General features: G+C 38.1%; 3 protein-coding genes, 1 long non-coding RNA gene and 1 other non-coding gene across 5 annotated transcripts; 1 reads left to right on the top strand and 4 right to left on the bottom strand.

Moving 5' to 3' along the window:
• Positions 1-10,190: 10,190 nt before the first annotated feature.
• On the bottom strand, positions 10,191-10,665 carry LOC110905303 (auxin-responsive protein SAUR50). The gene has a single exon (XM_022151142.2). It carries the CDS (start codon positions 10,644-10,646, stop codon positions 10,341-10,343), a length of 306 nt encoding a protein of 101 aa, XP_022006834.1. The 5' UTR covers positions 10,647-10,665; the 3' UTR covers positions 10,191-10,340.
• Positions 10,666-17,181: 6,516 nt separating this feature from the next.
• On the bottom strand, positions 17,182-17,288 carry LOC118486854. Its single transcript, XR_004880021.1, has one exon. It is a non-coding gene; the product is annotated as a small nucleolar RNA R71 (small nucleolar RNA).
• Positions 17,289-49,043: 31,755 nt separating this feature from the next.
• Positions 49,044-49,669, top strand: LOC118486437. The gene is made up of 2 exons (XR_004879070.1): positions 49,044-49,286; positions 49,397-49,669. It is a non-coding gene; the product is annotated as an uncharacterized LOC118486437 (long non-coding RNA).
• A 5,399-nt stretch (positions 49,670-55,068) lies between these two features.
• Positions 55,069-55,730, bottom strand: LOC110905305 (auxin-responsive protein SAUR50). The gene has a single exon (XM_022151143.2). It carries the CDS (start codon positions 55,554-55,556, stop codon positions 55,251-55,253), a length of 306 nt encoding a protein of 101 aa, XP_022006835.1. The 5' UTR covers positions 55,557-55,730; the 3' UTR covers positions 55,069-55,250.
• Positions 55,731-60,079: 4,349 nt separating this feature from the next.
• Positions 60,080-60,845, bottom strand: LOC110905306 (auxin-responsive protein SAUR50). The gene has a single exon (XM_022151144.2). It carries the CDS (start codon positions 60,545-60,547, stop codon positions 60,242-60,244), a length of 306 nt encoding a protein of 101 aa, XP_022006836.1. The 5' UTR covers positions 60,548-60,845; the 3' UTR covers positions 60,080-60,241.
• Positions 60,846-72,089: the final 11,244 nt, after the last annotated feature.

Genomic DNA, 72,089 nt, shown 5'->3' with positions numbered 1-72,089 from the left:
TTGGGAATGGACATTGTTGGGCCATTCCCTCCAAGCAAAGGGGGAGTAAAATTCCTATTGGTAGCAATTGACTACTTCAGCAAATGGCCAGAGGTTAAACCCCTTGCCAAGATCACAGGAAAGCTAGTCATAGACTTTGTTTGGGAAAATATCATCTGCCGCTATGGGCTGCCAGGGGTAATTGTCACCGATAATGGGAAACAATTCGCCGAGAAACCCTTCAGCCTTTGGTGCAAGGAATACAGGATCAACCAAATCTTCAGCTCAGTGGCTTACCCGTAGTCAAACGGCCAGGTTGAAAGGACCAACAGAAGCATAGTGGAAGGCATCAAAACAAGATTGGGGAGGTATGAAAGTAATTGGTTGGAAGAATTGCCTAGCGTTTTATGGGCAATTAGAACAACAGAAAAAGCAAGTCACAAGAAGACACCTTACAGCTGGGTATTTGGATCCGAGGCCGTAATCCCCGCTGAAATAGGAGTTGTAACCCAACGAATTGTCAACATGGATCCCGAAGTAAACAAGCAAGAGACCATGTTGAACTTACAACTCCTAGAGGAGCCCGAGATCAAGCAGCAATACAAGAAGCCAAATACAAGCAAAAGATGGAAGCCTACTACAATAAGAAGGTCAAGAACGAACGATTCAGGCCAGGGGATCTAGTCCTCAGAAACAACGAAGCTAGCAAAAAAGAAAATCAAGGGAAACTAGGCCCAAAATGGGAAGGTCCATACACCATCCTCGAAGCACACAAGGGAGGGTCCTACAAGCTGGGAGATCTAGAAGGCAAAAGGCTCCCAAGGCACTGGAACGGAAAAACCCTGAGAAAGTTCTATGTTTAGAAAGTTTGGTTTGTATCAAAACAAAAACCTTTTGTAAAAGCAGATATTGCTTGAATGAATGAAGTCATTTTATCAAACTTGTCTTTCTATCCTAATATCAGGTTGAGAACCTAGCAAAAAACTCTATGGCAAGGGCCATGTAAGGGGATGAGCTCCCAGGCCATATCGCTCAATAGGTTCAAGGGTTGAATGGACCTATATAAGGGGTGAGTTCCTAGATCAATACAACTCCATGAGATTTGTTAAGAAAAAACAATAATGTCTCATAGACAGGTTTGAACAGCCTACACCAATCGTTCCTTAAGTCTTAGAAACACAATCAACAAATAGACTTACGAAATCAACTAAAACTACAAAGAAAAAAGGAAAAGGATAGATACTATGTCTTGATGTTAATAAACACTAAGGTAAAGTGTCTGCAGCACGAAACCCTTTAAAGTGTAAAAAACATAAAGACAAAGTAAACAAAGACAAGGCAAGAAAATAAAAATAACTGATAAAAATAAGCAAACTTATCAGTTAAACATGCAAGCCAAACCAGAAGCCACCAAGGTTTCAAGCCAACAGAAAATAAGCTTGAAAGGTTAAAGGCTTCAACCCATTAACAACCACACAAAAAAGCTTGAAGGGTTGAAACCCCACAAGACAAAGCAAACAAAATGAGTAAACAAACATAACACCAACAACATAGCAACCATCATACCATAGTTAGGAAGGCCATAAAAGACCTTCAGAAGGAAGTCAAAGCAAGTCCTAGTGACTTGCAAATAAAACTAGTGTTCAATGGCCATACAGGCCTAACCAACCACAGGAACCTTAAGGGTTCCTAAAAACCTAACATTGTTTAAAACATTACAGACATTAAGTGTTTGCTAAGAAAGCTACGAATAAACATCAGTTATCAGAAGGCTTGGAACCTTCAACCTTAAACTTCTTGGCTTTCTTAGCCTTCTTCGCCTTAGCACCTTCATCAACACCAACCGCAGAGGTCTCTAAACCAGCATCTTTTGAAGCATCAGGCAAACTTGAGAGGGTATCATCGCTATCCCCAGAATAAGACCTCTTCCTTGACAGGGAACCCAAAACCTCAGCACAAACTTTCTCATTCAACCCCTCAGGCTTGAATTCCTGTAAAACAGATAAAGGCTTACCAAAGCAAGATGATACTTCATGAATGAAAGGGTAGGTTAGCCTCTCCATCTGCTCAACAGAAGCCTTGAAGATATCAGAAGTCTCGGGGCGAAACATAGGTGACTTCTCCAAGGGTTGTCCAGACTCATGAAGCTTGTAGCCAGCAGTAAGGCCTTGATGTTTCCCCAGGTTCAAAAGCTTCGTGTAAATATCACCAAGGGCAGAGTTAAACTCCTTGGAATGTAAAAGATAAGTGACAACCTGCTGGAAACCATGCTCAATCAACCACTGATTGTCCGCAGTCACTTGGCCAACCGAAGCTTTCAACCCTTCCTTTTCTTCACGAAAAGCCTGCTGCTGGACAGCCAAGGCCTCTCGGTCAGCCTTTAGCTTCAGCAAGTTAGCCTCGATGCTCTTCCTCAGATCACCCATCTCAATGTCATGCATCTTTTTCAAATCATTAACCTCCTTCTTCCACGCTGCTTCCTTCTCTGCAAACCCAGCTATTTCCTTCTTCATTGATGCTAGGGAGGATTTCATCTTATCCTTCTTCTTGGAGAAGTCCTCATATTCCTGCATCCTTTGGCGAAAACGAGTAATCCCTTGAGGAAGCATAGCAGCAAGGTTACAGGTGGTTAAAACCATGCGAGACAACATGAAGTCATCATCCATCTCAGCAATGGTTTCACGCACAGAAGGAGGAGCAAGATGACTAAGATCATCCTCACAAACAGCAGCATCCTTGAAGGTGTCATCATTCTTCACTAGCCAAGCAGGCACATAAGTACCTTCAGGGTTCAACCCTTCAACGTCCCTGCTTGAAGATTCCTGAACAGGGACAGCCTTCTTGCCTCGAACCTTCTTACTATGAACAACCAACTCCTTGTCCTTCTCAACACCTGCTTCAACTTGATCCTCCGAAACTTCAATATCATCAGTCAAATCCACTGGCTCAGTAGAAGTGATTGAGGACCAGCTTTCAACAAACGACGAGAAGATCGGCGAGTTGAAGACTTGGGAGCATTAGACTTGGTAAAACCCTTAACGTTGGCAACACTAGCATAACCCGTACCCTCAAACCTTTGCTCGGAAGTCCTAACCACAACATTCTCACCCGGAACAGACGGGGCATCCTCAAACACAACATCGGACGTGTCGTCACTCTTGATAAAGTCCAAAGCAGACATAACTGGCAAAAACAAACAAAAGAAAATAAGTAATAAGCAAAGTAAAATAAAAAGAGGCATAAGGGGGAAAATGCATACCAATGCCATTTCTCATTAACACCGGATCCCGATCGGCTTTTCCCCAAATATTACTAACCCCTAAAAGCACTAACAAATGTTCGGGAAAGGGACGAACCCTCGAAGGGCACCCTCGAATGGCTGAAAGAAAAGCATCGTTCAACTCTGATTCAGAAGGCTCCGGATCATTAAGAACAGCATCCGGATGCCTCCACACCATTTTGAAAGGAACGATAGATTCAGAAACCCAGAAAAACCGACCCTTCCAGGACCCAAGCGTTGTAACCATGGATGAAATAAGACAAGTATCAACCTTTGATGTCTCAAAGGTGAACCACTCACCATTTTTGGCTAAACGAAAAAACCTCCGAAAAAGCAACAAAGAGGGATCATACCCAAGAGCACGACAAAACATTTCAAAGTGCAAAACCCTAGCCATCCCCTTCGGATGAACTTGCCCAAAAGAAACGCGATAATACTCAAGCAAGTTCAAAACAAAAAATGAAAAAGGGTAACGAAGATTAGACCACTGAAAATGACGACAATACAAGGCAATCGAACCAGGGTTTGGTTTGTCAACAGGAACATCGCAAGCAGGGGCAGTTGGGTTAAATTTTTTATCAATACCATACTCCAAACAAAACAAGTCTACTTCCTCTTGTGTCATTCGAGAGAATGACTTTGCTAAATCTTTAAGAGCACCCATTTTTGAAGAAAGTAAAAACGAAAATGGAGAAGAAAAACTAACCTGAGGGAGGAAACTTGGAATGATTGTGAGTAAAATGAAGAAGTTCTACAAGTATAAAATAAATATGATATTAAAGCAGGGGTAACAAAGGTAAATAAATGGTTCCTGCAAAACCGCCGCCTGACACATGTCAATCAAATCAACTGTCAATCGTTTAAAATTCAAAATTCAAAAAGTAACTGCCTCAAGCCTTTCACGCCTCCAAGCAACGAACCCTTGAAACCTTTAAAACATATGCATAAAAGTCAGAAGTCTTTGAGCATACTACCCCAAAAACCTCTGACTTGGGGGGCTGACGACGGGGGTAGCCCAAGGTCAAATAAAATGACTAATATGAAAGAGCTTAAAAGGTTGAAAGGTTCATCGGATGAAAAGCTGTAAAGTGAGAAAAGTGAGGAACAGTAATCAGTCACATCTGAGGACTCACCTCACCAACTCACGCCCACAAACTCAGAGCAGGTCTGCACAAGTACACTCTATTAACCAGGGGTCCAAAGCCTTCAACCCCAAAAGGGGAAACCCTCCATTGCAAACAGGTTTCGCTAGTCTTGTATATGCCATTTCCGGAGATGTCTTCCCCTATAAGAAGACAACTCATGTTCACTTCTGGGACATTCCGAAACACAGAGATTTCTTAATCTCTGGTCACTAAAAGAGTACTTGATCACTTCCAAGTTACTCTTCATCACATTCAACACACACTCATTCTATTTGCTTTCTTTTCTGGATTCGAGCTTGCCTCGAAGAAGGAACTTCAAAGCAAATAACAATTACATACTAGTGAACCTCCTTCCACGTTTTGCAAACGTGGAGGGACCCCGCGACCTGCGTTAGGCAAAACTGAACCCTTCAACCCTTTTGCCTAACCAACTCAGCTACCATCCTTGGTCTCGTGTTTGTTGCATCAACACATATATTTCCAGGTAACAATAATTATAGATACTTTACATTTCCAAATATTACTAAGTAATTTCATTACTCTTTTACATTTTACATTGTATTCCCATATTTCTTTATGTACCCCACACAAAGTGTGCTAATGGCTTACTAGGGAACACATCCCTTTTTCTTTCGAGATGAGGTTAACCACGCCTAAGACTATATGTGGACAACACACAAAATGGTGCATATATATGAGGGCGAGAGACTACCCATTGCTAACCGTGAATAACTCATATATACAAATAGAACACATCTAGATGTGTCCACACGACATATTATGCACATATAAGAACATAGGGTAGGGATATGGTAAAAAGTGTCTAAAATGTGAGAAGGATAAGAAGTGTTTTAAACCATTAGATATTTGATCTAATGGTTAAGATCAATAGGGTATAAAATGTAAATTGTGTTTTAATTAGAAGGACCTTATGTAAAATTAAAGGGCAATAGTGACTTTTCCAACGTTTCAAATATGGTAACCGTTTCAAAACCCCCCATCAATCTCCTATAAATCAGCGAATTTATGGTAACTGTTTCAAAACCCCCATCAATCTCCTAAAAAATCAGCGAATTTCTCGTACTGAAATAACTTATTCGATTTCCTTCACAACTTTTTATAACACTATAAAGAACAGTATATTACATGATTAAACACTATAGGAAGATATAACACTATCTGTTTACTGTAAAAGACTATACATAAATAAAACACTATTGATGGGGGATAAAACACTATGAAAAGGAACAGTATATTACATGATAAAAACACTATAGGAAGATATAACACTATCTGTTTACTGTAAGACACTATACAGAATAAAACACTATTGATGAGGATAAAACACTAGTAAAAGGAACAATATATTACATGATAAAACATTATAGAAAGATATAACACTATCTGTTTACTGTAAGACACTATACAGAATAAAACACTATTGATGAAGATAAAACACTATGAAAAGGAGATTAAAGATACCAGTACATAATATAACACTATTGACTGGGGAATATAACACTACAACAAGAACTTACCGTAAACAATTAAATGTATAGAACAAATCGAATTTGAATCACATCCCTAATATATCGCCTGATATTTTTGTCAGTTATCTTTGGAAATCAATTAATTGATAAGAATGGACAATTACTAATATACCCTTTTGAATTAATTAAGATAAGGGACACTTGTCATTCCCAAATTATTTCTCACACTTCTCACAAAAGTTGGACTTTTTACAGGATCCTCTACCTAAGAACATATACCCAAACGCCATTTGGCAAGTGGCCCTAGTGCCCTTATATGAACTTTGTAAAATACGCACCGATAATGAAGTGTTTTAATTCCGAGACCACTAGTTCCAATAAAATGCTAACAACGACTAACACTTCATACAAACTTTTTTCCACGAAACATGCCCGATAACAACAACGACGACCAACTATATTTCAAATACATTGAGGTTGCCATTACTAGAAATTGAAATACCTCGACAATGAAATGTCGATCAAGATTGCGGTTGCTATTTATAAAATAAATGCTATTGTTCTAATCGACTAGCCTTCGGTAATGGGCCCCACTCTGTCAAACACTAAAAAGCCTTGATTAGAACCTTATCAAAATTTTTATCCCATAGATTATTGACATAATAGCAAGGGGTTTCAGATAGGTACCTAGGCTCAAACCGATATTCGCCGAAAAAAGAAAGAACGGGGATCTTATCTGAAATCTATTCCAATATTATCAATTAATTGGCGAGAGACATTCCGTCCGTAACACTTTCCCCCCAAGCCGACATTTTAAATTAAGGTACTACTTTTTAAATGTGTTAAATTTTTTTTTTCAAGTTTTTGTCGAAAATCCATCGGTAATAATAGCAAATTTATTTCGTTACTAAATGGTCGGATGGTACTTTTAGTAGTAAAATACTCATGTTTTAATATGATTATGTTATATAAGCGGAGACACTTCCAAGATTTTATCATAGTGAAATTCTCTACTAACATGTATTCTACGTCTTTCATACCAACCAGGAATTAGCTAGAAAATCATTTAAGGAAGAGATAACAATAAAGCAAATGCACATAACTCTAGCAATATATGCATATGACTATTTATGGGCATGCCTCGTGATCCCAATCTTATATGTGAACGCAAGTTGATTTCTCACATCATAGGCCCCATCTCGTCTTCAAATAACATGGAAAAGCAGTTTACGTACAACAAAACCATAAGTACAATAATATGCATCTCGTTAAGGACAACTTTATTTTAAGAACTTTAAATGCTCACATTTTAACGTGGCACCAAGACTAGTACTATAATTACTATAAATTTAGGTCTTTAAATGGGATAATTGGGTCGAGTCAACATCAACTTTGATATAACAATAGGTGAAGTCTTCACTCTCATCTATGGGTTGAGCTCGTATCTGAATAACCACCCATAACCGACCCGCTCTAACTATCAAAATCGAATAACCATAACCCCCATAACCGATCGGTTATGGTTATTGTTATCCAATAACCGACATTACGGTTATGGTTATGGTTTTTCGTCAAAACCGACCCAAACCGACCCATGCACACTCCTATTTGAATCTTGTTTAACTCAAGTCAGTTTATGGTTTAGTGAGTTGGCTCGGGTTTTGAGATTTTGTTGATTTTGTGTGTGTTTATGTAAAGTATCAAACTATCAATATCTAAGAAAGGTCTCAATTTTCTGTTTGTAGTTCGGTGAGGCAAAAGCAAGTATTGGGTGGTTGGCTTAGTAGCTTACTAACCATATGTAATTTGCGAAAACAATTTTTTGGGGTTTTGAATAAGAGTATAATTTGCCGTTCAAAAAAAAAAAAAAAAAAATCTAAGGAAGGTCAATAGTCACCAACCTTTTGTTCTAACTCGACTAGAATGTTTGCGCGAGCCACCTAGCTCAAGCAAAATTAATTCGGAACGAATTAAGAGCAACGATTTACACTACTAGAAAATTGGGCAATTGTCACTAAAATTTGCTACCGAAAAAAATGGTAGCAAATTTAGCAACCCGCTTCTCCCGAAATTGAAATTAAGCGTACTTATTGTGATATGGTGGCTAAGCGGGGTTGTTGGCTGAAAAAGAGAAAGATAAGGTGGATAAAGATACAATGCTTAATAGGATATCACAAATTGAAGCTATGTTAACAACTACAGATAGGGCTATAAACACTTGGTTTTGAATGTTTAGATGTTTATCTTATTAGGATAATTTTAGTAATTTTATGTTTTAGTTGGTATTTTTTATATGCTTTTGAAAACGAGATGTTTTATATAATTTTGGGATTTTATTAGCCTTTTTTTATATTATTTGTAGTTTTATTGATATGTAATTTTGATAAAAATAGCAGCGAGAAAAAAATCCGAATTAAAAACCAATATTCCAAACTAAACCAATATTCCAGTAATCAGTGTGTAAAAAATGGTGGCTAAATGGTAGCACAACTCGGTCGCAAATAGTGTAAAAAATGGTGGCTATTGTGTAAAAAATGGTGGCAATATCGGTGGCTAAATGGTATTAAAACTCGCAAATTGTGTAAAAGATGGTGGCTAAATGGTGGCAATATAGGTGGCTAAATGGTGGCGATATCGATGGCTAAATGGTATTAAAACGTGCAAAAACGATGGCTAAATGGTGGCAATATCAGTGGCTAAATGGTATGAAACGCGTCACAACTTGGTGGCAAACAAGGCTGAGCGTAGCAAACATGAAGCGGTGACAAATAATTTTGACCAAATTTGTGGTGGTAAAAATAAGGTAGCAAAATATAAAAATGGTGGCTATTTGGTGGCAATAGGGAAATTGACACGGATGTTTTTATCACCGTATTTTCGGTGGCAAACTGGTGACAACAAGTAAATTGCTACCATTTTGTAACCAAAAATTACATGACAAAAACCATGTTTTCTAGTAGTGTTAGTTAAACAACCCTATTTTAGATCAGCTGAAACTTGAACAAAGGGTGCAGTCAATAGAGTGAAGAAGAGACCATCTTTACAAATTTTAGAAATACTTAAAAAAATCAAATGAGATGGGTATTCTCCTTTACTGATCTCCTTTTGGTAAACTAACATGTTCGAGTGTCATATTTTCAGTGACTAACTAACAATAGAAAGTTTCACTAGTATTGCTATAATGTCTTTAATCACGTTCTTTTTTTATCCCACCAATATTGTCTTTTTTGTTTATTCCACGAAACTATACTATAAACTGATATCGATGTCAAACAAGGAGAAGGGGGTAGCGGCGCAATTTGTTGCTCGTCTACATGTCATTAGTCTGTAATTGTCTCTGTATTAATTAATCATATTTAGAAAATTAATAAATTCGATAATTCATTAACATACTAACATATTGTCTTACACAATGTGTATTGTAAACTACATGTACATAATAACCAAACTTCGGCTTTTGGATATGACAGTTATCCAAAAATTCTTTCTATATATGTCAGTATGTTTTCGTCTTTTAACAAACTTTTTATCGGGCCAAATCTACCGCGATCTATAGATGTAGTTTTTAAAAGATTTAGTTTACCTTCTATCTCGATCTAATTTTCGATTGTAGTTGATATTCAGGGTAAAAAAAGGTTGTAAATATGTTGGATAACAATTAACATTTCCTGTTTTAAGTAATAATCTTTTAATCTACACATTAGGACGAAAAAAATACGTAAAATTGTAATCACTTAATTAACAATACCCCGATTTAACTAACGCTAAAAACTTGATGCTAATATCAAAATTCTCCATTTTTTAGGAATACCAAGTTACCATGTCATCGCTATATATACAACTGTATGTAAATATGACACTATTTTAAAAGAAACGGATTTAAATATTGAAATCAACTTGTTACAAACAACAACCCTACTTTCTGAATCAAATAATTTTCTATTTAAAACACCTCGATAGAATAACATTTTCCAAGCCTTTCTTTATTTCTAGTTATCTACTAAAGTCGATCTTCTATTCTGCAATAATATCCCTCTTTCTACATATTTTTATTCACTTGATTAATACTCAAAATTATTTACATCGAGATAGTTGGTAAACAAGCAACAAGTTGCGCCGCTACCCCTTTTTGAATAGTAAAACTAAGTCTTTTAAAAACTACGTCCATAGATCTCGTGGTCATAACATTACTACGCATGACCCTTTGAACACGACTAAGTAGGTCCACAGACAATCAACTCATCTATCAATATATTATTAACCAAATTAAACTCAAAACTTCTATATTATCCAAAGAAAACCTCTATGTGTACAGATCATAGAAAGAATTTCTGTGCATTCTATCTCTCTAGATTACACATCATTGGCACTTCAATCCCTGATCTTCCCATCACATGCCCATGCTCGTTGTGCGATATAAACGAGTATGAAGTATGTGATGTATTTCTATCTAAGCATGGAAGTAAGTGACTGAAAAACTTGTTCTTCACAAGGAATGGTGAGACCCATGTCATGGTCGAACCCGAACTCATCTTCGGCTAGTTGAAGCAGCCTCCGGAACTCCGGATGTGACAAGAACGATATTGGGATGATGTATCGACTACGGTTTATGCCAACGTACACAACAAAGTGCCCTTTTGGGACGTCCTCGCAGTGTTGGTGCTGTTTCTTACTCAAGCTTGAGCACCTCTTCACTATGTTCTTCAAAACTGTTGTTTGAGAGAGTTTGTTTGAGGTTTTCTTGATACCCATTTTCAGAACTCGCACTTGGCTGTAGTTACTTTTTGTTGAGACTTTATGGGCTTTGAGTGTCTATTTATACACACACATGTGCAGTCAATAGATATAGATATATTTATATTTACAAAGAGAGAGAGAGAGAGAGAGAGAGAGAGAGAGAGCTAGAGAGAAAGAGAGAGAGATAGATGGCCATGTGGGTATGTTGGTGAAAGAAAGATCAGATCAACCGCTAGTTCTTTTGTTTTTTTGGGGGCAGGGGTATGTAAAACATTTAGAACATGTTAAAAGAGTTCATTTTCTTTTGTAATCATTCGTCGACACTATTAAACCTTTTTAGATTTGGATTTTGAGCTTGTGGCTTTAGAGTGTTGGGAAGACATTATCTGTACTCAAAGAAGAGTCTTGGGAGTCGTCTAAAGAAGTCAATGGCTCATGTGCATCTTAATGCTTAATGCTGACAGTACGTGTTGATCTCTGTTGATGATCAATTCAAGATGTACTAGCTGTTTGATTTGTGTAGCCTTTGAGTCATTGAGTCAGTCATTAGAGTCATGGTCCATGTAGAGCTATTCTTAAATAACTTATAACAAGTCCGGTAGTTAGAGAAGTCCGGTTCTTGTGGTTGATTGAGTCTAGTTTATCTATTTAAGTAGTATTTGGTCATAGAATAACACTAACGCATTCCAGTTCTTGTGATTATCTCTATGTTAAAAGAACATAGTGGTAAAAGAGGCAAAAACGGCCAAAGAAAGCACAAACCGCGGTTGGAAGAGGTTGAGTCACTTAAGGGCTCGGGCATACAAGCCGTGGCTGAAGGAGGAAATAGAATATTGAGGCAAGTCATGACAAGTTAAAACATGACACGTCGGGCTAAGGTGTTAATCGTGACTGGAGACCCTTGAGCCGTGAATGGAGTTATGTTGTTGAGTTGTAGTAAGTGGATGCGCCTAGAGTGTATGTGGTCAAGTTCTTTGATCAGTTGACGTTGGGATGCGGCCGGAAGTTGTTGAGTCGAAGCTTGCGGGTCAAGTTTGTGTAATTAACTAAGTTTTCGTGTCGACGAGTTAGATTATTAGATAGAAGTTATTTATAATATATCTCCTAATGTTTAGTACTTGAGTCGATTTTGACTTGGTTTTATTTTAAATACCCATGTTAGGATCTAGATTTTATATATCCATGTAATCTTTCTTCAAGTAACTCATTAATAAAAAGTGTTGCACAAGTTTTACAATGATTTCAGTTCGGGATTTGGGTTTGGGTTTGGGTTTGGGTTTGGTTCCGATATCTGATTCAACAAGTGGTATCAGAGCTTGGTGGAGCTCATATGTGGGATTGAAGGCTGAAGTCAAGAATTCTAAAGACAATTGAATCCACCAAAGATGTGTGGTCACATCTGTGTGTCAATTCGAAGAGAACCTGTGTGGATCAAGGAGAAACAGATAGAAGACGTAAATTTGTGTGAAGACAAAGATCAGCATCTCTGGGATAAGGCAGGGTGTTCGGAAAAAACCGTAACCAAATAAAAACCGTAGACCGAACCGTAACCATAACCGAATAAACCGATCCGGACAATGAATTTGGTTTTTCGTTTGGTTTCTAAATGAAACCGAATTGTGAATACAGTTTTTGGTTCGGTTTTTAGATCCACATTTTTGTTTATTTCGTTATTTGGATAACCGAAGAAACCGTTAATTAATTTAATTATTAAATAAAAATAATAATGTTTAATAAATTATATACAATTTATTAGCCCAAAATTCTAAGCCTAATATCTAAGTATATGTATCACCATGGTTTCATCAAATGTTGATCCAAATACATGTTTATTTATTAAATTTTATTCATTTTATGTAAGCAGGTTCACTCAAGTTAGAGAAAGAATCATGTTTGAAGATTATTTATATTTTGTGCCATTAGACTTATGAAAGTTCTGGATCCGGCGGGTTTAGACGAAAGTTTGGATAAGATAAAGCTAGTTCGGTAGAAACCTCATAAGAATAGTCAAAAGTAGAAAAATTCCATCAATACTGAAAGAGCATACATCATTTTAAGTTGGAGAGAAATCTAAGGTCTCTCCAGCCTTTCCCTAAAAATTAATAACTATGAACACATGACACCTATTTATAGGCATGAAATTTTCTTTGGAGCGGATGACTCATCCGGGCGGATGACTCATCCGTGCGGATAAGTCCTAATTCGTACGAACAAGCTAATTCTCAACTATACAATATTCAACACATGCTCTATCTAGCGTATTCGTACAGTGACGGACACACCGAATATGCACTAACAACTTGTACACTATTTGTTTCTATGATCTATGTTTTTAGGTTTTAACTGTGGTTGTGTGTACAACTATTTTCGGTATATGTTTGTTTTATTTTGCTATGTCTTTTATTTATATATTGTTAGGTTTAAATGAGTTGTTGATTTGATGTTCGGAAGTTAGAACACAAACATAAATATAAATTAGAAAAAGTATTAAATTGGGTTATTTGTTTTCTGACTGAAACCAAACCGAATTGATTTTTGTTTGGTTTGCATATTCCCAATTTAGTTTTGGTTTGGGGTTTAAAATTTTGAAAACCGAATAAACCAAATAAATCATAAACCAAACTGATGAACGCCCCAATAAGGCAGGGATCAAGACTAAGAAAAGATCACGCCCCTAAACAACGATCGTGACAATCAAGGAAAAATGTATGCTGATCGATTTCCAAGTCGTTGGTGGTATGAAGATGTTGAACAACCAGAACTACAACATGTGGTCAACCTGTACGAATTCATATCTACAGGTTCAGGATATGTGGGAGGTTGTTCAAAGAGACAATGTTAATGGGGCGATTAGCAAGTGGAGGATAAAGGTATGTAAAGTCATGTTCGTGCTAAAGATGATGATTGAAGAAGAACTATTCGAACATATTCGAAACACAACAACACTAAAAGAAGCTTGGAATGTTTTGGTAGCCCTCTTCTCCAAGAAGAACGATGTGAAACTTTAGTTATCATGGAGAGTGAACTACCTCCATAAGTTAAAAAGATCTCATGATGCTACAATACTTCAACAAGGTTAAAACCTTGTATCGTGTGATTGGAGAGTTAGAACAGAAAGCCAGACTTTGTGAAGCAAGAATGAAGAGGATAACGGTTAACGGGTTGATGAATGACTTCAGAAGATTGTGGCTGTTATCTAGGGATGGCCAACCCAACCAACTTTGGTAGAATTCAAAAACTTATTAGCTAATCAAGGAGCCTTGGTGCACTAAACAATATTATCGAATGTACATTTAATGCGATCAAATTGTAAACCACGCTAAGACTAGTTATATTTATTATTTGGAGAAATAATAAATAGATCATAATAATATATGAATTAGTAATAGTTAATTGTTTATTCATATTTAATACGAATTTATAAATATTGATTCATATTCTTTTTGCAAGTAATCACATTAACTAACCTTTTGTGCATCAATCTAGTAACTTAGTTAGTAACTAATCTTGAAGAATCTAATTATAAGACATCAGTTTGAAATGCAACTAACTTTACCAAGCCTTGTTGTGCTTGGTGATATTGGTTGGATTACAAATTGGTACATTTATTAAAGCATAAAAGATAAGTTAACCTACTTTAGTTATTAACAAAAGGAGATATACATCTTTCCTCCCCTCTCATAACCATCCAACCTACTTTAGTTATTAACAAAAGGAGATATACATCTTTCCTCCCCTCTTAAAACCATCCACCTCCCTTATGGGAAGAATGAGAATTTAAAATCTCAACTTGAAGCACACACTTGTAATGGTTAAGGATAAGGTGAATCTCCAATCTCATTGGAATTTTTGGAATACATTTTGACTTGGCATTCACATGGCTAACTTATCCATTCCTTTGATGAGTTACTGATGTGTGTAAAATGCAACATATAAATTACATCAAATGAGGCATAAAACTAACCCCTTTTTAGTACTAATGTTGGAAAAAGTGTGCTTTTATCTTCCTTTTGTATTTTCAGGATTAAATGAGTTCAAATGAACAAAAGAAGCAAAAATGCAGCCAAATCTAACAATAATACAAGAAAAGGAATAAGCGTGGCATGCCCGAACCCTCGACAGCATCTTCCCAAGCAAAAACAAGAGAACAGGAGGCTGAACACGCCCCGTGCTCAATGAGCACGGGGGCATGCCCAAGTGTCTGCAGAAAAGACAAAGTTGTAGAAGCTTCTATCACCCAACACGGGGCCGTGTCCACTGGACACAGGGCCGTGGTCAACGCAAAGATTCGCAGAATCCAAGCAAATCTTGATAGTACAGATACGCTTCTGCACACGGGGCCGTGCCCAGCGGACACGGGGGCGTGGTCCACTAATGCAGACAAACAACATTTAATGAAGAAAGAGAAGATGGATAGACACGGGGCCGTGCCCAATGGACACGGGGCCGTGTCCGGGCTTCTGTGCAGGATATAAATAAGGGTGTTTGGCTCACTTGCAAATCATCCCTTGGCAAACCACCTCTCTCCCACTTCACCCACACTCCACCACCACCACAAAACCATCATCCACCACCATCATCCATCATCCATCATAGAGTGTGTGTAGTAGTCTCGGGATCCAAGATTGATAGTAAGAGTTCTTGACAATCAAAGGCCATGTTTGCCTAAGTCTCTTACATCACTTGGTGAAGACAAGCATTTAGTGTAATACTTTTTATTTTTAATCTTTTCGCACTTTTTATTTGGTTATGTATTAATGACTTTAATAACTAGTTTCTTATGTTGAAGGTGAAACTTCCTTATCATTTGTCCGTGGTGTCCTTGGCGTTATTTTACTGTCTATATAAAATAAAAGATTTGCACCATTCATATCTCCACGGTCTATATGGAGATATGTTGGCTACCTGGTCGGGGGTTAAGGGAATGGTTTGGTAAGCGTCTTGCCTTGTTCTGTGTATAGATCCTGCAAGGACCTGGGTCAAGCTTAGTAGGACCTCCTTCAATACCCACTGGTATTGGAAGGCGGGGGTTCGAATTTCTTGATCCCCTCATATGTAAACTACTATTAACATATTAACCCGACTACTTAGGATTGTATTCCTGCTGACTCAAACTACTTAGCCGTGGGTAACGTCACCTTCAAAAGAGGGGCCTACCACATTACGCATTAATAACTTAATTAATTATCTTTCAATAATCAAACCCTTTAGGATTGTATCCTTGCTGACTCAAACTACTGGGTTGAGGGTAACGTCACCTTCAAAAGAGGGGCATACTACAATAACTAAGATAATCTCTTAAAAAGTGCAAAAATGCGGAAATAATCAAAGGTTATATTAAAGGCGAGTCAGATCCAAGTGATTCATCTTGTCTATCTGTTTTTATTTTATTTTTATTTTCAGCATTTTAGTTTTTATTTTCATGTTTAAACCTTTTTCTAAACTTTTGATTTGATTAGACGTTGAGGATAAACTGGTATTAAAAGCTCTTGTGTCCTTGGACGACCTCGGTATCTTACCAACGCTATACTACGCTCACGATGGGTGCACTTGCCAATATGTGTGTTTAGTGTTAGTAGAATATCGTGTTTTATAAATTTAAAACTTGACTAAAGTGTTAAAAAGGGCTAAAAATATACATAAAAATATATTCACACTAACACGCATCAAGTTTTTGGCGCCGTTGCCGGGGACACAAGGATTTTAAGAAAGTTAGGAATCAACGCCCTAATCGTTTTTTTCTTATTTTTCTATTTTTTTAGGATTTTTCTTAATTTTTCAGTTCTACAGAGCTCAGCACGGGCCGTGCCTGGTCGGACACGGGCCGTGCCCATCATTGTTATTGGCAGTTTTTATTTTCCGAGTTACAGGGAGTTGAGCACGGGGCCGTGTCGGTGCAACACGGGGCCGTGTCGAGCTTTCCAGTAGAGGGGATCCGGAAAACAATCACTGTAACTCCGACCACGGGGCCGTGGTGAAACTTCTGACCAACTTTCTTTTTGTTTTTATTGCAGGACTTGGAACCTAGGCGCCACACCTGAACTTTCTACGTAGTGTATGAGCTCCAGTTCCAGCAGAGATATAAAAGAACCTCTAGACGAACCCGAACACTTTCTAAGAAAAAAAGACTTAAAGCTAAAAACCAAGAGAAATTTCGGGGGACCTACTTCCAATGGCGGACCAACGTACCCTCATGGATTACCTACGACCCACTGTAGGTAATCTTGGCGCTGCTATCAATGCGTCGAATGTCGATGCCAACAACTTCGAACTTCGGCCGCATTTGATCCAAATGCTTCAAAACTCCGCAACCTTCCCCGGGCTTGTGGATGAAGATCCCCATTTACATATTACCAACTTTTTGGAAATATGTGATACTTTTCGGATCAACGGAGCATCAAATGACGCCATCCGCCTACGAATGTTTCCATTTTCACTAAAAGACCGAGCTAAGGCTTGGCTTAATACCCTCCCAGTTGGTTCGGTAAACACCTGGGATGAACTAGCCCAAAAGTTTCTATATAAGTATTTCCCTCCCGCTAAGACGGCTAAATTAATGACTGAAATTAATACATACTCACAAGAGGATGGGGAATCCTTATATGAAACTTGGGAAAGGTTCAAGGAGCTACTAAGAAAGTGTCCTCATCATGGTCTTGCGGTATGGCAACAAGTATCCACTTTCTACAATGGGTTATTGCCACACACAAGACAAACACTTGACTCTAGCCCCGAGGACTTTTAGGTAATCGTCGCCCAAATGAAATTTATAATCAAATCGAGGAAATTGCTCAAAACAATTTTCAGTGGCACACTCCCCGAGGCAATAAATCTATTGCCCCAGGCGCCCATAGGGTTGACGAAAGCACTTCTTTACAAGCTCAAATTGAGGCCCTTTCTTCAAAAATCAAAAATTTAGAAATGGCAAAAACGGCCTCGGTTATGGCTTGTGAAGGGTGTGGTGGGCCACATGAAAATTGGAGTTGTATGAAAGAAATGGATAATCAAACGGAAACGGTAAACTACATTGATAATAGACCTAGGCCGTCGGGTCCTCCGACAGGTACCTACAACCAAGGATGGCGTAACCACCCTAACCTTGGTTGGAGAGAACCTGGCAATAGTAGTAACCAACAAAATCAGAACCAAAGAACAAACTTTCAACAACCACGCAATGAGTCACAAAATTTTTCTCAACAACAAGGGGGACGAGAGAGGCTTGAAGACACTGTCTCACGCCTCATCTCTGACTCCGATAGGAAAAACTCGGAACGATTTCAACAATTGGAATTGAATTTTAGAAACCAACAAGCTAGTATTCAAAACACTGAAAAACAATTAAACCAACTAGCTCAAAATTTCTCCGAGAGACCACAAGGCGCGTTACCGAGCAATACCGAAACAAACCCAAAGGCGCAAGTACATCTCATCACTTTGAGAAATCGTACTATCGGTCCCGAGGAAGCTCGGCTTCCCGCAACTTAAAGGAGTCCACCAAGCCAAACCATGTCCTCATCAACGCCACAAAAAGAGACAACTCCTGCACCAACCCAAGAACCACCAAAGAATCCTCCGGTACCTTATCCTGGACGATTACTTTGCCAAAAGACCGATGAGCAATTCACAAAATTCATAAATTTACTAAAATAATTGCAAGTCAATATTCCATTTGTAGAAGTCCTAACCCAAATGCCTAAATATTCAAAATTTATGAGGGACTTTCTCACTCACAAAAGGAAAATTGAATCATTGCAATTAGTTAATTTAAGTGAAGAATGCTCCGCCTTACTACTCAACAAACTCCCACAAAAGAAGATCGACCCCGGAAGCTTTACCATTCCTTGTCCAATTAGGGACTCACCCATACGCAATGCACTAGTCGATCTTGGGGCTAGCATCAATCTCATGCCCGCATCAATGTTTGACCGACTCGGATTAGGAAAAACAAGCCCTACGAAAATGAGCATCCAACTCGCCGATATGTCCATCAAGTACCCACAACGTGTCGCTGAAAATCTGTTAGTTAAAGTTGGAGACTTTGTCTTCCCAGCCGACTTTGTCATACTAGATATGGAAGAAGACACCGAAGTACCACTCATCTTAGGGAGGCCATTCCTAGCTGTGACAACCAGGGATTTTGAGGTAGAAGCCGCTTGTTTCGCATTTATAAAATCAAATCATATGCTTATTTTGTTTGATAAATTAATTATATGCCTATCAAATTTATATTATATAAACGGGTATTCGAACCAAATCCATATAGTGTTGAACTGACCCGATACCGTTTGTACCTTTAAACCAAAGCATGAACTCGCTTGTCAATTCAACCCACTCGCAAAACCCGAAACCTAGGAGGTCCAAAACATAACGTACGTGTATATTATATACATATTATCTTTGCTAATTCATTATACACCAATACTAATAGGTTTAGTGTTTTAAAAATAATTAAATAAATAATAGTGCTAACACAAAAGGCTGCACATGTGTTATTTTCTTTTTATTTTGCTTCCATGGAATCGGCCAAACTTACTGCCCAAATGTGTTTTATATAATTGCTTCCAATATAATTGCTACTTGGTCCGCATATGTTCCACCCAGCTGTGGAGGTTCAAGTCCAACTACCATTCACCCTTTACTTTGTTCTACTTTGGTTCGGCCCACCTCAAATCCCACCGCCCAACTAGTTGTTTCTTAGGTTACGGATATTGTGCATGCATCTCATTAACATTCTAACTTCCCTAAACTCAAAAACCCTTGCTGCGATCCTTGTGCTCCCTCCACTCCTCTTCACAGCCAACGTTCAAGAACTCCAAAAGAACGTCTTCAAGCCATTCAACCTCCATATCTAGCGATTTCTGCCATATCTTTATACTCGATAACTCATTCGCTTATTACATAATCATGCTAATTGTTCTTTATACTTGGTTGCATATATTTGCTATGTATGATAATTTGATGCTATGCGAAGTGCTAGATGCTAGAAACCGTTGTTGATGGTGTTATATGTGATCATGAGTGGCTTGAATCATGTGTTTTGTGACATTATTAGATGGTCATGCCTGATTATATTGAGTTATATTGGCTGTGTTTTTCTATTGTGATGATGATACTTGTCGGTTGAACGATTTCATGCGGTATAGAGTTAGTAGAAATCGCATTGTTGTTGTTTTATAGTCGAACATTGGTTCGGGTAGTCATTATTGTTTTATTGGCGGGTATGGTAAGCTTTAAACAATGTTCTCAGGTGGCACGATCGCTGAACATGTTAACGAAGCCGTTAGAACTCGTGTTAGGAAATTAAAAGCTGAAAACAAAAAACTGTTCGGTGTTTACAGCCAACTTCAGTTGGCTGTAAACGGACCGTTATAAATCGAAAATTTGATTTTCTGAAGTCTAACTTATATGTTTTCGAAAAACGAATCAAATGGCACCGGAATAATATATTTCGAGGTTGTTTGCTATTTTTAAAGGTCCGTTTTGTACAGCAGCAAAAGCTGCGTTTTTTCTACAGAAAATGTGTGTTATGTCGTTCATCATAGCTTGAAATCTGTATAGAGTCAGGTCACGAAAGTTGTACTATAGATGGTCACTGATGTTGTTGTAATTCTCCAACTGGAATTTCGTCAACCCGACTTACGATGAATTTTAAATGAATTTTTCTGTGGACTGCAGTCAGAAAGTGACGAATCTGATTGCAGCCCGGTAAATGAATTTTATAAAATAATTGGTGATGAATTGGATCCCAAGATTTTGACACAATAATATCTAGATCGTTTAAAACATTCTGTAATTTTTTGGGAATTTTGTTATGGACGAACTATTCCGGATAACAATCCGAAAACTGCCGAAAATGCACTATATTGCTGAATTTTATTGAAGGGTATTTTGAACCTTTTGTGACACTTGTGTCGTCGCTAAACTATGTTGTGATAATTAGCATTGTATGATTAAATGTGCTACGTGCTAGATACGTGTAGGAACTTTGTGCCCTATTTGAAACCACTAATGGACTAACTGGTAATCGTACTAGGACGTGATTGACCGACCTTGACTGTTAGCTATTTTTAAGAGTCAAACCGAGCAACCAAAGGTGAGTTCACACTTTCTACAAGGCATGGGATTCCCGGTGGTTTGGGAATAGGTAATTGATTGGAAAGGAAACCCGCGTATTCTCCTTGGGTAGAATACGTACCTCCACCCCTTAAATGAAGGGTGACAACATTGGAACCTGCGTGATCTCCTGGAGTGGGACACATACTCCACCCTCTTAACTGAAGGGTGACAACATTGACACTAGAAAAAATCTCTATCATTAAGTCCCTCATTTTATATTGACTTAATCGCCGGGCCAATGGCGAACGGGTCATTAGTTAAATAACGCTATTAGGTTTGACAAGCCTCACACTGTGCCGCAGAGGACGGGCGTGGACTAATGGATCTGGGCACGTCAATGATGATAGACATTGACGCAGGGCACTCAACATAACTTCAGTCAGTAGTCGATATGGTAACGGGTCTAGTGGGTTAAATATGGGGTAGCCCCCACGGCTGGATAGCCAGAGGAAAAGGAACTAATCAACTTACATTTTAAACTATGGGGTAACCCCCACGGCAATTAAGCCAGCTAAAAGAAACTTATGTTTTTGAAACAACTCAAAACGAACACCCAACTGTGAACTCGCTCAACTTTGTTGTTGATTCGGTACCATATGCCTTGCAGATCATTAGGTGCTTAGGTGGAGCTCGCACGGAGGAAGGTGTCGTTGTGGGACATGGACTATGGTGTACCATGTTAAACTTTATCAACTTTTGAAACTTATATTTTGGTTTTGAAATTAATGCTTTTGCTAATAACTTAGACTTCGTCAAACTGTTTATCACCAATTTTATTGTTTGCTTTGGACTTTTATTTATTTAATTATGTTGTTCAATATTATTGGTGGCTGGATCCTGGGCAGTCACGCTCCCTGCGTGATACTCCGCCTGTCGAAACTTGGGGGTGTGACAGATTGGTATCAGAGCCATTAGTTATAGTGAACTTGGTTTTAAAAAGGGAAATTTTTTTTTTGACAAAAACCAGACTATAACCTGTTTAGTGCTCAACGATCCATAACGACACTTCGCTCCACGTGCAAGGCTCAACCCTTTAGATGGTATGGTCTATGTTTATGTCACCTACTTGTTAGTTACATTTGCATGGTGCATTGTTTATAGTATGCTTAGTTAACGTAGTAGCACGTTGCCTTTATTAGCCCTAGTGTGCTCGCTTTGACACCCAACTATTTACTTGAAACTTGACAAGTAGTGATCAAATTCTTTTCCTTTTTTCTCCTCACTCCACTACGACAACTGTTTTATGCGCTCTATTTATCCATACCATTGTCTCGACATGACGTCGCTGTTACAGCTAGAATTCAGATCTGACCCTCCATACATTCGGTTTGTACGTCGACATTCGCGTAGACTAGAACTGGCCCAAACGAACTCAGATTTAGGAGAACAATATACCCACGCGTCTATGTTGACGAACCCCATCATCTCCACTTGTCACACCCCCAAAATCCACAAGCGGAGTATCACCGCAGGAGGCGTGACTGATCAGGATCCAGCCACCAATCATATTGAACAATGTAATTAAATAAATAAAAGTCCAACCACACAATATAATTGGTTTTCAAAACAATTTAATCAAATTCAAGTTACCAGCGGAAGCATAAAGTTTAAAAACCAAAGTATAAGTTTAAATGTTCATAAAGTTTAACATGGCACACAACGGTCCATGTCCTACAACGACTCCTGCTCCCCTACAAGCTCCAGCTAAACCTCTAACGACCTGCACGGCATGCAACAATGAGTCAACAACAAAGTTGAGCGAGTTCACAGTTGGTTGTCCATTTTAAAGTTGTTCCAAAAAAAAACATAAGTTCATTTGAAAATCAGTAATTAATCAGTTCCTTGTTTTCCTAAACCATAAGCAGTGGGGGCTTCCCCATGTTATCCACTAGACCCGTTACCATATCGACCACTGACTGAAGTAAGTTGGTGCCCTAACGTCAATGTCTATCATCATTGACTAGTGCCCGGATCCATTAGTTCACGCCCGTCCTCTGCGACAGGTGTGAGGCTTGTCAAACCTAAATAGCGCTATCTAACTAATGACCCGCTCGCCATTGGCTCGACGATTAAGTCGATATAAAAGGAGGGACTTCATGATAGAGTTTTTGGTCTAGTATCAGCGTTGTCACCCTTCAATAAAGAGGATGTGGTACGTGTCCCCGATCCAGGAGATCACGCAGGTTCCGTGTTGTCACCCTTCAATAAAGAGGATGTAGTACGTGTTCCAAACCAGGAGATCACGCAGTTTTCGATTTAATCCTTTATCCATTCCCAACCACCGGGAATCCCATGCCTTATAGATAGTGTGAACTCACCTTGGTTTGCTCGGTAAAGCGTTTCACTTGTCAATACACTTTATTCAATCACGTCCTATCATAGGTATTATGTCTAATCAGATTCGCATACAATTATTCGCGTATTCAAGTAGCACATAGGTCACGTTTCATATAACCACACATACTTGATCAAATTACATGAAAAGTATCACATCGGCCCAAAAGAAAACATACTACTTAAATGTGTGCGTGTGGCCCAAACATTAAATGGGTATGCGACTGGTTTATTTTGTGGGAGTGTGCGATCAGATTAGCATGTGTACAACAAATTGAGAGTGTGTGATTAATAAAATTAGGTGACAACCAATCCTAGGTGTACGATGAAATGGCTTAGAAAGAGAGTAAGTTGGGCCGGCTCTACTGTGCGACACCTCTAAACAAAAACATTAACCATCCTATAATTAAAATGGAAAAACGACAAACTGCTTTTCATATACAACTTTGAATTTCTCAGAACCTCAGTTTTACCCTACGCAATATTATTTGTACATTCTCCAAAAGAAAACCCATCTTCTTCATTTTTCCATACCCACATATAATGTACATAAATCAACCGAATCCTAGTACCACTAGTAATCGCACCTCATATCATCAATCTTACTTGTCTTATCAACAATCATCATCATCATATGACACAACGAATTTTGAGATTATCATAACTATTTCAAATAGAAATTGACACCCTTCATCACTTACACAGTCATTGGATTCAAATATTAATCAACAGAATACCACTATCACCTAAACATGATCTTTTTGAATGAACAGAAATATCCATATGAACCAAACGAACATTATCATGAACAGAGCTAATTTTCGAGTATATGATGTTAAACGAGTTCATACAAGAAGTATCATTAATCAACAGATTCAGCAAATAATCTCACATCTTTAATCATTCACTGTTTTGTTAACAAAAAAATTCATTCTTTCATGTTTATCACACAACTTCGCAAACTATCATTTAGCACACAGGAACATCTTCAAGCATACTAATATTCGGATTCAAAAGAAGTCAATTTCAATCATCACGTACACAAATATTATGCATTACACAGACATCATCATTCTTTTTAAACCAACAAGATTATTCTTTATGCATAACCAGGTGTATACTATGCATCATTAGTTGTACGTTTTCATGAAAACTCAAGTAGCAGTTTCATTCACGTATGACATTCATTGCAAAAATCTTTCTTCATAAGTTAGTGATGTACTAACCAAGATTCGGAATCAGGGTAGAGTGTGTGCTGAATGTACGAAACGAAAACGGAGTTCCGAGTCGGAGTGTCGTGAGGCACTGGAGGTAGAACGGAGAGCACCGGTGTCGTCGGAGTTTTGAACTCATTGGATTAGAAAGTGGCAGTGGTTGTCATAGAGTTTCGGGTGAGGGGGAGCGGATTATGTGAAGCGGCAGGTAGGGTTTATGAGAGCTCAATCGTGAATGCATGACTACGCAATCCTAATAAAGAGGTCAAGGGCGGTTTGACGTTTGTACGTGTGGGCCAAGAATGATAAAAGAGGTGATAGAACTTGGGCTCCGAGAGGTTTGGAGCTGCTGCCAAAACGAAACGCATAAGGAGTTGGGGTGTGGGCCGATATCTAAGCAAAATACAAAAAGGGAATAGTTATGTAGTCGATTATAATATATCGTGGCTTTTTTTTTTAATACAAAACCTACTAATGAATAATTAGTTAATTAATTATAAAAAGAATAGTGAACACACTAAGGTTCGGACCCCATAAGTTTTCGAGCTATGCGAGTGGGTTGCATCAACATGCGAGAAAAGTGTTTAGGCTCAAACGGTTCAGGTTGGTTCGGCACAATATGGATTTGGTTTGGTTACTATACATTAAATGCGTATAATTTAATTTGTCGAATAAGATCAATATATAATTACTTTGCAAAAAGCAAAATGAACGGTTTTTACCTCAAAGTTACGGGTTGTCACATCATCCCCAAGTTGAAAGAAATTTCGTCCCGAAATTTGGCACGTATTCACTGAGGAAGCTAGTTAGTTTGCGTGGTTTCCTGGGGTATCATATCATCCCCCGTTGGTTTGGAATTTCGTCCCGAAATTCCGCAGTAGCTTCAGTCTCAGTAGTGGTTTCACTTTTCTCGAACAACTGGGGATACTTGTGTTTCATTTGGTCTTCTCGTTCCCAGGTAAACTCTGGGCCACGCCGGGAGTTCCAACGAACTCGAACTATGGGTATCCTGGTACGTTTGAGAGTCTTAACTTCCCGGTCCATAATTTCCACCGGTTCTTCGACGAATCGCAAGATTCAGTTTGTAAACCACCTTGCCTATTTTCTCAATGATTTCGAAAGGTCCAACATAGCGTGGATTCAACTTGCCTCGCTTGCCAAAGTGAACTACACCTTTCCAAGGTGAGACTTTAAGTAGCACTCGATCCCCAACCTACAACTCGAGTGGTTTCCTGGGCCTATCAGCGTAGCTTTTCTGACGGTCACGAGCTGCCGCCATTCGTTGTCGTATCTGAGCAATCTTCTCTGTCGTGTCTACGACGAGTTCGGGGCCAGTGATTTGGCTGTCGCCAACCTCTGCCCAACAAAGAGGTGATCGGCACTTCCATCCGTACAATGCCTCGAATGGAGCAGCCTGGATGCTGGTGTGGTAACTGTTGTTGTACGAAAACTCCACTAAAGGAAGGTGTCTTTCCCAGCCGTTACCAAGGTCGATTACACATGCTCGAGGCATGTCTTCAAGGGTTTGGATGGTGCGTTCAGACTGCCCATCCGTCTGTGGATGATACGCTGTGCTCATGTCTAGACGCGAGCCAAAGGACTTGTGCATCGCTTGCCACAATTCAGAGGTAAAACGCGCGTCATGATCAGATATGATGGAGGTTGGCACCCCGTGCCTTGAAACTACTTCCTTCAGGTAAACGTCTGCTAAAGTAGAAAACTTATCCGTTTCCTTGATAGCCAGAAAATGTGCAGACTTGGTCAGTCGATCCATGATCACCCAAATGGTATCGTTCCCTCGTTGAGATCTAGGTAAGCCAGTAACGAAGTCCATAGAAATTTGCTCCCATTTCCACGTCAGTATCTCTGGTTGCTGAAATAGGCCTGATGGTTTCTGGTATTCGACTTTGACCTTAGCACAGGTCAAACATTTACTGACATAGGTTGCTATGCTAGCTTTCATGTGGGGCCACCAGTATGTAGTTTTGAAGTCGTGGTACATTTTATCAGAACCAGGATGTACTGAGTAGCGGGACTTGTGTGCTTCATCCATCACAAGTTCACGTAGATTACCATAAAATGGAACCCAGATGCGCCCCGCCAAGTAGTAAGCACCGTCTTCCTTTAGTTCTAATCGTTTCTTCGATCCCCGCAGGGACTCAGCCCTGATGTTCTCTTCTTTCAATGCTTCAACCTGAGCATCACGAATTTGGGCAGGAAGACTAGAGTGAATGGTAAGCTGTAACGCACGTACACGCTTAGGTTTTGTTTCCTTACGGCTGAGGGCGTCTGCCACGACATTGGCTTTGCTTGGATGATACTTGATTGCGCATTCATAGTCGTTAAGGAGTTCGACCCATCGACGCTGTCGCATGTTCAACTCCTTCTGATCGAAGATGTGCTGGAGACTCTTGTGATCGGTGTAAATGGTGCATTTGGTACCGTACAAGTAATGTCTCCATATCTTAAGGGCAAACACCACTGCTCCTAACTCCAAGTTGTGAGTTGTGTAGTTCTTTTCGTGAACTTTAAGTTGGCGTGATGCATAAGCAATGACTTTCTCACGTTGCATCAACACACAACCAAGTCCCTGGATTGACGCGTCGCAATATACCACAAAATCGCTGGTGCCCTCAGGCAACGAGAGAATAGGTGCGCTACAAAGCTTGAACTTCAGCTGCTGAAATGCAGATTCCTGAGCATCACCCCAATGGTAGGTGACACCCTTCTGAGTTAGTCAAGTAAGAGGTTGCGCAATCTTTGAGAAATCCTTGATAAACCTTCTGTAGTAACCCGCCAAACCCAAGAATTGGCGGATCTCAGTTGGTGTACGAGGTGCAGGCTAGTTCTTGATCGAGTCAACCTTGGATGGGTCCACATGAATCCCATCCTCATTTACCATGTGGCCTAGGAAGTGGACTTCACGAAGCCAAAAGTCGCATTTCAAAAACTTAGAATAAAGCTGCTCTGCTCGAAGAAGTTCCAAAATGAGCCGCAGATGATGCTCGTGTTCCTCCTGATTCTTAGAATAGATCAGGATGTCGTCGATGAAAACAGTAACGAACTTATCCAAGTAAGGTTTGCACACTCGGTTCATGAGATCCATGAAGACCGCTGGTGCGTTTGTCAACCCGAAAGGCATAACTAGAAACTCGTAGTGCCCGTAACGAGTTCTGAATGCTATATTGGAGATGTCCTCATCTCAGACTCTCAGCTGATGGTAGCCCGATCTTAGATAAATCTTGGAGTAGAAGCTCGACCCTTGTAGCTGGTCGAATAGGTCATCGATACGCGAAAGAGGATAACGATTCTTCACGGTTACCTTGTTGAGCTCGCGATATACGGAAGGTACCGTCTTTCTTCTTTACAAACAATACTGGAGCTCCCCAGGGCAAATAGCTAGGACGAATGAAGCCCTTGTCCAAGAGTTCTTGTAGTTGTGTAGACAATTCCTCTAGTTCTGATGGGGCTAATCGATAAGGTGCACGAGCTATGGGTGCTGCTCCAGGAGCTAGCTCGATTTGAAACTTGACTTGTCGATGAGGCGGAAGACCAGGTAATTCCTCAGGAAATACCTCTGGAAAGTCGTGCACAATAGGAATGTCTTCTATCTTCTTCTCTTTCGTTGATGTATCAGTAACGAGAGCTAATATGGCAGTGTGGCCCTTACGCATGCACTTCTGGGCCTTAAGGAAAGATATGATGCCTACCACAGCACCACTCTTGTCACCACGAATCACGAGAGGTTCTTCACCATAGCGAGGGATGCGAACAATTTTCTCTTTGCAAAGAATCTCCGCTTGATGTTGAGACAACCAATCTATCCCATTGACGACGTCGAAACTACCAAGAACGATGGGGATAAGATCGATAGAAAAGGTCTGACCAGCTAAGACGAGATTACAACCCTTAACTATGTGTGTGGCTTCAAGACTTTTACCATTTGCTAGTTCTACAATGTGCTTGGTGTTCAAAAGTGTTGGGGTATGCTTAAGCATCTGACTAACTTTTAAGGACACATAACTGGTATCGGCACCCGAATCAAATAAAACTGAAACAAAGAAGTCATCCAGTAGGAACTCACCCACCACAACGTTGGGATCATTCCTCGCATCGCCCTGACCAATCACGAAAGCACAACCCCTGGCACCATTGCCACCGTTGTTACCCCCGTTGTTTCCATTCCCCTGGTTGTTGTTGTTCTGATTCTGGTTCAGCTGGGGACAGTCTCTCTTGAAGTGGCCTTCAGCACCACACTGAAAGCATCCTTTGTTGTTACCCCTCTGTTGCTGCTGCTACTGCATCTGTGTGGTCTGCTGCTGTTGCTGTTGTCGCTGATTCGCAGGATAGAGGCTCCTGCAATCCTTGGCCATATGGCCATGTTTGTTGCATCTCTGACAGTTGCCCTTAGCGCATGGTCCGCTGTGGTGAAAGCCACAACGATTGCATTTGGGGTGATTTCCCTTGTACCCACTCTGACCTTGATTCTGATTACCTGAGGATTGCTGACCAGGGCTCTTGAAGTCGTCAGTCTTTCGCTGCTGAGACTGAGACTGAACAGAAGTAGAACCTTTGCTCGAATTTCCATCCCACTTGCGCTTGTTGTCGCTAGGAGCATCCGAAGTGGTAGTAGCACTAATACGCTTAGGCAGCTTGTTCTACTCAACTGCCTGATCAGTGAGGCGATGGGATAGTTGAATGACTTGCTGGATGGTACCAAGGTTAGCCGCAGTCACATGGCTCTGAATCTCTGGCACTAAACCCTTGAGGTACAACTCGATACGTTTGATAGGAGGATCCACCATGGTGGGACACAAAATAGCCAACTCGTTCGATCTCTTCGTATACGCTTCAATTTCAGACCCTGTCATCTTCAAATTGTAAAACTCCACCTCTAGCTTGTGAATGTCGTCGCGATGACAGTACTCCTCTTTGATCAGATCCTTGAAGTCATTCCATGGAGTGGCATTAGCAGCTGCCAACCCTAGCATTTGAACCTGTGCGTTCCACAAAGTTAACACAGCACCTTCGAGTGTTCCAGTAGCAAATTTCACCCTACGAGCCTCAGGGCATTCACACACCTCGAAAACGGATTCGATCTTCTCGAACCAGTGGAGAAGACCTACAGCACCTTCTGTACCACGGAAGGTACTAGGTCGACAGTTCATAAAGGTCTTGAACGTACACACGGGAGGTTGAGCATGCTGACCTCCTGCAGGGATAGCTGCGAGTGCCTCAGCAACTCGTTCATTGATTAGAGCCGTCAGCTGGGCTTGAGTCAAGTTCAGACGTCCGCTCATGATCTTCACATCAAAGAAAGTACATGTGAGAGAAGTGTCGCGAAAGTGCATAAGTGTAGGATGACAGAAGACAGTAAGCACACAGGGTTTCAAACAACAATTGTTACACTAACTATGCATACTATGATCAATGCACTATGTAAACTAATAGGTAGGCAATATAAACATAAACCATATCACCTATAGTGTTGTGTCTTGCATGTGGAGCGAAGCGTCGTTGTAGATCGTTGAGCGCTGTACAGGTTATAGTCTGGTTTTGTCAAAAAGCTTTTCCCTTTTTAAAACCAAGTTCACTATAACCAATGGCTCTGATACCAATCTGTCACACCCCCAAAATCCACAAGCGGAGTATCACCGCAGGAGGCGTGACTGACCAGGATCCAACCACCAATCATATTGAACAATGTAATTAAATATATAAAAGTCCAACCACACAATATAATTGGTGTTCAAAACAAGTTAATCAAATTCAAGTTACCAGTGAAAGCATAAAGTTTAAAAACCAAAGTATAAGTTTAAATGTTCATAAAGTTTAACATGGCACACAACGGTCCATGTCCTACAACGACTCCTGCTCCCCTGCAAGCTCCAGCTAAACCTCTAACGACCTGCAAGGCATGCAACAACGACTCAACAACAAAGTTGAGCGAGTTCACAGTTGGTTGTCCATTTTAAAGTTGTTCCAAAAAAAAACCATAAGTTCATTTGAAAATCAGTAATTAATCAGTTCCTTGTTTTCCTAAACCATAAGCAGTGGGGGCTTCCCCACGTTATCCACTAGACCCGTTACCACATCGACCACTGACTGAAGTAAGTTGGTGCCCTAACGTCAATGTCTCTCATCATTGACTAGTGCCCAGATCCATTAGTTCACGCCCGTCCTCTGCGGCATGGTGTGAGGCTTGTCAAACCTAAATAGCGCTACCTAACTAATGACCCGCTCGCCATTGGCTCGGTGATTAAGTCGATATAAAAGGAGGGACTTCATGATAGAGTTTTTGGTCTAGTATCAGCGTTGTCACCCTTCAATAAAGAGGATGTAGTACGTGTCCCCAATCCAGGAGAACACGCAGGTTCCGTGTTGTCACCCTTCAATAAAGAGGATGTAGTACGTGTTCCAAACCAGGAGATCACGCAGTTTCCGATTTAATCCTTTACCCATTCCCAACCACCGGGAATCCCATGCCTTATAGATAGTGTGAACTCACCTTGGTTTGCTCAGTAAAGGGTTTCACTTGTCAGTACACTTTATTCAATCACGTCCTATCATAGGTATTATGTCTAATCAGATTCGCATACAATTATTCGCGTATTCAAGTAGCACATAGGTCACGTTTCATATAACCACACATACTTAATCAAATTACATGAACAATATCACATCGGCCCAAAAGAAAACATACTACTTAAATGTGTGCGTGTGGCCCAAACATTAAATGAGTATGCGACTGGTTTATTTTGTGGGAGTGTGCGATCAGATTAGCATGTGTACAACAAATTGAGAGTATGTGATTAATAAAATTAGGTGACAACCAATCCTAGGTGTAGGATGAAATGGCTTAGAAAGAGAGTAAGTGGGGCCGGCTCTACTGTGCGACACCTCTAAACAAAAACATTAACCATCGTATTATTAAAATGGAAAAACGACAAATTGCTTTTCATATACAACTTTGAATTTCACAGAACCTCAGTTTTACCCTACGCAATATTATTTTTACATTCTCCAAAAGAAAACCCATCTTCTTCATCTTTCCATACCCACATATAATGTACCTAAATCAACAGAATCCTAGTACCACCAGTAATCACACCTCATATCATCAATCCTACTTGTCTTATCAATAATCATCATCATCATATGACACAACAAATTTCGAGATTATCATAACTATTTCAAACAGAAATTGACACCTTTCATCACTTACACGTTCATTGGATTCAAATATTAAGCAACAGATTACCACTATCACTTAAACATAATCTTTTTGAATGAACAGAAATATCCATATGAACCAAACGAACATTATCATGAACATAGCTAATTATTGAGTATCTGATGTTAAACGAGTTCATACAAGAAGTATCATTAATCAACAGATTCAGCAAATAATCTCATATCTTTAATCATTCATTGTTTTGTTAACAAAAAAATTCATTCTTTCATGCTTATCACACAAGTTTGCAAACTATCATTTAGCACACAGGAACATCTTCAAGCATACTAATATTCGGATTCAAAAGAAGTCGATTTCAATCATCACGTACACAAATATTATGCATTACACAGTCGTTATCATTTTTTTTAAATCAACAAGATTATTCTTTATGCATAACCAGGTGTATACTATGCATCATTAGTTGTACGTTTTCATGAAAACTCAAGTAGCAGTTTCATTCACGTATGACATTGATTGCAAAAATCTTTCTTCATAAGGTAGTGATGTACTAACCAAGATTCGGAATCGGGGTAGAGTGCGTGCTGAATGAACGAAGCGAAAACGGAGTTCTGAGTCGAAGTGTCGTGTGCCACCGGAGGTAGAACGGAGAGCACCAGTGTCGTCGGAGTTTTGAACTCGCCGGAGAAGAAAGTGGCAGTGGTTGTCGTGGAGTTTCGGGTGAGGGGGAGCGGATTATGTGAAGCGGCAGGTAGGGTTTGTGAGAGCTCAATCGTGAATGCATGACTACGCAATCCTAATAAAGAGGTCAAGGGCGGTTTGAAGTTTGTACGTGTGGGCCAAGAATGATAAAAGAGGTGATAGAACTTGGGCTCCGAGAGGTTTGGAGCTGCTGCCAAAACGAAATGCATAAGGAGTTGGGGTGCGGTCCGATATCTAAGCAAAATACAAAAAGGGAATAGTTATGTAGTCGATCACAATATATCATGGCTTTTTTATACAAAACCACTAATGAATAATTAGTTAATTAATTAATTATAAAAAGAATAGTGAACACACTAAGGTTCGGACCCCATAAGTTTTCGAGCTATGCGAGTGGGTTGCATCGACATGCGAGAAAAGTGTTTAGGTTCAAACGGTTCAGGTTGGTTTGGCACAATATGGATTTGGTTTGGTTGCTATACATTAAATGCGTATAATTTAATTTGTCGAATAAGATCAATATATAATTACTTTGCAAAAAGCAAAACGAACGGTTTTTACCTTGAAGTTACGGGTTGTCACACCACTAGTCGTCGTCACCAGAAGCGAAGTAGTCACAGTTACAAGCGTTTGGCGTTGTACCACTCGAAACCCTATCATCCAAACTCTGTCTTGGACCAATGATATACTCACATGACCATGATGCAACGAACCTTCCTTTCGTGTCGTGCTGCCATCTACCATTACTGGAACTGTCTCTGGAGAACGGAATAATCGGTGAAATTCTTCGGATTATTTGTTGGATTTTTGTTTCCACTCAATTCTTCGTATGAATGTCACCAACCTCCTGTTTCTTCGATCCGCAACCGATATAACGAAACGCTAACAATCATACCACGATTTCCACCGATCACAAGATTACCCCCCCCCATTGCCCTGTTGGGTGGTTAATTCTTATTTAATTTGATTTACACCTTTGTATACCCAACTTAGCCAGTGGATGCCTCCTAACGATGGGATAGTCTTCGGGATATTCGAGGACGGTGATACAGATTGCTTAACCTACAGACGGACACGATGAACTACACATTCCCCTTACCCTTTCCCCTTTATACTATCAGAGTTGCTTTTTGATCCTATGAAAGTTTATCTTAATTGTGTGAAACCTTTTCGCTAGCCTTTGTACCAACCTATACTTGTTAATTAGTGCCATGCCCATTTTTTTTACTATTGACTTAAACATAACCATCAATCCCTTACCACAGTGACACTACGTCCCCACTTCTTCATGTTGAGACACTAAGACGAACTCACTCTAGTTTAGAGAATTTGGAAGGCTCGACTTACGATTATTGGTGATCACTTCTTGAAACCCTGAGGATGGTGATGTATTGTTGATACGATCATACCCTCTCGAACATGGTTTCGCGTCCTTTCTTTGAAACCTCTTGACTACGTAGGCATATTTCAGATTCATTCACACGACTTAAGGAAACTCCTCCGAATTTGGTTTCTTACCGACTCGATAAATCGCAAACTCATCTAAGTTCATGGATCAAGGTGAATTATTCCTCCTTCGCATGTGGGCGAGCCCAACAACTTTGATGGAAGTTTTAGCGAACCTTAACACTGCAAACTTGTGCGACAACCATTCTTCTCTGAATAATTCTTGTTATGCTTAATATACCAGCGTGGCACCTCTATTCGACAAACGACGTTTTCCATTTTAACCTTATGCAACTTGTGTACAACAAGCTGTACCCTCGACGACAGGTAACCCCTACTACGGATCCTTAAACGCTTACGCATCGATTGCGACTACTTTTTTGCATGTTTCCACATCCAGTCACGATAAACTTCTTGAATCCTATGATCCTCATCCTAACAACATTCTCCGCGAATTCTTCTTGGAAGAGTTACTCTCCACGAACGTTGCTCGAGGAGCAATGGGTTATGAATATCACAGATATGGAGGTAACATGAGAACTGTCCTTAGAACTCGATATGACCGAGATAAGTTCCCAATCACGACATTGGAATTTAGCCTACCTTGACGGATATGTCACTTGATTTCTTCGGCGACATTCTGTTGATGCAGATTTTGTGTCCGATGCTTGTCGAATAGATTAGTTATTATTTTACGCTGAATTTGTAATAGTTAGTGAAACGGTCTATCGAACGTGTATAGACCCGCTCGTTTGAAGTGGTCAAACGAGAGGGTTATTCGGTTGACCGTATGTTGTTGCAAGACAAGTTATGGTTGTTAATGTTGGTGTCGAAGGATAAGGCATCGAAGGATTGTGTATCCTTCGATGAGCTCGAAAGATATCCATCGAAGGATGGACCTCGAAGGATATGTGATCCTTCGAGGTATGTATGTGTCTTTCGAAAGCTGGATGGTCGACAGATGATCTGTCGACCAGTCAGCTTGATCCTTCGACTGTGCAGCCTGTGTTTGGTATAAATACCAACACCTTGTCTTGTAAAACACAAGAGAGAGAGCACAAGTGTGTGCTAGAGAGTGATAGGAGGTTTGAGTCCTCACCGGGAGAAATCACCACTTGATTTCTCCCTGGATGTATACTTCTTTGGTATTAGTTCGGTTTCCATGTAATCGGGCCGACTTGTAATGTTTCCTACCGGATTAATACAAAAGTTGTTTGTTTATCATCTCTTTATCTCTTCCATCTTTGAACATAAACATGAAAATCACGGATTGGATCCCGAAACACGGACCTACAATTGGTATCAGAGCCATGGTGCCCGATTTAGTAAAACTAACCGTTTACTAAGTCACATGTGCTCTAGATCTGTGATTTTTGTGGGTTTTTGTTCAAGATGTAAAAATGGTGAAAATGAGAAAAACTCAGATCTGGACCCGAATATCCAGATCTGTGATAAAACGAGTGTTGGGTTTTATGTTTTTCTCCTAAAAATTCAAGTTATTATCATCAAAAACCGTTTTCAAAACGTTTTCATCAAATCTGCAGATTTGAACATTTGTTGTGTTCTTGTTGTTCATATCATCTTCAAACTTTGAAAGATCAGTCCTTGATTCGAAGGGTCAACTTATAAATTTTCGAAAGGTCAACCTTCTCTTCGAAAGATCATTCTTTGTTTCGAAGGGTCAAATGTTTGAAAGATCATAGCAGCATGTTTGTCAGATCCAGATCTGACATGTGCCAGAAAAGTCAACTTCACGATTTTCAAAGTTGTCAAAGGGTCAGATCATTCCACCTTTTTCGAAGGATCACAACTATCGAAGGATAAGACAGACTTCGAAAGATGTGACAGACATCAAAGGATTAAACAGATCTCGAATGTTAGGGTGCTCGAAAGACTTCAACTGATATGATTCGAAAGATCTGTGACATGTTTGGTGGCTGTTTTGGAGGTATGTATCGAAAAAGGTTCAGGAGAGAGAAAGAACGGCTGCTGCTACTGTTGTTGATCATTATATTAAAAAAAAAAAATAAAAAAATAAAATATAACTCGTTGTTTGTTGGGTGTGCTCTCGGTCCAAGGCACCGTCCCACTAAAGCTTTTATGAGCCCATGTGCACCGTCCCAATACTCCAATTGATTTTTGGATAATTGCTGTGCACCGCCAATATAGCCAATGAACTTGCTGTTTGTTGTTTGTTGACCTACAAGATGTATCTTTCGGCTGAACTTTTTGAAGGATACACATTAATTTTTATTTCGAAGGATATATTTCGGCCCAATACAGATGTTACGACCCAAATGACGTTGATTGGCCCAAATGTGCTTTATGTTGCCAACTTTCAATAAGTCAAAGGTTATGACATCACCATGACATCACAATGATGATGTCATGGTGAGGTGTAAACGGGAATGGGTTTGTGGCACTCCGTGCTTCGCGTGTCGAACTCTGGGGCGCACGACGGAGGAATGTCGTGACGTCGGGCTTGAGCCGCACCTAACCGTGTCAAAACCGAGTCGAACCGAGCCGAGTCGCGTCCACACAAGGTGTATCAAAGTGAAAATCTAGCGCCTAAAGTTATATTTTGCTAGATTTTTCTATTGGGCCCATTTGGTGTGAAATTTTGGGCAAATATCAAAAAAAAAAAAAAAAAAAAAAAGGGGGATCCATTGGAACAAAGGTTTTTGATGCAAAGTGGGGTCGGGTGTTCGCGAAGATGATTTGAACCGCGCTTCTAAATGTCAACGTCAAAATTTGTATGAATTTGGGAGCGTGCGGGGTGATGCAACATGATGAAAACAAGCGATGATGAAAACTTGATATTTGAAAAATTGTGGGGTAGTCACGGTTACCGATGCAATGGCAAAAATGGTAACGCGACTATTATGGGCCAAAAACAACACGATATGTTCGCTTCCGCACATCAAAATTTATGATTGTTACCGGTTATTCGGAAATGTTCGAAAGGATTTTGTTTATTGTCATATTCTCGCATTTGAAGACGAACGTATGAACCTGGAACGTCTATACCGATCCTAACGAGTTCACAAAGTCTTTGGAGGGATACAAGTCGGATCCTACGGGGTACTAGGCGAAATTTCTTTATCAACTAGAATATGCAACGAAGAAATCTTTTTGTTTATTGTCATATTCTCGCATTTGGTAACGAATGAATGAACCTAGAATGTCAATACCGGTCCTAACGAGTTCACAAATTCTTTGGAGGGATACAATTCAGATCCTACGGGGTACCAGGGGACGTTCTTATTCAACTAGATTATGCAAAGAAGAAAGTCATGTTCGTGAATTTTCGGAACCGAGAACATTCAATGAAGATTGATGACAGTTCCGCTCAGTGGAGGGAATTGGTGAACATTTGACGACAGTTTCTTTGAAGTGGAAAGAATCTGTTAAGGTTTAGAGATTTTACCAAAGAAATGGGGGGATAAAAATTTTCATTTGTTGAATTTCTTCGGTAAATTTCTAAACGCAATCACAGGTGGTAGAGTTTGTGATTTTTCTGGTGATACAAGCGGTTCGGAGTGGAATGTTTTGCACAGACACATATTTGAGGATTTTAATTAATTCTCCAGCCAGCGTGAAGGGTTTTGCACGGAAACATACAGGTATCTAAAGTCGACAGTTGTTTCAAAGCGCTGTTTACTGAAGACCTGGGGGAATCTTTATAGAAGTTGATAGTTCAAGGCTGAAGACCTGCAGGATTCGGTTTTGGGTTTGATATTTCTTTGGGATTTTACAGGGATCTGGGGGTAACTCAATTCGTTGAGTTTGCAAACGATGTACTTGGTCAAGCTGACTTCCTGAGTACTGATGCTGAAGATTCGTAGTGCATTACGTGGTCAACTTCACAAAGGCGAGACAATGAGATCTGGATGTAGTGAAACTAAGCGTGCCGTTTGGTTGAGCTTGCAAGGGATACACTTGGTCAAGCTGACTTTCCTGAGTGTTGATGCTGAAGATTAAAGTGCATTACTTGGTCGATTTCACAAAGACGGTTTACAGAAGACAGTTCACCAGAAATCTCTATCAATGTAGTATGCTTGAAGATCAAGACTTGATGCAGCTTTTAAAGAATGGAACCCTTATCAAATGCCGGTTGGAGTATTGGAAGATCAGCGGAAGATCGGTCAATTGAGCCTCTTGAGGAAATTGCACAACACTCAACACGGATACGCGTACTTTAAGGGGGAAACATTATACAAGGAGCATCAAGATACTACTTACCTGGATCATCGGTCAAGGGGGAATTGGTTAACACAGAGAAGATGAATACTTGACTGAAGATCGATTGCAGTTGCATGTTCAGCATTCGACAGCAACGGACAAGGGGGAATTTGTTGATGCAGATTTTGTGTCCGATGCTTGTCGAATAGATTAGTTATTATTTTACGCTGAATTTGTAATAGTTAGTGAAACGGTCTATCGAACGTGTATAGACCCGCTCGTTTGAAGTGGTCAAACGAGAGGGTTATTCGGTTGACCGTATGTTGTTGCAAGACAAGTTATGGTTGTTAATGTTGGTGTCGAAGGATAAGGCATCGAAGGATTGTGTATCCTTCGATGAGCTCGAAAGATATCCATCGAAGGATGGACCTCGAAGGATATGTGATCCTTCGAGGTATGTATGTGTCTTTCGAAAGCTGGATGGTCGACAGATGATCTGTCGACCAGTCAGCTTGATCCTTCGACTGTGCAGCCTGTGTTTGGTATAAATACCAACACCTTGTCTTGTAAAACACAAGAGAGAGAGCACAAGTGTGTGCTAGAGAGTGATAGGAGGTTTGAGTCCTCACCGGGAGAAATCACCACTTGATTTCTCCCTGGATGTATACTTCTTTGGTATTAGTTCGGTTTCCATGTAATCGGGCCGACTTGTAATGTTTCCTACCGGATTAATACAAAAGTTGTTTGTTTATCATCTCTTTATCTCTTCCATCTTTGAACATAAACATGAAAATCACGGATTGGATCCCGAAACACGGACCTACACATTCGAATCTACTCCAAGAACTAGTAGAACGATACCTACGCTTTACCATGGAGCTCCTACAACACAAACAACCTTCTGTTAATATTCTAACATGTGACTTTTGACGTTACGAAGCCCGCTTCTCTTGATCGTATGCACAAACCCTCGCAACTCTAACTCGAAAGATTGCTCAGGGATCCGCGTTTCAACGATTGAAGGTGAAACTCTGTAGTACCCCCATTCGTTCGTTACCTAAAGGCGCAGATGACTTCATTGTTATTGTGACGCATCCATCCAAGGAGTTAGTTGTGTGTTGAATCAATGTGAGAAAGACATTGCTTACGCATCATGCCAACTCAAGGTTCACGAAAAGAACTACACTACCCATGATTTGGAGTTGAGAGCAGTAGTGTTTGCACTCAAGATATGGAGACATTACTTGTACGGTACCAAGTGCACCATCTACACCGATCACAAGAGTCTCCACCATATCTTTAATCATAAGGAGTTGAACATGCGACAACGTCGATGGGTCGAGCTCCTCAATGACTACGAGTGCGCAATCAAGTATCATCCAGGTCAGGCCAACGTTGTGGCCGATGCCCTCAGTCGGAAGGAAACCAAACCTAAGTGTGTGCGTGCATTACAACTTACTATCCACTATAATCTTCCTACCCAAATCCGAAATGCTCAGGCTGAAGCACTGAAGGAAGAGAACCTCTTAGCTGAGTCCATGCGCGGCATGGAAAAGCAACTCGTACGCAAGGAAGATGGTACCTATTACTTCATGGAGCGTATTTGGGTTCCATCCTATGGAAACATACGAGAGCTTGTGATGGATGAAGCACACAAGTCTCGTTACTCAGCGCATCCTGGTTTTGACAAGATGTACCAATATCTCAAAACTTTGTACTATTGGCCCCACATGAAAGCTAACATAGCGACCTATGTTAGTAAATGCTTGACCTGTGCTAGGGTCAAGATTGAATACCAGGAGCCATCAGGACTATTACAACAACCCGAGATCCCAACATGGAAATGGGAGCAAATTTCCATGGACTTTGTCACTGGTTTACCTAGATCTCAGCGAGGAAACGACACCATCTGGGTAATCGTAGATCGACTGACTATGTCTGCACACTTTCTTGCCATCAAGGAAACCGACAAGTTTTCCACACTCACAGACATCTATTAGAAGGAAGTAATCGCTAGGCACAGAGTGCCAACTTCCATCATTTCTGATCGTGACCCGCGCTTTGCATCTGATTTGTGGCAGGCGATGCACAAATCCTTTGGCTCACGTCTAGACATGAGCACTACTTATCACCCGCAAAAGGATGGGCAGACTGAACGCACCATCCAGACTCTTGAAGACATGCTTCGGGCATGTGTAATCGACTTTGGTAACGGCTGGGAAAGACACCTGCCTTTGGTGGAGTTTTCGTACAACAACAGTTACCACACCAGCATCAAGGCTGCTCCGTTTGAGGCTTTGTATGGACGGAAATGCCGATCACCTCTGTGCTGGGCGGAAGTTAGTGACAGCCAAATCACTGGCCCAGAACTCGTTCTCGACACAACAGAAAAGATTGCCCAAATTAGACAACGAATGGCGGCAGCTCGTGACCGTCAGAAAAGCTACGTTGATAAGCGTAGGAAACCTCTCGAGTTCCAGGTTAGAGACCGAGTGCTACTCAAAGTCTCACCTTGGAAAGGTGTGGTTCGCTTTGGCAAACGAGGCAAGATTAATCCGCGTTATGTCGGACCTTTCGAAATCACTGAGAAGATCGGCAAGGTGGCGTACAGACTGAATTTGCCCGAAGAACTCAATGGTGTTCACAACGTCTTTCATGTGTCGAATCTGAAAAAGTGTCTGTCAGATAAGACCCTCATTGTTCCTTTCAACTAACTCACTATCGACGACCAGTTGCGCTTTATCGAGGAACCGGTGGAAATTATGGACCGGGAAATCAAGGCTCTCAAACGAAGCAAGATACCCATTGTTCGAGTTCGTTGGAACTCCCGTCGTGGCCCAGAGTTCACCTGGGAACGAGAAGACTAAATGAAATGCAAGTATCCTCTGTTGTTTAAGAAAGATGAGTCTAACAATGAAGCTACTACGGAATTTTAGGACGAAATTCCAAACCAACGGGGGGATGATGTGATACCCCAAGAAAACACACAACACAACTAGCTTCCTTAGTGACTACGTGCTAAATTTCGGGAAGAAATTTCTTTCAACTTGGGGATGATGTGACAACCAGGGATTTTGAGGTAGAAGCCGCTTGTTTTGCATTTATAAAACCAAATCATATGCTTATTTTGTTTGATAAATTAATTATACTTTTCTTTGTCTGGCCTTTTATCGAAAGCATTTGCCTTTTTAAATACTTGTTCACGATGCACATTGTGTTCGGATAGAATGATTTTACTTAGATATCTGTGCCTCAGGAGATGAAGTTGTGAATTCTGTTTGTTGTTTATGTCACGGCCCCCGGCCCGGTTTTACCCGGTCCAGAAGCCGCCAGACAGAAACCCATCTATCACTGTTCCCACCATTCCTACATCACAACCAAAACCCATAAAGCTTTACACAAGAAAAAGGAAAATAACTCAATCAAATGAGGACAAATATGATCCTATTGCTGCAAAATATCCACTGGAACTAGAAGCTGTAAAAAATGAGATGAGACAATTCCACACCGAGGATGATCCTTTAAACAGAAGATTTCCTTCTCTCATAGGCTTCATAGTCCCAGAAGATATGGATGAATATCTCACGCTCAAAGCAAGGCAGGCTAAGATAATAGCCAAGATTGAATGTGAGGGTCAAAGTGACGAAGGCATTTCTGAAAAATTAGAATTTTTTCTCACTAAAGTCAAGCAGATGGAAGACTATGCACAAGATCTAAACAAAGAAAAGACAGATCAACGAAATGAAATGAGAAAAGAATATCTTGCATATATCATGAAAGAAAAATTCTATCCTGCTGAAGAAATACAATTTGAAGAATGGCCAATAGTTGCTTTAAAGCATGAGGCAAACAAGATTGAAAGAATTAAAAACGATCCAAGAAAGAAGAAGACAGCTCCAAATTGGAACAAATACAAAAATCTCATTGCTGACCTTACATCTGAGTATAAAAGAAAGAAGCAAGAGCTGGTGGATGCAAAGGTGGACACTGCCACTGCCATAGCAAAATGGACAAAGCAGTACACCGATGAGGCTTATGAAAGGCTGAAGAAAAGGAGGATGACAAATTCTGACACTCCAAAGAAGCCTGACTACAAAAAGCTAGAACAGCAGATTAGTGCTCTTCAATCACTGATCACATCAGCAGATAACCCTATCCTTGTAAAAAAACCAAGAAAAAGGAAAACTGTTGACCAGTGAAAAAGATAAAGAAAAAGAAGCTGAGTACTTTACAGAAGCTAAAGAAAAAGAAGCTGAGTACTTTACAGAAGCCATCAAGAAAATGGATCTAAAAGAAGATAGCTCAGTAAAACTTCAAAACCTTGTCAAAAAGGTATTAACCAAACCTGCATCACCAAACACTTCAGCAGACACAACAGCCATTGAGCTTGAACAAAGAAAAAGGCAAGAGCTGATTGAACAAGAAGCTGCAGAAGACATAGCTGCAGCAAATGAAATCATACAAAACGCCCTCAATTAAATATCTGCTGAAAGTACACAACTTTTCACAAGGCCAATATCACCTGACTCATCTTTGAATAAATCTCTCCCAAGAAACCCATTAGGATCAAAAATACTAAAGTGGATGTCTGATCAAAAGACCCATGTATTGACCCTTGTCAGATCCCATGGTGAAGTGAAGTACATATCAAGGAAAGAAGCACTAGGTCTTGGTGTTAAAGATTTGCAAGATCTCCTTGAACTTACACTGTGCAGGGATGAGGATGACTCAAGTTCCAAGAATTTTGAGGCAGAATTTAAAAGGCAAGTTAGGGAACTCCTGATGAGGAATAAAAATCCAGAATAATGAAGGGTTTTGGCATTATCTGTTCCAGGGGGAGATTGGTGGTATTGAACCCTACCAGAGGAACAGATAATGAAAGCCAAAACCGGATCACTAAAGTGGATTAGTCATAAGCAGCTGTTTACATTAAGCTTTTCCCTTGATTGTGACTCCAGCATCTGATATGCTCTAAGTACTGCCCTTATCAACAACTGCTGATCCTGGAAACTACTGTTAAGCCAAAGCACTGATGAAGTTTAAAGGCTGAAGCTCAATCTATTGACGGAATCCAAGTACTGCTGAAGAGTTAAAGCACTGCCCATTCAAGGCCTGATCACCCTTTGAAGAAAGCACTGTTGCTCTAACAACAGTGGTTGACTACATCAGTGGAATGAAGAATCAGTGTTTATACATCAGTGTTTAGAATGCAATCAGTGTCTGTATGGTCAGTTTTTATAGAACAGTGAATAGAGTTTGTTAGTTTGTTAGATGTCACTTTCATGGTGACGTCAGCTGAGATGCCTCAGTGGTTTGGTTTGCCTATAAATGGAGCAGTACTCTGTACTGTTACATTTGATCGTTTTGGGTGAGTTCTTCTCCTCAATTCAGTCCTTTCATCTTGTGCAACCAACCTTGGAGTATCAGGCTGAGGGGGAGTTTAGTTTTGTAAGCATGCTTTGTAATCTTTTGCTTTGATTTGTAATCTGTCGACTAATGCAAATCATGTGTTTACCAAAACTATTTTCTTCTTTGATTGTGTTTACAAAGTTTGTTGTTCATTTCCGCTGCACTTAAACTCTGTTCATTTCTATTGATTTGCTCAAGTTATACAAACAAACACAATCATTACAGCCTCCGGTCCTAACAAAAGATCCACAATAATGAAGGGTTTTGGCATCATTTGTTCTAGGGGGAGATTGTTGGGATTTAACCCTACCAAAGGAACAGTTGATTAAAGCCAAAACCGGATCAGAGCAGTGGATCCAGAATAAGCAGATGTTTGTACATAAGCTTCCCCCTTGATAATGGCTCTAACATCTGATAGATTCAATCTACTGTCTTTCCTAACTGCTGTTGACCCCAAAGGACTGATAAAGACCAAAGTGCTGATGACTCAAACAACTGCCTTATCTCAAGTACTGCTGAAGACTAGAAGCACTGCTGAAGACTAGGCAGTGGAATGAAGAATCAGTAGTTTAGTTTATTTCTATGTAATATATTGTAATCAGTTGTTTGCTATCGGTAGTTGTAATGAGGGCAGTAGTTAGAGTTTGTTAGGAGGTTAGATGTCACTATCATGGTGACGTCAACAAACATGCCACAGTGGTTTGCGCGTGCCTATAAATAGAACAGTACCATGTAATGTTCTATCAGCTCTTCATCACTTTTCTTCCTGTACGAACAAACATTGTGAGCTCAGGCTTAGGGGGAGTTTGTTACATGCATGCATATTGTAATTGAATCCTTGAAATAAATTCAATCATTCGGTTCTATGTTAAAATGTGTGTGAAAAGCAATTCTCCTATTTGATTGTGTATCAAAGTTTTTTTCCATTTATATTTCCGCTGCAATTATACTTACATCTTCTTAATCTTCAAACGAAAACACAATCATAAAGAAACTCAGATCCTAACATATATATTTGTATAGGGTAAGGATCGTGTGAGAAGCACTAGGCTAATTGTGAAACTTGAGAAGCATTCTGAACCACACATTTTTTCTAAGCTTTTCGTAATATACACATATTTGTAATTTAAATTCACTATATAAATATGTGTATAATTCAAGATTTGTCAATATAGAATTCTAAACAATACATATGTGTATATTACGAAAAGCGTAGGGAAATATGTTGTCCAGAATACTTCTCAAGTTTCTCAAATAGGGTGGACTTCTCTTAGGATCTCTACACTATATATATATATATATATATATATATATATATATATATATATATATATATATATATATATATATATATATATATATATATATATATATATAGGGAGAAGATCATGCGAGAACCACCTCTTATTGTAAGAACCGCGAGAACCAATGTGAACACACCAAAAATGCCTAAAAATAGCTAAAAATCACACAATCTTTTTTAATACTTTTTATATAAAAATCGCTACTTTTCGAAGCCAAAAAAAAAATTTTAATCTTTTAAATTTTTTTTTTTGCCACTAAAAGTAGCGATTTGAGCATAAAAAATATTAAAAAAAATATTTAGATTTTTTTCAGTTTTTTGGGGGTTTAGTTTTTAGTATTTTAGCTTGGGGGTGGGGGGGTGGGGGGGGGTGGGTTTAGTTTTTTTTTAGGTTTTTTGGGGGTTTTAGTTTTTAGCATTTAGCTTTGAGGGGGGGGGGGGGTTAGCTTGGGAGGGGGGGGGTTAGGTTTATTTATTTTTTTTTTGGGGGGGGGGGGGGGGGTGGGGTTTAGGTTTTTTTTTTTTTGGGGGGGGGGGGGGGTGGGGGTTAGGTTTTTTTTAGCTATTTTAGGTTGTGTTCACATTGGTTCTCAAGGTTCTCACAATAAGGGTGGTTCTAGCATGAGCCCCTCCCTATATATATATATATATATATATATATATATAGGGTAAGGTTCATGCGAGAACCACCTTTATTGCGAGAACCGCGAGAACCAATGTGAACACAAGCTAAAATAGCTAAAAAAAACCTAAAAAAACCCTAAAAAAAACCTAACCCCCACCCCCCCACCCCCCAAAAACCTAAACCCCCCCACCCCCCCCCCCCCAAAAAAAAAACCTAACCCCCCCCCCCCCCCCCCCAAGCTAAATGCTAAAAACTAAAACCCTCAAAAAACCTAAAAAAACCTAACCCCCCCCCACCCCACCCCCCACCCCCAAAAAAACCTAAAACCCCCTCCCCCACCCCCCAAAAACCTAAACCCCCCCCCACCCCCCCAAGCTAAAATGCTAAGAACTAAACCCCCCAAAAAACCTAAAAAATCTAAAAAAAATCAAAAAAAAAATCAAAAAAAAATCTAAATTTTTTTTTATTTTTTTACTATTTTTTATGTTCAAATCGCTACTTTTAGTAGCAAAAAAAATTTTTTTTTTTTAAAAAAAAATTTTAAAAAAAAAAATTTTTTTTTGATACTAAAAGTAGCGATTTTTATATAAAAAATAGTAAAAAAATAAAAAAAAATTTTTGGGTGTTTTTTAGATTTTTTTAGGTATTACTGTTTGTGTTCACACTGGTTCTCGCGGTTCTCGCAATAAAGGGTGGTTCCTAATATGATTGGTGGAGAGTAGTTCTCATGGTTCTTACAACTGGAGGTGGTTTCTATTTTAGCTATTTTTAGGCATTTTTGGTGTGTTCACATTGGTTCTCGCGGTTCTCACAATAAGAGATGGTTCTCGCATGATCTTCTCCCTATATATATATATATATATATATATATATATATATATATATATAGGGAGGGGCTCATGCGAGAACCACCCTTATTGTGAGAACCTTGAGAACCAATGTGAACACAACCTAAAATAGCTAAAGAACCTAAAAAAACCTAACCCCCACCCCCCCCCCCCAAAAAAAAAAAACATAAACCCCCCCCCCCTCCTCAAAAAAAAACCTAACCCCCCCCCCCCCCCCAAAGCTAAATGCTAAAAACTAAAACCCCCAAAAAAACCTATAAAAAAAAACCTAAACCCCCCCCCCCCCCAAAAAAAAAAAAAAAACCTAAACACCCCTCCCACACCCCCCAAAACCTAACCCCCCCCCCCCCCAAAGCTAAAATGCTAAAAACTAAACCCCTAAAAAACCTAAAAAAATCTAAAAAAATCTAAAAAAATCAAAAAAATCTAATTTTTTTTTAATATTTTTTATGCTCAAATCGCTAGTTTTAGTGGCAAAACAAAAAAAAAACATTTTTTAAAAAAAAAAAAATTTTTTGGCTTCGAAAAAGTAGCGATTTTTATATAAAAAATATTTAAAAAAAAAAATTGTGTGATTTTTAGCTATTTTTAGGCATTTTTGTTGTGTTCACATTGGTTCTCGCGGTTCTCACAATAAGAGATGGTTCTCGCATGATCTTCTCCCTATATATATATATAGGGGGCTGCTAGAATGAGAACCACCCCGAGTTGTAAGAACCGCGAGAATTACACCTCACGGAGCGCCGTTCGCCATGATTTTTTTTTTACAAGTAGATGTGTGTATTATAAACACAGCCGTAAAAAATCATGGCGAACGGCGCTCCATGGGGTGTAGTTTTTTACACCACAAGTTTGGTGTTTTTTAATTTTTTTTTCTTTTTTCTTTTTTTTTTCACCAAACTTGTGGTGTAAAAAACTACACCCCACGGAGCGCCGTTCGCCAAGATTTTTTACGGCTGTGTTTATAATATACACATCTACTTGTAAAAAAAAATCATGGCGAACGGCGCTCCATGGGGTGTAGTTCTCGCGGTTCTTACAACTCGGGGTGGTTCTCATTCTAGCGGCTCCTTATATATATATATATGGTTAGGTTCATTTGTGAACAAATACTTTGATTGTGAATACTAGTGAACTAATCTTAGCCCTTGATTATCAATACACAAGTGTAAATCAGTGAACAGAATTTATTCAATCAGTTCATAAATACACTAGTGTTCACTATACAACCCCATATATATATATATATATATATATATATATATATATATATATATATATATAGTGGAGGGTTCAAATGAGAAGAAAAATTTTGTAAGAATAAAAAGAATAAGTTTTAAACCAATAGAAATGCTTCATTTTACTTCAATTAATATGTGTATTTAATGTTATTAATAAGGGCATATAGGTAAATTTCTAATTGTAGTTAATTAGCTAACTAATTAAATTTGAAACTCACTTCTAAATATACTTTTTCAACATAAAATAATTTAGGGTGAAGGACAATTTTCGACATGTGTAGGATAAATTTTAATATGTGTAGGATAAATTCTTAAATGTGTATGATAAATTTAGATATGTGTAGGGTAAATTTCAGTAAGTGTAAGATATATGTAGGATAAATTTTTGAAATGTGTAGGATAAAATGTTTTTTATTTTGTTAATTAGAGATAACATAATTAATAGGAGGAGTTATAAATTATTTAATGTTTTACCATTATGTCCTTTCTTCTTTTTATTCTCACATTAAATTTCTTCCCAAATGAACCTTCCCCTATATATATATATATATATATATATATATATATATATATATATATATATATAGAGAGAGAGAGAGAGAGAGAGAGAGCGAGAGAGAAAGGTTAACATACTTCACGGCTTATCATACTTCGCGTTGGAGACAATGGTAACCGTTGGATCAGGGGTATAATCACGTATGGAACATATAATCACGCATGGGACCACATAATCACGCATGGGACCACATAATCACGCATGGGATCCAAAATCACGCACGCTATTTTGGTCAAAAAAATAATTACGCATGTTATATATTTCGCGAAGTACGTTAATGTACGTTAAGGCGTGAAGTACATTATACTTTCTCTCTCTCTCTCTCTCTCTATATATATATATATATATATATATATATGTCTATACTATATTATAATACATGAGGAAAGGATTCCCAAAAGTTAAGAACTTCTTCCCTCATTATTTATAAATAAACCCCTAGAATGAGGGTAAAGTGGTCTTTTAAACCATAATTATTTTTTAGTCCCTCAATCTATTACATTTAAATCCTTGAAATTTAACATAATTATGGGTAACTAGTTACACTTCCCCCCCCCCTTTAATTCTTTAATGTATTCCTGCAATATCTTACAACCCGTAATGTTTTAAAAAAATCCGAAGGTACCATGACGATCGGCACATTTTTTTAAACGTTTCGATAGTTGTCTTTTTTAGTTTCGTCGTGCGTTCATAAAATACAAATAGCCGATGCGTAAATGTACAATTGATTAAAGCCAACATTTGTTTTCTACCCAAGCCAGCTTTGACCATTACCTAGCTACCGTACATTAACATTTGTTTTTTACCCAAGTTTTTTTATTTTGAACGGCATTAATAAACTAAAATATTCCCTAATTTTACTTGTACAGAGTCAGTTTGTTGTGGCATGTTTAATATAGTAAGTATAGATAAAACTCACAACAAACTTCCTATTAAACATGCCACAACAAACTAAACAGGATATGTGCATCTTATTTTAAAAACTTAAAACTCACAACAAACTTCCTAAATAAATGGATGACCAATCTAAAACTAAACCCTAATGGACTACTATAAATACATAGCAAACACTCACAATTCTACATTTCTATTGCTAAACAGATTTAAAATATGGAGCCAGTTCTAAATTCACTTGATGCGAAAAAACAAGCATGCGATATTGAATAATCTAAGGTCAGTTCTATGATAAGTTTTGTTATCTCACAATAATGAATAATTATTTTCTTTTATTTACTTTTATGTGAATACTAACTTATTTGATTTTTCAGATTCAACACACCAATTTAAACACCCCAGTTGTCGAACAAGCTTTTGTTAGTTTTTAAGTAATATTTTCGCTTATAATCTTTCATATTAACAAGTTCGTTATATTATTATTTGGTGTTTTATTGTAGGATGATGGTGATAATAGTGTTGAAATTATTTCTTATGGTGCAATGTTCAGTCCATACAAGTCTAAGCTTCAACGTCAATTTAGTGAAGAGGTAATTTTAAAATTTATTTAATCTTTTTTAAATTTTTTTATTCTATATTTGTTCTTTTTTTACATTTATTTAATCATTTTTAACTTTTTTATTAAATTTTGTTTTTTAAGGATCGGAAGTATGAGAATCAAAAGAAAAGATCTAAGAGACTCTCTGAATGGAAATGGGTCGAGGTTATAAATTTAGATGATTCTGAGGACGATGAGAAAGAAGATGATTAGATGATACTGCTGATTCGAGCACAAACAAGAAAAACGGATCAAAAAAGTAGAGATTTTAGATGAAATATATCAAGTGCTTTTATGTTTTTTTCATTTACAGTTGTTTTTGTTTGATATAGACTATCCCATGAATAATAAAGTTTATTTTATATTTGAAGTTTATGTTTTGTGTTATTTTATTGCACTTATAATTTACATCTCGATTGAACTAATATACTTTAGTACTTAATCATGTTCGTATTATATAATTTACATGTTCGTACTTGATCATTTCCAAAAAGATAAATTCGATTACCAAGAATAGCCAAAACATGAAAACTACCTCTTAATTTGGAGTAAATTCAAGATTGTATTTACAAAGCACACTAAACTTATTCAATTTAACAGTCATGTTTCACGAGGATTTCGTATATATCCATTAGTGCCTTCTATAAAAAAAAACTGTTGGACGACACGAGATATGAAAAAATAATTATATAATATTATAGATTTTTCGAATAATTTGTATTTCTTAAATAAAAAGATAAAGTTAATAAAGATATAAACTTTTACATCCTATTTTTTTTATAAAAACTGTTTTATAAAAATATGATTTTTTAAATATTTATAAAAATGAAATTTAACATTAGTTAAAGGTGTTTAAAACGTACCTACAAGACACCTACTATTTTTTACTTTTTACTTTTTCAAAAACGAAAATTTTAAAATTAAAGTTTAGTGGATGAGTATGATGTGGATATTTAAAAAAGTTATCGACTTTAAACAATAAAATTATAAACTTTATCATTTCACCAACAAAATAAACTTACTTTATAACGATAGCAACTTATTTTTTGTTTTTTGTCATTTGTTTAGTATTTTTTATTAACAAACGAATCTTTACATGTTTAAAACAGTTTTTCTATACTTTATTTATTATTAATTTTTATAACAAAACAAAACTTTGATATTTAGTAGATAGATAAACTATGTTCCAAAATTTTAGGAATTATTTAATACTAATTTACGGATTAGTAGATAGATAGTAAACTATATCCCAAAATTTTAGGAATTATGTAATACTAATTTACGATATTTAGTAGATAAATAGTAAACTATGTCCCAAAATTTTAGGAATTATAAGTCAACTAATAAAAAAATAATTATTGCAGTTATTCTTGGATATTAATCTAATAATTTGCATTTTTAATTAAAAATTAATAAAGTAATAAACTTTAAAGCTAAACTAAAAAACTGAACTTACTATGATATAAAGTTAATAAAAAAAATAATTATTTTATAAACATTTTTATAACAAGTAATATAAATAAAATACTCCAGAAATTTACGATCTTTACTAGATAAATTCTAAACTGGGTTCCAAATTTTTAGGAATTATAAGTTCAACTATATTGTTATAGATAATATTAGTCAGTTCTAAAATAATTATTTACCAACTTGACTAAATACATAGTAGTAGATTGTGTTGCATATTTTTAGGGATTATTAGTTAAAAGTAGACTCATATAGATAAGATTAGTTAGGAACTAAAAATTTGAACTTAGTATGATATAAAGTTAATAAAGATATGAACTCTTATCATCCTATTTTTTATAACAACAGTTTATGAAATCTTATAAAAATATAAATTTTTTTATATTTGTAAAAACCCGAAATTTAACAATTTAAGTTAAAGCTCTAAAACGTACTTACGAGTCAAATACTATTTTTTATTTTTATAAAAACGAAAATTTTAAACTTAAAGTTTATTGGATTAGTACTATGTGGATATTTATAAAAAGTTATAACTTTAAAGAATAAAATTATACTTTATAATTTAACCAATAAAATAAACAAACTTTACAACTATAACAACTTATCTTTTATTTTTTGTCTTTTGATTATTAATTTTTATACAAAAAAAAAACAATATTTTTTGTCTTTTGGTTATTATTTTTTATAAAAGAACAAAACTTTTACATATGTGTAAACTTATGACATATATCCACCACAATAATGTTATCATAAATATTATACGAATAAGAAAACTACCAGAAACGAGTTTTGCAATGCAAAGTGTCGCCCCCGCCGCATCGCGCGGGCACCCAACTAGTATATATATATATATATACACATACACATATATAGGGGATCGCTAAAATAAAAACCACCTCCAGTTGTAAAAACCACGAGAACCACTTTCTGGCCATTAGATCAAGATGATGGATGAATGAGATTAAAAGTAGTTAAAATTAATATTAAAATTTTTTTGTCTTATTATGTTTTTAATATTTTATTCTTAAAGGGTATATAAGTAAAATTGTCTTTTTTGTCTTTTTATATATATTAATTTTAAGTTACCTTTTTTGTCCTATTCATTAATTACTTTTTTGACTTAATTATTTTTTATTTATAAACAGATTTTTTTGTTAAACAATTTTTTGAAATCAAATTTTTATTATAACTTTTTTATTTTTTAAGATTTTTACGCCCTGCCTTTTCACGCCTCGTTTTTTAACGCGCCGTTTTTACGCCCGTCAGTGTTCACGCGTCGTTTTTTCAGCGCGTCGTTTTTACGTTTGACGCCCCGGTTTTTTACGTTAACGTTATTTACGATTTACGCGTCGGTTTTTTACGTTTTACGCCCCGGTTTTTTACGTTAACGTTTTTTTTACCTTTTACGCGCCGGATTTTTACGTTAACTTTTTTTACGTTTTACGCACCGGTTTTTTACGTTAACGTTATTTACGTTTTACACGCCGGTTTTTTGCGTTTTACGCGCCGGTTTTTTGCGTTTTACGCGTCGGTTTTTTGCGTTTTACGCCCCGGTTTTTTACGTTAACGTTTTTTTACGTTTTACGCGCCGGTTTTTTACGTTAACGTTTTTTACGTTTTACGCGTCGGTTTTTTACGTTAACGATATTTACGTTTTACGCGCCGGTTTTTTGCGTTTTACGCCTCGGTCAACGAACACCCACCACCTGCCATCGAGCACCCACCACCTCCGACATTGACACTCCAATGTTTTAACTCCGATGAATGGTGGCGGAGGAGACGGCGACAGCGGCGACCAATGTTTTTCTCCCCGTCTCTCTGATCTATTCCGTCATAGCGCCACCACCAGACGGTGGTGGTGTTGGTGGTCGGTGGCTCTTCAGCATGAAACAGGGGGGTGGGGGGGACGGTGGTTGCGATGTGGTGGTGGGTGTGAGGTTGGACTTGGGGCTGGATGTCATCGAGATAGAGGGACCAGGTTGATGTTTGTTGGAGTTTTGAAGATGAAGACTAAATGAGAGAGGAGAGATGAGATATTTAGAGAAAGTCTACAACTTTAAAAGAGGAGAGAGGATAGATTAGACATTTAAAGGAAATGACCAAACTATCCTTTTCTGTAATTGGTTGAGAGTGGTTCTCGCAGTTCTTACAACTGGAGGTGATTCCTATTTTAGCGGCTCCCTATATATATATATATATATATATATATATATATATATATATATATATAGGGATAGCTTATCAACCTAAAAAATTCCCGACCCCTAATTAAAAATGTTTCTTTGTCCATCACTGTATATATATGTGTGTATATACCTGTGTGTGTATATCATCAGCCAATAGGGGGGGACCCAATGTTTTTTAAAAGGTAAGTAGAGACGGTATGTAGAATTTTTCAGGGACCTCATAGGAATAATGTGATGAAACCTATAATATCAAGATTAAGTTTGGTGCAGTGGAAAAAACCTTGTATTCTATATAAAAAGTCATGGGTTCAAGTCTCAGTATATGTTGTTTTTTGCTTTTTATATATTTTTGCGGCAATTAATATTATACGTATTCAACTCATAGAAAATTTAGTGAAACCAAGTGTATATTATGTGTTGAAATCGGTTATTTATAGGTGTATATTAATTGGTAAATGCACTGTATATATATTATGTGTTAAAATGATTTCATTACTTGTTTTCTGCCACACCATACATATACAATATAATGAAAAACATGCAGAGATTATACTAGTGTTGCACCTTCCAAAATTTACGAAAGAAACATCTCAAGCACCATTAGTTTCATGATGATTGAGGAAGAGGCTGTTAATAGCAAGCATCTAACAACAGACAACATAGATTTGAATTTAGGGTGCTATGAATGTTAGTTTAGAATTTGACTTAGTTTTGTTAAAACTTGAATTTTAAACCTAATTATGCAATTATTAAAAAGAAATTTCGAATTTTAAAGCTAACTATGCAAGGATTATTGAATTTTAGTGTTGTATTCTACTACGTTTCTCACTCCAACCCGACCCGAATGGCGACAACCTGAAAATTCGAACGTTGGGTTGTGAAAAATCTAAACACCGATAAAAGCGGACTCCATTAAAAAAATTATGGATCCGCCACTTCAGCCAATGTTCTTTAAAGGACTTTAAAAGATTACATTGTTGTATACTTGCATGGCAACAAGTCAAGTTGAGTAAAGTAACATAGATTAGGAAAGTTTAATGAGCGAGTTAAGTTGAGTCAGCATCAGGGGCAATTGTTCATACGAGCCAAAACTATCTCATGCTAAATAATTACAATTAGTTTTTATATTGAGTGATTTATGAGCTATTAGCTAGTTCAACTATCATATTATAAATTAACTGAAACTCGAACCAGGGGTGCAACTGTTATAATTAAGAACGGAACATGATCACAGATTTTGGAAAGACTCGAGAAATCAAATGTGAAGGGTGATTATTTATTTTCTTTTATTAATGCCTTGTATAATTTATTGAGCATGTTCGAGTTTCATATCTTGGCCTGAGCACCACATGGACGAAGAGGCATGTTAACAACATAGCAACATGGGTAGGGAAGGCGGGGTGATGGTTGTGGCAATCTTCCGAGGTTCGTCCTAGAGGTCAAGGGAGATGGAGCCGAATACCCAGATGCTTTTACTACACCGGTGGGGATGGGAACAATGTTAGCACCTCGTGTGAAAGAAGGCCGGGAGTAACCACCACGTGTATCTGGTGGAGACGCGTGGAGATCACAAAGGAAAAAAAAATACAAGTCTACGATTAGAAAGTTAAAATGAGATACAAGTCTACCTGTAAGAATCTTTAAATGTGATTTCGTACTTTGAATTTCATTATAACCTACTTTCCCACCTTGACATTTCCACATTATTGTTCCTGATTTAACCTATCATGTTTTCATCTAAAGTCTAGTCACCTATCAAGACTAACCAACAAATACATACAATACAATAATACATAGTTAATCAAATATACAATGTCCCTACATAAATCTGCCTCCTGTTACATGCCATGAAACCACTACTTCACCATATACAATACATCCCTAAATTAATATTAATATATTCTTTTAAAAGAAAACTGATCTTAAAATTCAAATATGGTCGCTAAAAAAACCCTAATTTCTGAATCTAATATTTTTTTTATTAAAATATAATATAATGATAAAACAATATTTGCCAAACATTTCTTTGTTTCTAGGTATCTACGAAAAAAATCCCTAGATTTAGAAATCATACAATCAACTCAGAAATCAATATATTATTAAACAATTTAAACTCAAAAACTTCTATATTATACAAACAACCCCTTTTTGTGTAGTGGAGCTTCAGACATCTGCCAATGTTTATTTCAATGTTAACACAAATGGAAGAAAGAATTTATGTGCTATTAACCTCTCAAGAGTTTACACAATCTTTACTTGATCCAACTCGTTTTCGCAATATAAACGAGTAGGAATCGTATTTTCTACCTTAGCATGGTAGTAAGTGATTCAAAGACTTGTTCTTCACACGGAATGGTGAGACCCAAGTTGTGATCAAACCCGAACTCATCTTCGGCTTGTTGAAGCAGCCTCTGGAAGTCAGGATGTGACAAGAATGATACAGGGACGATATATCGACTTCGGTTTACGCCAACGTACACAACAAAGTGGCCTTTGGGGACGTCCCCGAAGTGTGGTTGCTGTTTTCTACTCAAGCTTGAACACTTCTTCACTATGTGCTTCAAAACTGCTGTTTGTGAGAGTTTGCTTGAGGTTTTCTTGATAGCCATTTTCAGAACTCACACAAGCTCTAGTATTTTGTTTTTGTTGAGCCTTTATGTGCTTTGAGTGTCTATTTATACACTCACATATAAACAGTCAATAGATATGGATATACTGTGAGAGAGATATAGTCATGTGGGTATGTTGGTGAAGGAAAGAAGAGATCAACCAGTTGTTTTGTTTTTTTTTTTTTTGCGGGATATGTAAAGCATTTAGAACATGTTAAAATGGTTTATATTCTTTTGTAATCCTTCGTCGACACTATCACACCTTTTGGATATGCATACGGATTTTGAGCTTGGGGCTTTCACTTTACAGTTTACTGCGGCTGTGGAGTGTTGGGAAGACATGATTTTTATTCAAACAAGAGTGGGGATTCATTTTATAAAGAGGTCAATGGGTTTTGATCTCTTCATGTGGACAACATTTCTAAAGTTAAATAGCCATTAAGAGAAAAGAACAAACGATATAAATTATTATATCATCAAAAGTCAGATCAAGAGTTATGTACGATAAAACTTGCATTGCATTGGCCTAGTCAGTTCCTTGTTGGTTAGTAATTTCAGGAACCTAGAATACAAAAATGTATCATTTTGAACAACAAAAACAAAAAGGATTTAACCATATGAAGACGAGATTTATAGCGACGACAAAATGTCGTGGGCATAGGATTATAGGAACGCCTAGGGCGACATGTTTTTGGCATTGGATGACCTAAGGCGGCTGCATGTCGTCGCCATAAAAAAATTAAGATTTTAGGGTTTTGTAATGCTGGCGGGTTAGGCAGGCTTTGCGAAAAAATGCCCCTCCATTTTAGAAATCCTATTGCGACGACATTTCGTCACCATTAGGGGCAAAAGTGTAATTATCAAACTTGTTCAAAAGCCAATACCAAGAGATGAGGGGGCTTAAATGAAGAAAACAAAACAAATTCTGATGAGTTATTAGTATGCAACATTCTTTGTATAATTGTATGTCTTAACTCACCGAATAAAAAAAAATTCAATAAAAAGAGGTTTACTAAAATGTTTGGGGATTTAGAATCATCACGATGACAACCAGAAGTCACTGGAGTTTGATGGTTTTTATATTTGTAATTAAGAAGTTAGATTATCAGGTTTTTGATAAAATTGTGGTCGAAAACCTAATGTTTAAGAAATTATGAAATATATCTTCTTTAAGGAAATAAAAGCATCACAAACGGTGTTTAGGCTAGTTAGAATTCAACGAGTATACATGGCCAAAAAAATTACTATGCATGGTTTTGATCATTTTGACAAAATTTGACCCACAATGGAGTTTTAACCAAATAAAATGGTGATTTGGCAATTCTAGTTTATCAAATATAGTTTAAAAGATCAAATACATCTATTTGGATGTGTTTGAAACATTGAAAGTGTAAACAGAGGTAATCCAAAAGAATTATGCAAGTAGCCTCAAATGGGGTTCCAACGGGCAAAGCTCCCTTAGCAGGGGTCGGGAGCAAGGTTCAAGAGGTGGCAGCCCCTGACTTGGAAAAAATTTATTTTAACTAAAATTTCTTTATAGATAATGTCTTAGAAAATTAAATTTCTAAAAATTTCGCCATATTTTTTAGATAAAAATAAAGGCAATTTAAGGCAGTTTATTTAAAATTTGAATTATAACTGCCCAGAGGCAGTTCTCTGCAATTCAATCCAAAAAACTCACATACACAGTTCTTGGTCGCTTTTTTCTGGTTCAATTACAAATTCATCAATACACATACTATTTGTTCGATTTCTCAATCAGAGTTGTATCCGATTGAATTATTCAGTAGAACCACCTAAATAATTTGATCTGAGAGTGATTACACGTCTCTCTGATCATCCGGTTTTATAAAATTCCCCATCAAAGATCAAATTATTTTTTTGTGAAGATGGCAAGCGGACCAGTCAAGGATATGACAAGCAAGTTTGACCAACTGGAGAAGTTCGAACGGGAAGATTTTTGTCGATGGCAGAAGAAGATGCATTTTCTTCTTACAACTCTGAAAGTGGTGTGCGTGTTAACTACTCCAATCCCGGAGATACTGGAGGATGGAAAACTGGAGCAAATTAGGAAGCGGTCAAAGTGGGAAAACGACAATTACATCTGTCTTGGCCACATCCTGAATGATATGTCTGATTCCCTATTTAATGTTTATCAAAACGTAAACACTGCAAAGTTATTATGGGACACTTTGGAAGTAAAATACATGGCAGAAGATTCTTCTAGTAAGACATTTCTTGTTATAATTTCAACAATTACAAAATGGTTGATTCGAGGCCTGTCATGGAACAATATAATGAACTTTGCGAATCCTGGGGTAGTATGCCCAACATGACATGAAGATGGATGAATCCATCTCGGTTTCAAGCATCATCGACAAGTTACCTCCTTCCTAGAAAGATTTTAAACATAATTTGAAATATCAGAAATGAGAGTTAAGTTTGGTTGTACTTGGAAGCCACTTCAGAATTGAAGAGGGCTTGAGAGCACAAGAAAAAGTGTTGGTCAATGATGAAAAGAAACAGGCTGGAACGTCTTCTGTGAATATGGTTGAGACGGGTGAATCATCCAAAGGATAAAGTAAGTTCAAAGGGAAACGGAAGTTTCAAGGGAATAACAATTCGGGTCCAAACAAGAAGCCGAATTACCCTTGCTAGACGTGTGGTAAGGTTGGTTACTTTAAGAGAGACTGTAAATTGATAAAGAACAACAACAAGTTTGGTTCAAATAATAAGAATGATGCTGATTCTAGCGGGTCCAAAGACCCAGAAAAGCAAGGTCAGAATTTAGTAAAAATTAATAATTCGATTATGAATTATGTATCACTAATTTCTGAAGCATTTTATGTGCAGGATGATGATATTGCTTGGTGGGTTGATTCGGGTGCAACAATCCATGTATGCAAGGATCTTCGTTGGTTTAAAGACATTAAACCAATTGAAGACGGATTTATCATCAAGATGGGGAATGTTGCATCTGAACCAATCAAAGGAATAAGAACCGTCCAGCTTGTTTTTACTTCTGGAAAATCTTCTCTTTTGAACAATGTTTTGTATGTGCCCGGAATTCGAAAGAATCTATTAAGTGGCATTATGTTGAATAATTATGGTTACAAACAAGTGTTAGAAAGGGAAGTATATCTTGTCAAAACATGGTACTTTTGTAGGTTGTGGTTATCTTTGTAATGGCATGTTTATGTTGAATGTTGATGTGTCTTTTATAAATGAATCTGTTTGTGTTGCTTCAACCAGTAATGTTAATTGCATAGCTACAACTAGTAAGAGTAACAACTTGACCGATACGGAATTATGGCATGCTAGACTAGGACATGTACAATGAGTTTAATTCCTGCTATTAACATAAACAATGATAAATTTCATATTTGCAAGGTGAATAAGATAACTAAAAAGCCTTTCATGCAACATGTTAATAGGGGAAGTAAAATGTTAGGTTTGATACATAATGATTTATGTGAGTATCATGCTACACCATCACTAAGTAATGTTTATAGATGATGCTACTAGATTCTGCTATTTTTGTTTGTTGCATGCTAAGGATGCAGCTCTAGAAAAGTTTACAATCTATAAACAAGAAGTAGAGCTTCATCAGAGTGGGTTAACCAAAACTCTACATACGGACATAGGTGGTGAGAATTTTGATCGAGTGTATTTCCAACCAACTGGAATAATACACCATACCATAGCTCCTTACACATCGGAACAAAATGATGTGACAGAAAGAAAGAATAGGACTCTAAAGGAAATGGTCAATGCCATGTTGTCCTATTCGGGCATATGTGAATGCTTTTGGGATGAGGCTATGTTGACAGCCTGCTATTTGCTAAATAGGGTTCCAAATAAAAGGAACAGGACCACCCCTTTTGAGCTTTGGTATAAAAAACACCTAAGCTGCATAAACTGAGAGTTTAAGGTTGTAGAGCCATGTTCTGCAGAGCTAAACGTCTGCGCGTGGTATGCGCGGCACAGACATAAGAGCTAAACGTCTGTGCGTGATATGCGCGGTGCAGACATAAGAACTAAACGTCGGTCTCCACATCATTGTTCCTGACTTAACCTATCATGCATGTTTTCATTTCAAGAAAACATTTAATTCGATCAAAGTCTAGTCACCTATCAAGACTAACCAACAAATACATACAATACAATAATACATAGTTAATCAAATAAACAATGTCCCTACATAAATCTGCCTCCTGTTACATGTCATGAAACTACTACTTCACCATATACAATACATCCCTAAATTAATATTAATATATTCTTTAAAAAGAAAACTGATCTTAAAATTCAAATATGGTCGCTAAAAAGAAACCCTAATTTCTGAATCTAATAATTTTTTTATTAAAATATAATGATAAAACAATATTTGCCAAGCATTTCTTTGTTTCTAGGTATCTACGAAAAAAATCACTAGATTTAGAAACAATACAATCAACTCAGCAATCAACATATTATTAAATAACTTACACTCAAAAACTTCTATATTTTACAAACAACCCCTTTTTGTGTAGTGGAGCTTCAGACATCTGCCAATGTTTATTTCAATGTTAACACAAATCGAAGAAAGAATTTATGTGCTATTAACCTCTCAAGAGTTTACACTATCTTTACTTGATCCAACTCGTTTTCGCAATATAAATGAGTAGAAATCGTATTATGTATTTCTACCTAAGCATGGTAGTAAGTGACTCAAAGACTTGTTCTTCACACGGAATGGTGAGACCCAAGTTGTGATCAAACCCGAACTCATCTTCGGCTTGTTGAAGCAGCCTCTGGAAGTCAGGATGTGACAAGAATGATACAGGGACGATATATCGACTTCGGTTTATGCCAACGTACACAGCAAAGTGGCCTTTGGGGGCGTCCCCGAAGTGTTGTTGCTGTTTTCTACTCAAGCTTGAACACTTCTTCACTATGTGCTTCAAAACTGCTGTTTGTGAGAGTTTGCTTGAGGTTTTGTTGACAGCCATTTTCAGAACTCGATCACACAAAGCTGTAGTTATTTGTTTTTGTTGAGCCTTTATGTGCTTTGAGTGTCTATTTATACACTCACATATATACAGTCAATAGATATGGATGTACTGTGAGAGAGAGATATAGTCATGTGGGCATGTTGGTGAAGGAAAGAAGAGATCAACCAGTTTTTTTTTGTTTTTTTGGGGGGATATGTAAAGCATTTAGAACATGTTAAAATGGTTTATATTCTTCTGTAATCTTTCGTTGACACTATCACACCTTTTGGATTTGCATACGGATTTTGAGCTTGGGGCTTTCACTTTACAGTTTACTGCGGCTGTGGAGTGTTGGGAAGACATGATTTTATTCAAACAAGAGTGGGGATTCATTTTATAAAGAGGTCAATGGGTTTTGATCTCTTTGTGTGGACAACATTTCTAAAGTTAAATAGCCATTAAGAGAAAAGAACAAACAATATAAATTATTATATCATCAAAAGACAGATCAAGAGTTATGTATGATAAAACTTGCATTGCATTGGCCTAGTCAGTTCCTTGTTGGTTAGTAATTTCCGGAACCTAGAATACAAAAATGTATCATTTAATTTTAAACAACAAAAACAAAAAGGATTTAACCATATGATGACGAGATTTACAACGATGACAATATGTCGTGGGCATAGGATTATAGGAGTGCCTACGGCGACATGTTTTTGGCATTGGATGACCTACGGCGGCTGCATGTCATCGCCATAAAAAAATTAAGATTTTAGGGTTTTGTAATGCTGGTTCGATTGTTTGAGTGTTATGTGTTTTAGGTCCAAGACTTGATACAAAACTACAATCGAATCAGGGATCTCACTGGAAGCAGTCTCTCTATTTCCACGGGGTAGAGGTAAGGTTGTCTACATCTACCCTCCTCAGACCCAGACCCTATGTTAGCTTTGCTATTGGTAGGATTTACTGATGACGACGACGACATGATGAGGAAGACGACGACGATGATGATGAGGACGACGACGACGATGATGATGAGGACGACGACGACGACGATATTGATGAGGAGGAGGAGGACGGCGATGAGGAAGAGGAGGAGGAGGAGGATGATGACGACGGTGGTGGTGGTTTTGTAATGTTGGCGGGTTAGGCAGGCTTTGCGAAAAATGCCCCTTCATTTTAGATGTCCTATTGCGACGACATGTCGTCACCATTAGGGGCAAAAGTGTAATTATCAAACTTGTTCAACATGTTTGGAGATTTAGAATCATCATGATGACAACTAGAAGTCATTGGAGTTTGATGGTTTTTATAGTTATAATTAAGAAGTTACATTATCAGGTTTTTGATAAAATTGTGGCCTAAAACCTAACGTTTCAGAAATTATGAAATATATCGTCTTTAAGGATATAAAAGTATCACAAACGGTGTTTAGGCTAGTTAGAATTCAATGAGAATACATGGCCAAAATAAAAATAAAAACAAAATTACTATGCATGGGTTTTGATAATTTTGACAAAATTTGACCCACAATGGAGTTTTAACCAAATAAAATGGTGACTTGGCAATTCCAGTTTATCAAATATACTTTAAAAGATCAAAGACATCTATTTCGATGTGTTTGAAATATTAAAAGTGTAAACAGAGGTATCTAAAAGAATTATACAAGTAGTTTTGACTAGCGCTATTTATGAGCCGAATCGAGCCGAGCTAGGGCAAAACTTGGGATCGGCTCGATTAGAAACTGAGTTGGCTTGGCTAAGCTCGGATTTGAAACCGAGCTGTAAATCTAAGCTCGGGCTCGGTTTGGTTTTAAACCGAGCTAGCTTGACTCGGTTTGATTTGGCTCGATTTTGAAAAAAAAAAACTAATACATGACTCTCAAAATTTAGTAATCTAAGATATTATGCAATAATTCAAAAGAACATATTTAAAATAAGCTCAACCTAATACATTACAAGCCAAAATCAAGTTTAACAACACAAAATACGTTCCTAATTTCAACGAAATATAATATAAGTTTATTAGGAAGGTAATCAACCTTTAAATGTGGTATAAATATCAATTTACAATCCTAATCACATGTAAATAATAATCAACTTTTGTGATATATTATAATGTATATAAAAATAAAATATATTAAAAGTAAAATAATCCAAGCTAAGCCGAACCGAGCTGGTATGCGAGCCAAACCGAGCCAAACTGGCTTGTTACAAGCTGAGCTGAGAGCTAGACTCACTTTCTAACCGAGACGAGCCGACTCGGCTCACTTTCAAACCGAGCCACATCAAACGAGCTTTTTTTTTGAGCTAAATCCGAGCGAGCTCCAAGCCACAAGTTTTTTGGACAACCTAGTTTTAATGTGTCGAATTAAGAAGTTAGGGATTCAAAACCTATGTCAAGTGTTCATTTGAAATCAAATGATTCCAGTTTAAAGTAAATAGATATAGAATATGTCCAGTGATCAAAAAGTTGTTAGATATTTTAGGGTAATTGGTATTAACTTGGTGACCAAAGTGAATTATGATATACAATAAACAAGTTAGGAGGTGCGGGAGTGCACACTTGTTCAAGTTGTTATAATTCCAAGTATTCGGGCAAAGCCTTAAATGGGAGTCCAAGGGGGCAACGCCCCTTGGTGAGGGTCGGGGGCAGCGCCCCTGGGAGCAGGGTCCAAAAGGCGGCAACCTCTGGTTTGGAAAAAAAATTATTTTAATTAAAATTGCTTTATGGAAAATGCCTTAGAAAATTAATTTTCTAAAATTTCTTCATATTTTTTAGACAAAAATAAAGGCAGTTTAAGGCAATTTTATTTATAGTTTGAATTATTACTGCGCAGGGGCAGTTCTCTGCAATTCAATCCCAAAAGTTGCATACACAGTTCTTGGTTACTTTTTTTCTGGTTCAATTACGTATTCATCAATACACATACTGTTTGTTCGATTTCTCAATCAGAGTTGTATTCGATTGAATTATTTAGTAGACCATCGAAATAATTTGATCCGAGAGTGATTATACGTCTCTCTGATCATCCGGTTTTATTAAATTCCCTGTCAAAGATCAAATTATTTTTTGTGAAGATGGTGAGCGGATCAGTAAATGATACGACAAGCAGGTTTGACAAACTGGAGAAGTTCGAAGGGCAAGATATCTGTCGATGGCAGAAGAAGATGCACTTTCTTCTTACTGCCCTGAAAGTGGTGTACGTGTCGACTACTCCAATCTCAGAGATACTGGAGGATGGCAATTTGGAGCAAATCAGGAAGCGTTGAAAGTGGGAAAACGACAATTACATCTATCTTGGCCACATCCTGAATGGTATGTCTGATCCCCTATTTGATGTTTATCAAAACGTAGAAACTGCGAAGTTATTGTGGGACACTTTGGAAGCAAAATACATGGCAGAAGATTCTTCTTGTAAGAAGTTTCGTGTTAGTAATTTCAACAATTACAAAATGATTAATTCGAGGCTTGTCATGGAACAATATAATGAACTGTTGTGAATCCTGGGGCAGTATGCCCAACATAACATGAAGATGGATGAATCCATCTCGGTTTCAAGTATCATTGACAAGTTACCTCCTTCCTGGAAAGATTTAAACATAATCTATAACATCAAAAAGGAGAGTTAACTTTGGTTGAACTTGGAAGCCACTTCAGAATTGAAGAGGGCTTGAGAGCACAAGAAAAAGTGTTGGTCAATGATGAAAAGAAACAGGCTGGAATGTCTTCTGTGAATATGGTTGAGACGGGTGAATCATCCAAAGGATACAGTAAGTTCAAAGGGAAACAAAAGTTTCAAGGGAACAACAATTTGGGTCCAAACAAGAAGCCGAATAACCCATGCTGGAAGTGTAGTAAGGTTGGTCACTTTAAGAGAGACTATAAATTGATGAAGAATAACAAGAAGTTTGGTTCAAAGAACAAGAATGAGGTTGGTTCTAGCGGGTCCAAGGACCCGGAAAAGCATGGTCAGAATTTAGTAAAAATTAATAATTCGGTTTTGAATTATGTATCACTAATTTCTGAAGCATTTTATGTGTAGGATGATGATATTGCTTGGTTGGTTGATTCGGATGCAACAAGCCATGTATGCAACGATCTTCGTTGGTTTAAATATATTCAACTAATTGAAGACAGATCTATCATCAAGATGGGGAATGTTGCATCTAAACCGATCAAAGGAATAGGAACCATGCGGCTTTTTTTTATTTCTCGAAACTCTTCTCTTTTGAAAAATGTTTTGTATGCGCCCGAAATTTGAAAGAATCTGTTAAGTGGCATTGTTTTGCATAATTGGGGTTACAAACTATCACACCCCAACCGATGGCGGAAACATCGGGGCGTGGCACTAAGTGAAACAGATTGTCCAGGAGATATCCATAACAACTAATATTACCGAATATTTAACATTACATCCCATACCATAACATACTCAGCAAAATAATTATTAGAGACAAGGTATCTCAAAGACAAATAAATTGTTTCGACAACTCAGATTTTATTTAAATTTGTTTCTAGACTCCCCTAGCTCGATTCCATAACATCCAGCAATTAAAGCAAGCATCCTAAATACCTGTCACATACCTTAAAATAACAGTCAATACACATAGTGTAAAGGTGAGCATACAAGTTTGATTGTATAATAGTAGCGAAAGTGATTTACGCATAACCAGCATGTAACATGTATAATGTGAAGCAGGTAGGTTATCGATAATGAAATATGGACAGACGTGACCACGATTTATAGAATGCGCAACACATATCACCACTGTGATACGTGAAGAAAAGCCCTTAACAACCCCTGTCCACTACAGATGCTAAGTCCAAACTATAGTACTATCGTTGCTAAGGTGTCAGGCAACAATCACTGTGTAAACACAACATACTAGCATTCATCGAATAACACGTACAACATGCAGAGCGGTTAGCGTTTAAAAGTGTTTGCGTTGTGGGTCGATTGTGATTTGATATAAGTAACGTATGTAACACCCAAAAGTGCATAAAGCAAAAAGGGATCGAGTATACTCACAGAGCGTGTTTAATAAATAAACACAGTGTAACACCCCGAAAATGTAAATCCTTTATTTTAAATAAAAGGTCGGTAAATAAATAAGTGAACTAACTAGGATTAAAAATAACCTAGTTAGATAAAGGTCTAGTAGTGACTTATAAGTGGGTTAAAAACACTAAAAATATAAACTAAATGATAGTTGAGGGACCAAGATTGTTAGAATTGAAACTCTCATATTAAAACATGAAAATTTCAACAAACACACACTTAGGTGTGTGTGTCTGGTCGAAAATCACAGGGGGCGACACAGAGCTCCCCATCAAACCCTAAATTCTCACAAATCTCATAAATTGAAGGATCAATTCAGTTCCAAAACGAAATTAGAGCCTTTTTAGTGATGTGCTCAGCAAATGGATCATAAGGTATGCAAATTTTGTAGAAAATCTCAATCTAAATTTCTGGATGAAATTAGGAAATTCGAAACTGTGGTTGCATGAATGTTGTATGGGTAAAATTGGAATGATATTGTGCCTAGGAATAAACCCTAGACGATCAATTGCTGAAAACTTGCTTATTTCTTATGAATTCCATAATCACTAATGTAGGTGATTAATGGGTTTTGTATAAACATGATAAACACTGGGGATATAATAGTTGTTCTAGTGTAATATGAAATCTATAAAGTAATTTCTGATTTATAGATGTTAAAATTTATGTGAAATTGCCTAAATGATGTTAATCTTGGCCAAATAACAAGCTATGAGCTAGCTTATGAAGTGTGTAAAACTATGCCCCTAAGATGTTTGTATAAATGCCTATGAGAATATTGAATGTTGAGATTTGAACAAAAAACGCATATTTGTACAATTGGGTGAACTATGCGTATGTGATAAGAAAAGAGTTCTAAACATATTGTGGTTGAACTCTATAGGAAAGGAAACCAGAGCGTCTAGTGGACAAGCCGGTGGTGACGCGCGTTTGAAAGGTGTGCTTTGAAGGTATGTAACTCGTTTCGTTACATTTAGAAAATTTGATAATTAAAACATGTGTAGTTGTGTTTTAGAATAAAAGTTTGTGTTGATTGAGGTGACAATGATCACTACTGGAATTAATAGGCTAAGATTCGACTAAGAAGCGTTTAGTAGTCATTATAAAGGAGGATTCCATAAATGAGCTAAACGGGTCGAATAATTGTGTAGTAAGTAGTATTAGTATTTGATATTAGCATTTGGCGTTGACAATCACAAGAGCATGAAGCCATAGGATTGGTAATGAGATGCCAGTGACAATAAGCCCCGGATGTTGGGTAAAAAGCGCCTTAAGGCTACTATTGCAATGGTAGCAAAATCTGTGTAAATGTAGTGGGTTGAACAATTATATAGTGATTTTAGTCATTCGGTCCGTAAACCAAAATTTTGGTATAATAATTGTAATAGGCACCTCGGTAATTAAATTACAGACATGTAGGAAAAAGAATCACCTAAAACGGACCTACGGATCAAAAGTTATGAGCTTTTAAAGTTGGGATTGTGAAAATTGGTGCTGGCAGCAGATGCAGGATTTTAACCTGCACTTGCTGGAAAACCGTATCCCCCGCGCCACGCGACAAGATCAGTTAGATCTGGCGCGACACGCGAGAGCCCTCGCGATACGCGACAGAATGAACAGGGTCTGGCGCGACACGCGACAGACTAAATTTTGAAATTTTATTTTATTTTTGATGGTTTGATGCTAGGACTTGTTTATGCATATTTTAAGAATGTCAAAACTAAATTTTTAAGTGGTTTTGACCCTAGGTGATGTTGGGATAATTCCGGATGGCGATCAAGCATCTTTTCAAGAACCGAACACGATCTTTTGAAGCTTCCGCGATTTGTTAACTTTGTTAAAGACAATGTTTATATTGTAGACACTTAAATATTTGTTTTGGGGATGTTAAAAACTAATAGTAGTAATCTAGAATGTTAACTTTATGAAAACTTCCGTTTGGTATGAAATGTTAATCGAAGTTTTTGGTTCATAAATGTCTCATTTTATATTAAATTCTTATATAAACGAGACGAGTGTAACACACAGTCTTAGATTGAAGGGAGTGCTGAGGGATTAGCCTGAACACAGTACGACAGTATAAGCATTGAATGGTGCGAAAACAGTGTATCGGTGAGTTAGGGACGGATGGTGATCCTATCGGATGACCGTCCGGACGAATGGTCATTCCGACGGATGACCATTCGGTCGGAGGGTTGTCCGTTTGGGATGGATGTTTTGTGTATGATGGAACTTTGAAGTTTTCATTGTAGCATTTTAAAAGACATGGAATGTCTCTACCCTTTAGGTCATACGGTTGGACGGTCATCCGGACGGATGGCCGTCCGCTCGGATGGCAATCCGAGTGGAGACTGCATTCTTTGAAACTTTTGAAATTGTTTAAGTGTCAAACAACCTAAGTCACTGGGCCGAATAGCCATTCGATTGGATGGCTATCTGATCGGATGGTCGTTCGTCCGAACGACTTGTTCGAGTTGAAAAGTTTTCAAATTCCGTTAAGTTTAGAAAGTTTTGCGATCGACCCGTGTCAAACAACAGAACCACAGCAAGCCTAGTCATCCGTTCGGATGGGAATCACCCCGTTCGTTCTGTGACTGTTCTTGACGGGATTTCATGGTCAACCCGTGAATCGGTCGTCTCTTTGTTAGGAATCCATTCTCAGTCCGGGTCTACACTAGAGAATGAGTGGTGAACCCGAACTAGTCCAGATCCTAACGGTTTTGAGTATAAAGTTGAGAAAGTTGAAGAAAAGTTTGAAACATTAGAAAAATGTTTAGATTTAGGTGAAATCAGTGTTTAAACTGTCACACCCCCAAAATCCACATGCGGAACACCACCGCTTCGAGGCGTGATTGACCAGGATCCAGCCACCAATTATACTGAGCAATATAATAAATAACATAAGTAATACTCGCCAACCACAAGGTTAGCAAATATCATAGTCAAAGTTCAAAAGTTTTAAGTTTAAGTAATAGTTCAGATAAGTAGCGGAAGCATAGACAAAATAGTTTAAAACAAGATCTTAATTCAAGTTTGTTTGGAACCCAACACACGGGTTAGACGATTCTTCTTAAAGTGCGGTTCTGGTTCAGTTCAGGGCAATTCTTCTTAAAGTGCCCCTCAGCTCCACACTGGAAACAACCCTTGACGTTCCCATGATGTTGCTACTGCTGGTTCTGCCCGGCGGGACGTGGACTCCTACAGTCCTTGGCCTCATGTGTCACACCCCAACCGATGGCGGAATCATCGGGGCGCGGCACTGAGCGAAACAGATTGTTCAGAAGTTTCCACAACAACTATCATACAATTCAGTTATATAACACGTCCCATACCGTGTCCCAAATAATAACAAGTTATCATAGAAATCAACTAAACAATATGGGAACTGTTCCGACAACTCAATTCTTAATTATTACAGACCAAATTAAAATATTGTTTTAAGACTTCTAGACGGCTAACTATAGATCTTACTGACTACAGGTGCCAGTACAAGATCTACAGATAATTATGACCCTGGAGCAGGTATGTGGACACTGTCCTAAGGTCACAGGCTCCTAGAAGCTTATTATTGCCTCGCTTCCCTAGCACGCTAGTAGCTTAAACACCTGTCACATACGTTAAAATAAAAGTCAATACATATAATGTAAAGGTGAGTACACAAGTTTGATATAGCATATAAAGTTCGAAATGTTTACGCATAACCAAGCACGTACACAAGGGCAAACGATGCATGTAAATTATCGACATGGGACCATCGATACCAATGACTTCAAGTTGACTGTCCGAGACAGTTCGCAATACATGATTACCACCGTAATCCATGCAAGTAATTGTCCTTAGCAACCCCCGTGTGAACGGGTGCTGAGTCCAAACTATAGTACTACGTTGCTAAAGCAGGCAGATAGCACTCCACGTGTAAACATAATAAACAGCCATCATTTAGACAAGTAATACATGCAAGTAGGTTAGCGTTCAAATAGTTTGCGTTGTTTGTGAATTTGATAGATTACGTATGTAACACCCAAAAGTGCTGAAAGCAAAAAGGGATCGAGTATACTCACAGTGGTTGGTCGTGGATTGAGAGGAGCACTGAGAATAGGTTAGCCTGAATAGTTCGATAACACAACGATGATTAACGCGGGAAAAGTAAACAATGTACTTGGATCGAGTAGGCCATTCGATCGGACAGCAGTTCGATCGAGTGGGCTGTTCGATTGGTTTGAAAGTTCGTTCGAACATCCATTCGATCGGCCGGCTGGCTCGATCGGCTGGTTCCTTCAAGTGGATTGTTTCTTCCTTTGATGTGAAGGATGTGTTTGTGTATGATGGTTTGTACTACCTTTCAAGTTGGCCGATCGAACAGCTGTTCGATCGGTTAGCCCAACCGATCGGCTAGCACTTCATTGTTTCCAAATATGTCACTCGATCGGTTGGCATGTTTGATCGGGTGACATTCCAATGTTTCGAAAAGTCTAAGTGTTTTGAAGTATAGTATCTCATGATTCGAGCAGTAATGATTACAATCGAGTGGCGTAGTCGATCGAACAGTACCTCGTCAATACTACACTTCATGAGTTTGTGGGACTAAGTGCTAGTCGATCGGTTAGCCTAGTCGATCGGCTGGCATAGTCGTTCGGTTGGGCTGTTCGATCGAACAGCCTAGCCGTTCGGCCAGCTTCTCGATTCGGTTAACCTATCACTTAACACTTGGTTATTCCCGTTGATTGTTGATGTTTTAGAGATATTTTGACTACGAGTTGAACCACTAAGCTGAAGTCCCTACTTAGTCTACTGACTCGAACAGGAATCACCCAAGCTCGGCCAGAGGCGGTTTGGAACTTAAGTTTAACGTTTAACCCGAAATCGGTATATCTCCCGGTAGAACCCGAATCTTGAACCATGTGTTTGTTTAGATTGATTTGTAAATCGGTTCAAGTCTCGTTTTCACCTTTTTGAGTGTAAAAGAGTTGAAAGATAGATGAAAACCCATCTTCCAATCCTTTTCCACCGTGAAATGTTAAGATCTTTGGTAGATTTTAAGTTATTGATGTGGAAATCGGTTAGATCTAGCTTATTCATGGTTGAATGAAGTCAAGAACATGAAGTTCCTGATGAACACCAAGAACACCATGATGACATCACTCAAGAACACCTAGATCTTGGTGATTTCATGGTTGAAATTCAAGTTTTGAAAGATAGAAGGGTGGAGAATCGATTAATGAACAAAAACGTACAAGGATTAGAGCGAAATACTTACCGGTTTGAGAGAAATCTGAGATTTAGTGAGAAGAAGAGGCTGGTCGGTCAGAGCTTTTCCAAAAGTGGAAAGTTTGACAAGGACAGCCCTATTTATAGGCTTCCAAAAGAGGAAAGGGTCAGCTGATCGAACAGCATCCCTGATCGAGCAGCTGCCCGATCGAACAGCCTGTTCGATCGGCTAGCCTGTTCGATCAGGTTGCCCTGTTCGATCGGCTAGCCTGTTCGATCAGGTTGCCCTGTTCGATCGGCTAGCCTGTTCGATCAGGTTGCCCTGTTCGATCGGCTTGCCTGGTTTTGAGTGTTTCGCGACGATTTCTGATATTTCGAGTTCGATGAACGATGATTTGAGATTGATAGAATTCCTAATCAAATTACTTTTAGTCTCAACTACTATATCTAACATACAAGCATCCTTACAACCCTTTCGGGTTCGATTTCCATTGAGTTTGATTCACCTTTGAGTCTTGATTGATTTTGATTGATTCACCACACACTTTAATATAAAAGTAAACATGCACAAGTAACACATAAGGCACACACACACGTATAAAAAGTATTAAAATCCCCACACTTGAGTTTGATGATTGATTTGATTAGCTTGATTATTGATTGACTAGCTTTATTGCATTGTTACTTCCTATCATTCACAGTCGGTCGTTGATTCACAGTTCGATTATCGGTCGATTAGTTTGATTATACAACACTTACTCCAAATAATATGAAAATCAAAATGAAACTAAAATGAAATTAATCTTTATTAATCTTTAATTCCAATAACAGTCAACACTTGACTTTGACCTTGACTTTTGGAAAACACGGGGTGTTACAGTCTCCCCTCCTTTAGGGAATTTCGTCCCGAAATTAGGCCGAGAACCGTACATCGCCGTGTGATTTTACCAATTTGATGCTTCAGATCTATCTGAATAACTGCGGGTACTTGGCCTTCATGTCACTTTCGAGTTCCCAAGTGAACTCCGCGCCTCGTTTGCCTTCCCATCGTACTTTTACAATAGGAATGCGAGCGCGTCTGAGTTGCTTGGTCTGTCGGTCCATGATTTCGACAGGCTTTTCCACGAAGTGTAGCGTCTCATTGACCTGAAGATCGTCGAGTGGTATTATTGCGTCGTGGTCGGCTACGCATTTTCGAAGGTTTGAAATATGGAAAGTCGGGTGGACATTGCTGAGTTCCTCCGGTAATTCGAGTTTGTAGGCAACTTTACCGATCCTTTCCAGAATCTT

Source organism: Helianthus annuus, chromosome 14, assembly GCF_002127325.2.
Source record: "Helianthus annuus cultivar XRQ/B chromosome 14, HanXRQr2.0-SUNRISE, whole genome shotgun sequence".
Classification (NCBI taxonomy): Eukaryota; Viridiplantae; Streptophyta; class Magnoliopsida; order Asterales; family Asteraceae; genus Helianthus; species Helianthus annuus.
Note: the sequence above shows the minus strand (reverse complement) of the source record. Positions and strands in the feature narration are given on the sequence as shown.

Bases quoted from the DNA above. Each gene is read 5' to 3' on its own strand.
- LOC110905303 (XM_022151142.2), bottom strand. From the start codon at position 10,646: ATGGGTATCAAGAAAACCTCAAACAAACTCTCTCAAACAACAGTTTTG.
- LOC110905306 (XM_022151144.2), bottom strand. From the start codon at position 60,547: ATGGCTGTCAACAAAACCTCAAGCAAACTCTCACAAACAGCAGTTTTG.
- LOC110905305 (XM_022151143.2), bottom strand. From the start codon at position 55,556: ATGGCTATCAAGAAAACCTCAAGCAAACTCTCACAAACAGCAGTTTTG.